General features: G+C 45.6%; 4 long non-coding RNA genes across 5 annotated transcripts; all 4 read right to left on the reverse strand.

Moving 5' to 3' along the window:
* Positions 1-299: 299 nt before the first annotated feature.
* On the reverse strand, positions 300-1,669 carry LOC116420264. Of its 2 annotated transcripts, none has more exons than XR_004230564.1 (3): positions 1,586-1,669; positions 1,303-1,455; positions 300-314 (listed from the first exon to the last, which is right to left on the reverse strand). It is a non-coding gene; the product is annotated as an uncharacterized LOC116420264 (long non-coding RNA). The 2 variants fall into 2 exon arrangements; XR_004230565.1 differs by having other exon boundaries at positions 1,582-1,655.
* A 14,286-nt stretch (positions 1,670-15,955) lies between these two features.
* On the reverse strand, positions 15,956-16,317 carry LOC111721663. The gene is made up of 2 exons (XR_004230540.1): positions 16,288-16,317; positions 15,956-16,180 (listed from the first exon to the last, which is right to left on the reverse strand). It is a non-coding gene; the product is annotated as an uncharacterized LOC111721663 (long non-coding RNA).
* Positions 16,318-32,779: 16,462 nt separating this feature from the next.
* On the reverse strand, positions 32,780-41,575 carry LOC111721665. Its single transcript, XR_004230542.1, has 2 exons — positions 41,528-41,575; positions 32,780-32,893 (listed from the first exon to the last, which is right to left on the reverse strand). It is a non-coding gene; the product is annotated as an uncharacterized LOC111721665 (long non-coding RNA).
* Positions 41,576-44,257: 2,682 nt separating this feature from the next.
* LOC111721682 lies at positions 44,258-45,963 on the reverse strand. Its single transcript, XR_004230541.1, has 3 exons — positions 45,879-45,963; positions 45,168-45,266; positions 44,258-44,272 (listed from the first exon to the last, which is right to left on the reverse strand). It is a non-coding gene; the product is annotated as an uncharacterized LOC111721682 (long non-coding RNA).
* Between the last annotated feature and the right edge of the window lie 11,033 nt (positions 45,964-56,996).

A 56,996-nucleotide genomic window follows, 5' to 3' on the forward strand; every position in this document is an offset into this window, starting at 1 on the left:
GGAGCCGGATGAGCGGAGCTATCTGTACATGAGTACGGGGTCTTCCAGCTCTAAGCTGGAGACTCCAGGGCCTGGGGCATGGTCACCTTCAGGGAGGAATCCGCTGGGCGGTCCCTCAGCAGGTGGTGGGGCCCAGGCTGCCCTCCTCCCTCCCTGGCCCGGCCCTCCCTGGCCCTCCAGGTCTCAGGGATGTCGCCTGCTGCCCTCCAGGGAGGCCACGTGCACAGTTGGGATAGGGGCCTGCGAGTCAGATTCTGGAGCCTTTGGAAGGGTTCCTGCCCACGATGTTTTCCACACCGAGCCTTGCCACTGCTCTGTAAGGACAACAGGGCCTAAGGGGCGGTCAGGGCTTTGGGAAGGCAGCCTCCCGTGACCACTCCCTGGGCTCACCCTGCCGTCCCTGACTGCCCCATCTCGTTAATGCAGGCCTGGGAGGCTCCTGGGCCTGCATGGCGGAGCCTGGGCTCCTGGGCCCTCTGCGCTTGACAAGTTCCTGGGCCTCGCTTCCTTCCTGTAGGAGGTTGCCTTGGCCGCCTGGCGGAGCCCTTGTAGCTGGTCTGAACCTGGACCTCCCAGCCTCTACCCGGGCCCATTGCGGGCCTTTCCACAGGAGGAAAGGCGCCAGCAGGCTCAGAACCTTCTCCAGGAGGCGGGAGGGGAGGAGCAAGGCCCCTCCCCTGGCTGAGGCCCACTTGCTGGTGCCACAGTTTCCCCTACTGGCCCCCTCAGAGTTCCCCGGAGGCGCCTCCCCTGCACATGGCAGTAAGAGCCCCTCCTCCAGTGCCTGAGGCCCACCAGCTGGTGGCGCACTTTCCCCTACTGCCACCCTCAGTTTACGGATTATGGCGGGCTCCCTGCGCATGCTCAGTAAGAGCCCCATCCCATACCAGTGCCTGAGGCCCACCTGCTGGTGGCGCACTTTTCCCTACTGTTCCCCTCAGAGTTCCCGGATTATGGCGGGCTCCCTGCGCATGCCCAGTAAGAGCTCTATCCCATACCAGTGGCTGAGGCCTACCTGGTAGAGGCACACTTTCCCCTAGTGCCCCCCTCCGAGTTCCCTCAAAATTCCCGTTCTCCGGCAGTTATGGCGGCCCCCTCTCTTGGGAATAGGGTGGGCCCCAGAGAGACATCTAAGATAGGCGGGAGGGGACGAGGGCGGAGCTTGCCCCTCCCTGCCATGGAGGAAGGGAGAGATGAAGCTCCTACCATGTGGGGAGGGGAAAAACTAGGCCCCAGGGGGTGGGGAGGGGGGACCTAGACCCACTGCCCCTCCAGGCCCTCCCCAGGGAGAGCAAGCAGTACCTGAGAGCCAAAGATCACAATCTGTGGCAGCTGGATGATGTCCTTGCCCACCACACCGAAGACCTCTTGGAGCTTGGCAATAACGGGGATTAGGGCCTCCATGGTGGCGGCCTAGAGGCGGGAAGCCGGGCCTCCAATCACCTCAGCAAAGTTCTGAGGAGAAAAATATCTCTTGAGCGAGATCCGGAGGGGTCACATCGCCTCCCATCCCCGCAGAGGCAGGGCTGGGGGTGCTATGGGCATGGCACCCCCCACGCCAGCCCGGCCCCAGCCACGCACCTACCGCCCTAAGCTCCCGGAAGTGCCCTCAGAGTCACGCGGTGCCGCCGGCCCCCTACTTATACCTCCCTGGTCCTATAAGGGTCCCTGTGATTGGAGGAACTCAGCTTATCCTTCCACCACCATGTATGGTTCTCTGTGATTGGCGGGACTTCCCCTCGCCACGCCCCCTGCAGTCCTTTTTGAAGGCAAGTGGGGGCCGCTTCCCAGCAGGGCTTCTTACATGTTTTTCCCAGGGGAAGTTTTTAGCAACGCCATGGAAACAGACGTAAACAAAGGCCTTCAGAGAGACTCGCTCACAAAGAACGTTATTTTGAAACAATGTTTGGTGCGGGACACACCCGCCATAGGGACTGTGAAGGCGGGAAGCCCCTTTGCCCCCCGGGGAGGTGGAGGGCAGGGTTTGCTTTTGCGCGCGAACACGTCGGTCTCGGGGGCATATCGGGTACTTTGTGCTTCCGGGAGCTGTCTGGGGTCACCGCCCCGGGCTACGAAGCTTTGCCCTCGCCCAACCCCCCGGGGAATGAGCGAGCGCTGCAGGCCGCGCTCTCCTTGGCCCGGATCCTTTGCCTGGGCCCGAGGCCCACCCTTCCTGCCTCCAGCCCAGCCCTTTCCCCTCCGCTGACCCTTGGGGAGGCAGCGGCTTGTGCCGGGCCCGGATTCTCATCGGACACTAAATCTCTGAGAGTTGTTGGGTACAGATGTAAGCTGCTGCCAGCTCGCGCCTTATTTCTTGGCTGCCTCTCTCTCTCTCTCCCTCTCTCCTCTCTCTCTCTCTCTCTCTCTGTCTCTGTCTCTGTCTCTGTCTCTCTCTCTCTTGTGTGTTCTTTCACAACATAACTAACTAGAAAATATGTTTTTTCATGATTGCCCATGTATGAGCATATCACGTTACTGACTGTCTCGGGAATAGGAGAAGGGAGGGAGAGCACTTAGAACCCAAAATATTTCAGAACAAATGCTTACGATTGTCTTTCCGCATCACTGAGAAAAAATTCAACACTTTTAAATTTTGAGCTTTGGGTTTGTTTGTTTGTTTTTTGTGTGTTTAAAGAATTCCAGCGGTGGGTATTAGTAAAGAAATTTGGAATTGAGGAACCAAGGACCAATTCCTTCGAAAGTTCAGGTTCCTTAGCTTGGGATTAAATTTTTGAACATTGAATTAAATTGTTTTTGGTGTTTTTGTTTTTTGGAAAGATTTCCGAGGTTTTAGAAAGGGGAATTGGTTTTCCAATAACTAATTAAGGGTATCCCTATTTTTAAGTTCTCCCTCTGATTTCCTTTTATTAAAACCAAAAAGTTTTTCCCTTTTTCCCTTGATGTGACTCCCCTTTTCCCTTGGTAATTGTTTCTGAGTTTTAAAAATAAAAACTTTTTGCTTTTTTTAATTGAAACATTTTGGTAGGGTTTTCCCCTCAATTTTTGGGGTTCCCCGAATTTTAAAAGGTCTTACCCTTAAGGGGTACCCCCCCTTTTTTTTCCTGGCTTGGCTCTTTCCCCCCCTTTGAAAGCCCCCAGAGATTCAAAAAATTGGAAAATAAGAAAGAGTTTTGAGGGCCCCTTTGGGGGGGGGGGGGGCGGGGGGGGGGGGCGGCCTGAAAAGCCCAACGTGTTCCAGGTAAAATCTGGGTTAGGTTTTGGGAGGCCCTGGAGGGCCCCTTTGGGGGGGATGGAACGGGAAAGTTTTAAGGGCCTTGGGGGGGGGGGGCCGGGGCCCTTTTTTTGAACCAGGTTTTGGGGGAGCCCAAAGCGGTATTGGGAAATTGGGAGAGGACCCCCCCGGTGTGGGGGCCCTGCCGCCCCCTAAAAATTTGGAGCAATTTAGGGGCCCCATTTGGGTTGCAGGGTTTGGCAGGGGCCAACCAAATTTTTTGCCCCCTCAAGGAAAAACCCGGGGGGGGGGGGGGGGTTCAAGGTGGCAAGGATTCGGGTAAGCGGCCCTGGGAAGGGTGGAAAGGCGCCAGGAAATTAAAAAAGATGGGGATTAAAGAATTTTGAATTGAGTTGGGAAAAGAAGGCATATTGGAAGGGGAAAAAAGGAAGGGTAAAATATGAAGCCCGACCCTTTGGAAAAAATTAGGTTTCAAAATTGGTAAAAAAAAACTTTAAAATTTGCCGGAAAGAAAAAACAAGGTTTGGAGGTAAACAAAAGTTTGTGCAACTTTGTTGACTTGGGAAAATTACTATATTTTTGGGTTTTAATTTTTTAAAAATAAAATTAAAATTGGGGAAATAATTTTTTGCTTGGCCTTGCCTTTTTTTGGGAAAAAAAAAATTTTTTTTTTTTTTAAAGAAAAAAATTTTTTTTTTTTAAATTGGTTGACTTTAAATTGAAATTCAAAATTATTGTTATTAAAACTAGAAGACATTAGGGGGCATGTTTTGTATCTCCTACTTAAATGGTATTTGTTTTTAAAAGTAGGAATTTGAAACTATAAGTTTTAGGAATTTGGTTAAAATTAACGAATCTAAAGTCAAAGTTAAAAAAAGGGAAAAGACAAGGGGAAAAGGATTGATTTACAAAAGAATTAATATTTTTGGAATATCTATCAAAAGGGTCAAGAGAGACGGCTTGAGATGGATGGTTTTGAGGGGAGAAGAGTGTTTCCAGCCATTTTTGAAAGAAAGCAAGGTGATTTTAAAGGGGACACACTGCCCTTAGAAGATGTTAATTGATTGAACGTTTGTTTCAGATACATAATGGTTTTGTGTTAAAGAATATAATCAGAAAATGTGATGATACTTTAAAGGGTTATTTCAAAAAAGGTTTAATTGATGTTTTAAAATTTTCAATTCTTTTTATGAAAAAATAGGAAGGTTAATTAACTGTTTGATGCCGGTATTAAAGGGACTCGTAATAGTTTCCCTTTCTGTCCTTTTGAAAATGTTTTTGTTATGGACAATATGTAGTTTGGGATTTTTTCTTATTGATATTTTTAAAAAATGTTTGTATAATATTCAACTTTAATCTACTTGGGTATATAAGAATTGTGTAATTCTGGATAATTTTGTTAAAGTCCACAAGATTGATGATCCTTTTAAGGAAGAAAAGAGGACCTTGTCCAAGTCATTCATTTGAAATTATTTAGGGACACGGGGACTGGAATTTTGACAAATTGAACGAAACGGAGGTAAAAATTTAACTCATTTGTAAGTGGGGAAAAAAGAGAGATCCTCTAAGGTGGAGGGGGGATTCTTGGAATCCTTGGTAGGATGAAAAAAGAGCCTCTGTTTCTAGGATTTTGGGGATATTAGAACCTGGACTGATGAAATGCATTATTAAAAATCTTTATATACTCATTTGTTAGGAGAAACCAGATATACTTAATGGGATCCAGAAGGAAAAGTTTGAAAATTTAAAAGGAGTTGATGTCACCCTTATTATTTCCATTGTTGAAAAGCCTTTTCTTTTAAAAGGGTGGCTTAAGAGCAGTTAAGGGGAGGGCAGTGACCAGTAGCCTTTTGTCAAAAATGTTAGACCCAGGGCAAAGGGATGGCCTGTTTGTATTCGCAGGGCCACGGCACTTTTGAAGAAAGTCAGAAGTTAACCTTTGGGGGCAGTTTAATAGTAGGTCCCACAAGTTGATAATTTAACAAAGGGCCGAGGGGCTAATATTAAGGATTTTAAAATATGAGGCAATTTTATTAGAAAAGATGATTTGGTTCTCTCAAAACCATGACCAATCCAGCCATTTTTATCGTTCCCTGGGGAACACGGTCCCTTGAACATGATGGTCTAAAATGGATTGATTACCAAACAAGTTAGGGAATATTTGCAGGAGGCCCCTTTGTTAGAAGATGTTCAATGGTTCAAGGACAGGGCCTCCAAGAGTTAATGGAGAAAAGGAAATGGTATGCTATTGTTGATGGGGAGGACTTGGCTCTGGTTAAGCTGGATCCTTAAAAGAGGTCAGTTAAACTTTGGAATTATATGATAAATCAACCCCAAAATTTAAGAAAATAATAAAAAATATATATATATATATATAAATATATATAAAAATATATATATATATATATATATATATATATATGGGATTCAAAATATGCCTGGAGAATTATTCATCTATTGGGGGAAAATAGGGAGGAAAGGGAATGGTAAATAAAAAGAAAGGGGATTGGGACAAGGCAGGCAATGAAATTCTAACTAACCTATGTTGCCTAAGAATGGAGGGATTCATGGGCAGGGCACCAAAGACAAGATTCATTTGAGACAAGGGGAAACTGTTTGGATGAGGAGGGGAAACGGCTGGAGAAGAGGAACTGTGGAAGGAAGAGATGATGGTTAATTTGCATTTTCCCAAAGTCTACTTCCTTACCCAGAAGAGAAGAGGAACCAAACCTTGGCCTCAGGAGGAAAAGAGGGCCCTGGCCCTCCCCGACAGCAGAGAACACACCAAGCAGGTATGAGACAAAGTTCCCCAATTTTTAGGGAAGCTTGGGATGTTCAAGGTCGGATGTGGTGTGCTAAGTCTGTGGCACCGCCCAACAAAGCAGGCAATTCAGCGGGTGTCCTGTTTGCCAGGGGATGAATAGGGTGGCCCAATGACAAGTCCAGGAAGGAGGAAGGCCCCTGGACGCCTTCCAAAGCTTCAGATCTCCCCATTGAGCTGCCTCTTAGTGCGCATCCTCAAATACTCAGCTGTAGGGACCATCTGGACTGCAGGAAGCTCTCCCCCTTGCTCAAGCAACTGCCTCAGCAATCGTAAAAGTCCCTCCTGAGCATATATCATTCCAGGTATAACAGGAGCAGGACTGTGACCATGCACCCATTTCACAGTTTAAATCCTCTGATTCAGGCTGTAGCTCTGAAATATCCTGGGACTACATGGCACCCCATGGTCTCCACCCTCATCAGTAAAGCAGATGGATAAGGAAATTACAAGAGCAAATTGACTAAATTGCTGAGACACACTGTCTCTGGACTGGTGCCTCTCCCTTGCTTTCTTAAGAATTAGAACAAACTCAGGAGGGATGGGATTATCACCCATGAGTATTGTATGGTCACCTTATCCGTGGACTCAAAATTCTCCTTGGATCAACATTTAAACCAACGATTTGTTTTGGCGAAACATGTCTGTACTCGCAACATCTGGCAACCAACTAAAGGGCTTATTGCTCAGACCTCCTTAGGATCTACAGCATGTTGCCTAGCCTGGAGACTGGTCCTGACCTGGACATGAAGGAAGACAGCTGACCTTTGAGCTGGAAGCGACCGTTCCAGATCCTGTTGACCTGCATGCGATGCAACGCAGAGTTGACACATCACACTCGAGTCAATGGTCCCATGGACGCGCCAAAGAAGTGGGCAGTAGAGACTGATCCAGGAACCTGAAAGGGTGGCTGAAATTACAAACTTAGCAAAGACTGACACTGTATTTAAAATCTTTTTGACTCGTCTCATTTGGGAGCCTTCGGGACTTTCTTTATTTTGTATTAGATATTACATTTTGAACTGTATTGTTAGGAATTGGGGATAATATATATACCTTAGGGAAGAATGGGGGTGTGGAACCGAACCAAGGGGTTGGAGACTGTACTTTGTAAAGATATACAAGGATTTATGCAATTTTGTACTGGTATCACCAAGAGGGTAAGAAAGGCCTTTCAAAACCTTGAATCCAAATAATAGCCACTAGCTTAAACTTGACTGACTGCTGGATATGTAGGGACCCAATAGACATTAATGGGTCTTGGGTACCTGTCCCTTTATTTCCCAGCCTGTGTATTGAGTAATGGATCAGTTGTAAGCATATGGAACAGGATTTTGGTCAGATCAGGAGGAATACCAAAGTGAACTCAATAACTAATGGTTGTCCCAGGAGGTCCCATGGTTTAAATCAAACAGCATGAAATTTTTGATGGAAGTGAAATGAATGGACTTTTACCACTGCTAAGGCAGGTTGCAGATATTGAATAAACAAGTATTGTTTGTATGATGGGTCAGTGATTAAATGCACTGTATCCACATGCGTGTAATGTAGTAAAGAATGTTGAGGGAATTTAGAAAGAAACCAACTTGTCAAACACCGAGATTGATGACATGTTTAAGGTCAAATAGTACAGCCAGGTACTGCTAGTACTGAATGGAAGGGAAGTGGGAAAATGGTAAATGAACCATTAGAAAATGTTTTGGTAACTTTTAAGTTAGCAGGATTTTACTGGGGAAATGATTGTCATTGTGCTGGATGCCTGAAAAGCATCTTTGGAAGTATAATTAAAACTATGAAAGCAAATCGTTAGGCCCAAGTGATGTTATATATTTCCCACCTCACCAGGAGTTTTATCTTCTGAGAAAACCCATTTTATGTATACTATTGACTTAGGCTAGATGGAGACATACTCACCTCCCAAGGAATTGACTGGGAGCCGTTATAGGCAGTTGGTTAAGGCCCAAGTTTTTCTCCTTCCAGACAGGATGAAACAATTAGGGAATACCACTAGCATAGATGCCTCTGATTCAAACAGGCGATGCTAATGGATGGGAAAGAGGCCCCTGCAGCAATCCACTGCAGGCTGAGCAGCCCCTGTGACTGTGGGATGGAGCTGAGGTATAGGACACACACACATGCTGCCACACACACACACATATATATATATATTAAATAAGTTAGATTACAAGCAGTTCTGGTGATAATTCAACCACACTGCTCAGGGCTTTGATTTGATATTGGCTGACTCTGTCACCAAAAAACACAAGAAGCCACAGCAATTGAACTAGGTTTTAGATTATTGCCATAGTAGATGAAGGAGGGAGTCTGTGGAACAAATTGTCCACTCTATGTATGCAAATTGGATGATAATGGGCAAGTGATAAAAAGAAATATAAAAAGGCATTTGAGGTAATAGTTCATGTACCGCAGGAGTGGAAATCCCCATTTTTTTCCTAATAGTTGCGGTCCAGCCATAGCCAGGAAACAATCCATGGAGTATAACTATCAGTGGCATGAGATAATATGTTTAATTAGAGAATTACATTAACAATTAGAAATAGTTCACGGTCCCTGGTCAGAAATGGCTGCATCCAGAGGATGCTATTAAGATGATGACCCTCCAGAAAAGAGGCTGGAGGAGCGGAAGACAAATTCTACGCGTGAACTGACAGAAATGTGTGTGCCCAGCATTGACTGAGTGTGTTCTTCTATAGACAATATGATAAAATCATTTATATAGAAGGAAGGAAAAGTGGTTAAAGAATCCCAGCTGAACTCCATGATATTTAACTTCCTCTAAGCCAGTTTCTAGGTCTCATGTGACCTGTGAGTACGTTGAGTGGTAGCCATTGAGATTTTATGATATATGGGGCTTAACCTTGAACATGAGATGATCCTCGTCAAGGCCAACATCTGCCTGAATGAGCGTTTGATGTATGTTTCCTCCCAGAACTAGGAATTCGTTGTTAAGTGATTGAATGAAACATCCAATTAATTGTGGGGGGTACCTATCTCTTAATGTTCTCCAAATCACATGATGTAACTTTGTATCAAAACCCTATAAAAACTGCCCACTTTATCCTCTTTAGCCCTTCTACTGTGAGCCTCTCTTCCTCCTCACAGTGGAATTGCTCATTCTCATGAGAATTAATTAACAAACAATTTTTCTGCTTTTTTACTTAGGCGTCTGAGTAGTCATTTTTGGATAGGATTTTCTCACTCACATTTTGAACCCAAGACTTCAAAGCATGAAGCTTGAGGTCTCCTGAGGAATCTTAATGATTGGGGAGCCAGGTGGCAGAACACACAAGTGATATATCAAAGAAAAACCTTTTGTTGGTTGGGATGTTCCTTTCTAGTGGAAGATCGAAGCCAGCAGCTTTGGGCTTCACCAGCCTTGCAGAAACCATGTAGTGGAAACCCACACCAAAGCCTTGAGCAGGCAGCTTTGGGCTGCGCCCAAACTTGCTGCATTTGCAGATGGGAGGAAGTGTTGTAGGTCAAGGGAAAGGGGAGGAATCCCTGGGAAGGGGGTTATTGTAGAGGACTGGAAGGATGGCAGAGGGCTGCAACGTGGCGAAAAGGTATACTTGAATCTAAATATTAGTAGAGTACTTACAATAAATACCTACTCAATGTAAGATAATGCTTCTATAAACATATACTTAGATGAGATGGTGATCAGAGACATAATTAATAACTTCACCCAAGAAAATGACAATAATGAGACATCATACCAGTGTGGGATGCAGCCAAAGCAGTAATAAGGGGAAATTCTTATATTCTAGAGGCCTCCTACTTGTATGTGTGAGAACGAGAAGAGAAGAGAATTGGGCTTCGAAACTAAAATGCTAGAAAGGAACAAATTAAAAACCCCAGGCAAACACTAAACTTGAAATTCTAAAATAAAAGGAGAGATCAATAAAATTGAAAGTAAAAACTATTGAATTAATTTAGAGAACCAAGAGTTGGTCTTATGAAAAACTAACAAAAATAGACAAACCCTTAGTACGTCTGATTAAAAAAAAGGAAAGAGGAAAATCAAATTGTTAGTCTTAAAAAATGAAAGGAGAACTCACCAGAACAAAAAGGAAATTGAGTTAACAATTAGGGAGTTACTTTACCAACTTTATGCAATAAATTGACAACTTAGAAATGAAATGGAAGTATCAGTCAAAAAATATAGCTCGTTCAGATTAGAGAAGAATATACTAAACAGTCCCATTTAGAAAAGTAAATAGAACAAGTATTAACCAATCCCCTCAGAAAAAATCCTTCAAATGGATTGGCATGAATTTAAACATTTAAAAGAACAATTAACCCAATGCTATATAAACTATCTGAAAAGTAGACTGAAGGAGCTGCAACCCAAATTCCTTTTATGACACAGACATGGTACTGATACCCAAAGCAGGTAGGTTGAAACAGAGAAAGAAAATTATATAGACCAGAACACTTAATGAATATTGATGCCAAAATCTTGAATAAAATAGCAAAAAGATTACAGAAAATCATCCCTAGGATAATACACTATGACCAAGTAGGATTTACAATGTGGAATGCAGGGCTGGTTCAATAGGAAAACTATTAGCATAATTCGACTATATCAATAACCAAAACTAACAAAAAAAGCATATGATCATCTCAATAGATGCAGAAAAGTATTTGATAAAATCCAAACATCCATTCCACAAAAACACTGAGAGGATAGGAATAAATGGACTTTCCTTGAAAATAGTTAGGCGGTGGGTATTTGAAACTACTGTGTTAATTCATATAAATGGGAAAAAATCCGGAACCTTCCCAGTAAGATGTGAAATGAAGCAAGGTTGCCCACTGTCACCATTATTATTCAATATTGTATTAGAAATACTAGCCTCAGCAATAAGAGTTGAAAAAGAGATTAAAAGAATTAGAGTGGGCAATGAGGAAAATAAACTATCACTCTTGCAGAAAATAACATGGTATACTTAGAGAACCTGAGATTCTACCAAAAGCTATTAGAAATAATTCATAACTTTAGCAAAGTTGCAGGATGTTGTAAAATAAATGCCTATAAATGCTCAGCATTTTTATATCACCAACAAAATCCAACAGAAAGCAAGAGATACAAAGAGAAAACTCCATCATAATAACTGTTGACAGCATAAAATATTTGGGAATCTATCTACCAAAGGAAAGTTTGTGGAATTATATGAGCAAAATTACAAAAAACTTTCGACACAGATTAAAGTCAGATTTAAATAATTGGAAAATATTAAGTTCTCTTGATAGGCTGAACAAATATAATACAAAGATGGCGAAGAATTCTTTAAACTAATCTATTTATTTAGTGCTATAATTAATCAGACTTCCCAAGAAAATATTTTACAGATCTAGAAAAAAATAACAATAAAATTCATATGGAAGAACAAAAGATCAAGAATCTTATGGAATTAATGAAAAAAAAATCAAATGAAGTAGCCTTGTGGGTTTACTGATCTAAAACTATACTATAAAGGGCAGTCACTGAAACCATTTGGTACAGCTAAGAAATAGACACTGATCATTGTAACAGGTTAGGTCTGACAAGACAGAATAGTCAACTATAGTAATCTAGTTTGACAAAAACCCAAAGATCCTCACTTTTGGGATAAGAATTCATTATTTGACAAAAACTGCTGGATAACTAGAAATTAGTATGAGAAATTAGGCATGGACCCACACTTAACACCATATACCAAGATAAGATCAAATGGGTCCATGATTTAGGTGTAAAGAACAGAGGATTACAGAACAAATAAGAGGAAATATAGGATAGTTTATCTCGACTTGGAGGCAAGATAAGAAATTGTGACCAAAGATGAACTGAAGACCCTATTGGATCATAAATAGAAAATTTTGATTGAACAAATTAAAAGCTTTTGTGCCAAACAAAACTAATGCAAATGGTCAGAAGGAAGCAACAAACTAAAAACATCTTCACATTTAAAGGTTCTGATAAAGGCCCTATTTCCAAAATATATAGAGAATTGACTCTAATTCTAGCAAATCGCTTCATTCTTCAGAATTGATACATGGTCAAAGGATATGAACAGCCAATTGGGAGCGATGAAAGTGAACTACTTTGCACTCAGCAAGGAAAGAGTGTTCCAAATAACTATTAATCATGAAATGCAGACTAAGACAACTCTGAGATAGCCACTCTTCACTTGTCAGATTTGCTAAGATGACAGGAAAAAATAATGATGAAATGTTGAAGGATGCAGGAAAACTGTTACACTGGATGCATTGTTAGTAGAGTTGTGAACGAATCCAACCATTCTGGACAGCAACTGGAATTTTCATAGCCCGTGTTAATAAATTGTGTATACTTGATCTAGCAGTGTTTCTACTGGGTTTATACCCCAAAGAGATACTAAAGAAGGGAACTGTATGTGCTAAAATGTTTGTGGTAAGTCTCTATTTGTGGTGGCTATAGTGGAAATTAATGGATGCCTAATATCAAATTGGAGAATGTCAAAAATCAGTATATATGAATATTATGCAATATTATTATTCTGTAAGAAATTACCTGCCAGGAAATTGAAACTATTTCTAGTCAGTGAAAGATGCCCGTCATTATTAATCAGAAATGCACTGAAGACAACTTAAGATACTACTACACAATTCCATGATTTACAAGATGATTGTTGAGGATGGGGAAAACTGGGACATTACGCATTGTTGGTGGAGCTGTGAACGAACCATTTTGGAGAGTAGTTTGGAAACCATGCCCGTGAGTTATCAAAACCGGCATACCCTTTGATCCAGCAGTGTTACTATTGGCTTATATCCCAAAGAGATTATAAAGAAGGGAAAGTGGACCTGTATGTGCACGAATGTTTGTGGCAGCCCTTTGTGGTGGTTAGAAACTGGAAACTGAATGGATGCCCATCAGTTGGAGAATGGCTGAATAAGTGATGCCATGAATATTATGGGATATTATTGTTCTGTAAGAAATGACCAATAGGATGATTTCAGAAAGGCCTGGAGAGACTTTAATAATGAACTGGGATGCTGAGGGAAATGAGCAGAACAGGAGATCATTATATACTTCAACAACATTATTTATATGATGATCAGTTCTGATGGATCAAATATCCTCAGCAACGAGATCAACCAAATCATTTCCAATGGAGAAAATGAACTGAACTAGCTACGCCTAGAGAAAGAACTCTGGGAGATGACTGAGTCCATTGCATTGAATTCTCGAATCTCATATCTATGCCCACCTGCATTTTGATTTCCTTCATGCTTGAATAATTGTACAATATTTCAGAGTCTGATTTTGTACACCAAAATAACGTTTTGTCATGTAATTTATTGTGTACCTAATTTATATTTTAATGTAATAACATCTACACCATGGTCATCTGCCATCTAGGGAGGGGTGGAGGCAAGAGGAAAAATTGGAACAAGAGGTTTAGCATTGTTAATGCTGTAAAGTTATCCATGCATATAACCTGTAAACAAAAGGCTATTAAATTAAAAGAAAAGAAAGAAATGACCAACAGAGGATTTCAGAAAGGCCTTGGAGAGACTTATATGAACTGATGCTGGAGTGAAATGAGCAGAACCAGGAGGATCATTATATATATCTCAATGAACGATATGAAGTGAGGATGGATTCTGATGGAAGTACTTCTTCAACAAAGAGAAAATTAACCCAGTTTCCACTGATCAATGATGGACAGAAGCAGCACCCAAAGAAGTTAAACACTGGGAAATGAATGGAACTGCTTGCATTTTGTTTCTTCTTCCTGGTTACTTTTAATTGAATCCAATTTTCCTATGCAACAAGAGAAATAGTTCGAATTCTGCACACACAGGTTGCATCTAGGATATACTGTGATACATATTTAACATGGAGACTGCTTGCTATCTGGGAGGGGTGAGGAGTGGAAGGAAAAGTTTGAATAGAGAAAGGGATAGCTGCAAAAATTATCCTAGTATGGGTCTTTAAATAGTTATAATTATTTAAAAAGTTATATTAAAAAAGACTCAAGACCACCTTGTTGAGTAGAGATAAAGAGCACACTGCACTGGGGACCTAGGAATGCGGCTGGACACACCCATATCAGAAACAAAAGGACTGGGGCACCACCTTTATTGAATAGACAGTGAAAGACAAAGGAAAATCTCAAATTATTGAGACGGCCCATTGAATGTAAAGCACGATCTCTGAACCCAGTGGTTGTAGTTATTCATCATTATTCTTTCTCATAACCTTTCCCTACATTAGCCCCTTTAGGCCACATTGCCTGTTTGGGAGCTGGGATATATTGGCCTCCTGGAGCCTCTGCACCCCAACCTAGCATAGAAAATGGCACAGTCACCCCATGGGCCTCCTCAGCTTGGTTACCTCGCTCTCGGGACAGTCATGGTGGCTACAGAGACCAGCCCCTTTACCTCCCAGAGATGAGAACCAGCCCTCTTTGTCACAAGGAGAAGAGTAGGAAGGCCTTTAATCCTATATCAAATTGTTGCATCTGTGGGGGGCCCAGCTCCTGAACCAATGACCATGGGTGCCTATCGCTTGAGGCCAGCCTGGATGGTCAGTAACTGATCCCAGATTCATAATGGAAAAGGGTTCCGGAATTTCAGAGAGAAACATCTTTTGACAGAAGATGGGCAAAGGAAATACAGCCTGAATCAGCCGGGGTAAGGGTTGAAACCAGGGAACGGTGTGTGTGAACGGACCTGAAAACAGACCTGCAGCCCCAAATGATCAGTTGTACAGAAATGTCTAAAATGTCATGAATTTCCTGGTAGAACTTCAACCGAAAAGCAGTGGCGCCTGTGATGCTCTCCCACAAGAGGAGAAATTTGCTATATTGCTACTTAAATGAGTTATTACCATGGAGGTAGTAGAATGGAGTGGGAAGCGTTCAAGGGTAAAGGAGAGTAAGAGGAAAGTGGAAACTGCGGGGTCCACAATGGCTACTAAGTGCCTGAGGCAAAATTTGTTCAGGCCTTCCCACCCAGGCTCAGCAATCATCCATCAGGTAACCTCACTGCCTGTTTGTACCTAGAAACATTCTGCTTTACACAGAAATTTATACTAGAGAAAGAAATCTAGTCTCTAGTTTGGCAATGTTGCGCGGGGAACAAAGATTCTTCTTCTTGCTCTTCTTCCCTCCTTGTTGTTCTTACCTCCTCCTGCTCCTCTTTTGATTATCTTCTTCTGTCTCTTTGTTCAATCTCCCTAAACTGACCAGAATTAGGAAGGCAGAGGGAGACCTCCTTCTGGACATAGTGCCCCAGAAAGCTTTCACAGCATATTCTTTTGCCCCTTGGCACATCAGGCCATAAAAACCCAGTGAAGAGGTGCCGCAAGAGAGAGAGCATAAAGTTTCCACTGAAAAGTCAGTGTGCACCATTTCCTAAGTCATCTTTAATTTGAAGGCATTGAAAGTCACTTCTTCAGACCAAATTTATACATTTTAGACCAGTCTTGCATCATTAAAACCCACCTTGGCTTTCCATTATGTGCAAAAACACTTTTAACCTTCTCTTTTTAAAATGTTGAGTTCCAAATTGTCTCCCCACCCCCTCCCCCCACCTCTTGTTTGAGAAAACTAACCATTAGACATGGGTTATACAATGAGATCCAGCCACTTGTCCAGCAGTTTCCCAGCTGACGGACAATTTCCAATTCTTTGCCACCACATCATGGGGCCGCTATGAAGCTGGCTTTCTGTGTATTGAGTTTGTTTTGTATGTTTTTATTGACAGACTGAGAGCGATATTTCAAGGCCCAGGCAGTGCAAGTGGCCCCATAGACCTTTTGGGCCTACTTTCATTGTCCTGACTGTACATGATATCTGAATTGGGGACTTTTGTTGGTTTTCTTTTGGGCTACTTGCCTTATTTACTCTGTGAGCTGGTGCACCTGCTAGTTCTTACTCTGAGAACTTAGATTTATAATCTCCTTCACAATTGTTAAACTGGATCATGAAGAAAATGTACAGAACGGACAGGTAGGAGAGAAACAGCCGAGTCTGGTGTGAGGTCGGCAAAACTCTAAGCTGGCAGCTCTACCCTCAAGGGTTCGGCAGACTGAGGGCAGCGGGCACGGGGCGTGCCATTCACCAGAGCTGAGTCTCTCGGATCTCAGAGATGGTCTGGTTGGCCTGCTGGAGGGCCTAAGAAAGAAACAAAAACTGTGGGTGCCAGGAAGCACGCTCGGTCCCAAGAACACCTTGGCTGATGGGGGTGAGGAAGAGGCCCTGGGATCAGTGCAGCTCGGTACCTTGAGCATGGTGGCTCTCATTGTGCTGCTGGTGCCATAAGCTGGACCAGTCAGCAGCCCTCCAGGAGTTGGCCTGTACAGCTGTCCCACCAGTTCACTCTGCAGGTGCTCTTTTGAGTTATAGTTCACCAGGAAGTATGACAGTTTTAGGGAGCCACTGGAGTCGGGAGACAGAGAGAGCAGCCTGGCATTAGCTGGGCACAGGTCCACAGGATGTAGACACACTTAAAGGGGGGAGCAAAGGCCTGCAGGAACCTAGGAAAGACTTCTTCCTGGGAGTTCTACTAGATTCAGGTATCCTGGGTTCCGGTCTTGGCTCCCTGTGGGCAATTTGCCTTCTCTGAGCCCGTTTCCCATTTTGTCAAAAGGATGAAGGACAGTCCTTCCCTTGTTTTTCTCCCAAGGATGTCATGAAGGGAAACATAAATATACACAGAACACGCTTTAGAGAATCTAGCAGTAGAGATCTAGTGATGCCCAATTCCTTCCCACCATTAATCATGCCCAGACTGTTGGGTCAAGAGAGCACCTGATGTGGAACCCTTAAGTGCACAGACTTGCAGATGTACACAGGAACACAGACACATACTCACGCACACACATGCACAGAACACACAGACACACACGTGCACACATACAGAGGAACACACACAGACATACTCGGCACACATGCACACACACGTGGCACATTCTCCCTACCTGTCCTGGAGGTTCTTCCGACAATAAGGAAGTAGGACTGAGAAGTCTGCGGATTATCCTCACAGTCTGCTGTTTTCTTTGAGTCAGCTTTTCTGAAGTTGAAGGCATGGCTGGGGGTGGGGAGAGACACAGGGAGCAGGGCAAGCGAATAAGAGGAAGTGTCCAAAGCAGAATGAGGCCAGGGGAATCCATGCACCAGGGTCCTGCAGGCAACCCAGTAAGCCAAGGAGTTCAGCCTTGCTTTCGCCTCTACTTGTGCTGAATCTCACTCTTCTGGGCAGTCTCTGGAGGAGCGGGGTCAGTCTAGTTCGCACATAAGAACTCCCTTCTTGAGGGGGACAGGCATGCCTCCCCAGGGACCACTGTTTTACTTTTGGTTTCCACTTCCCTCCCTCCCTTTCTCCATCCCTTGCCCACCCATTCAAAAGACCACCAGGCCCGGAGTTCAGGCTCCGCTGCTTTCAGCCCAGACCCTGGAACAGTCCCAGGGCCCTTCCTGGCCCCTCTGCTCCCCATCATTCACACTCAACATCAGCACCTCCTCCTGCTTAGGTTGGTAGATCACCTTCTCACTCCTGCGCCTTCCTCGCTGCCTGCTGTAACAGAGCGATATCTCCCTTACCATGGGTCTAGTCACCTTCCTGTCCCATTCCTGTGAGATCAGTGGCCTCCCTGTCTCAGTCTCCACGTTTCAATCCTGACTCTCCGTAGCCCATATAGCCTATAGTAGCAGCTCTTGTAATCGCATGCAAACATTCGCATGTCCATGTTTCAGAACGTGAAAGGCCTTAATCGGGATCACAATCTGTTGAGTTACCCAACCTCGGATTGGAAAGCCCACGCTATGTCCTTCAGCTTTACTCGCTGTGACTTTTATTCTCCTGACCCCTGCTAGTCCCCGGACTCATCGCCCTACAGGCTAAATTTAGTCGCTCTGCTGGATTTGGCCTCTGGCAAACAAATCTCAGCCTGGCCAGTGAAATGTCCTATTAAAACCGGAGGCGCTCTGTACCGACTGAGCCTGGGGCCTGTGCTGAGGAGGGCTAGATGGGATGGCTTCCAATACCGCGCAGCACATTAAGGCCGGTGCATGGCATGAGGCTGATCCTGCAGCCACTATTCCTGGATGCGGGTGCGTGAGCTGGCCCCTCATATGCCTGGCGTGGAGCGAGGAGTAAGAGACCAACGGAAGGATGAGCTGGGAAGCTGAACTGGCACCCAGACCTCCAACCTGAGGGAGTCCCATCCCTCGCCAGCCCCTCCTGAAAGCGTAACTGCGCTTGGTGGGCAGCCCTCGAACAGCACATCGGCTCTGCAAGCCTGGGAGCAGGGAAGCTTCTATTACCGAGGCAACTCCAGGAAAGCTGGAGCGGGACCTGGAGCCGAGGCAAAGAGAGAAAAGTCGGGGCTGAGTCTTTGGGCCTAGATTCTAGCAACAGTTGGGAAGCAAACCTCTGGATTTGGGAGCTACTGCCTGGGGTCCGGGGCAGTCCATTTACTGAGGAACTCCAATGGAACCCAGTGACCCTTTGGTCTCACGGTCACTTAGTTTTATGACCTGAGTTATGCAGTCACCGTGGTAGAAATCAATTTTCTGCCCAGGCAAACTTTCCAGTCCCTGAAGTAGCCACTCGTCCCTGCTGAAGACAAAACACCACCAGTGTTGATGGCTCTCATGGCGGTGAGACACTTTAACTAAGTGCATCTGATGCTCCTCCAAGCTTGGGAACACTGTCATCCCCGACCGCCTCACCCTTCCGGCGCCTACTATCATTTCCATGGCAGAAGCCACCTGATGGAGGGAGGAAAAGGACACGAGTTACGAGCCCTGCTGCCCGTGCTAGTCACCAGGAGGGCAGTACCGGGGAGCTGAGGCGCATGAGAAATCCTTACTGGCAGCCTGATGGCTGGTCTAAAAGATGGGTGGGACGGGGACATGAAAGATGCCCCCTCACTTCCCTGAAAGAAGGGGAACCTGGAGCTACCAACTGTCTCCTCCGGGGTCACAAACCAGCATTGTCTCTCACTTACCAAGTCAGAACAACCTGGCAGAGAGGTACAATGTGGTTCTGGGACCATTAAAATGATTTAGATGCTGCGCCAAAGTGGCCCTCTGTTTCTAGCCTTAGTTGAGGTTGGCACCCCCTTCAACCTCTTTTATGTATCCACAGCTTTCCCATCATGCACTGTACCATCCCTCTTCCTTCCCTGACCTGTTCTTCAACCTGAGCAATGGTTCAGTTTTTACTTTATCTTTCCATGAAAGCATGGGCACACCATAATTTTGTGCAAGGCTGGGCAGCTGAGTCTGAAGGAGGTGTCAGAAACCTCATATGCTGCCAAAGGGGCGATCCAGGGAGGGACGAGTCGGGAGCTTCCTTAGCATAACCAAGTAGGGGATCCTGTGGCCAAGCCTTGACCGGACCGAGCCAAGTGAGTTCAGCACGATGACCTCCCCCTCCCAGTTGCCCTTTGGGCCCAGCCCCTCTTCAGAGGCTCCCAGAGTTGGAAGCCTGGAAGTGCCCTTCCTTAGAGGAGCATGGGGCTCAATTCCCCTCATCTGAGAGGAGGAAACAGGGCCAGAGGCCGCAGCCTGTACCCAGATCCTGACTTCAACTTCAGGCCCAGTTTGCCCGCTGGGGCGGTCAGTTTGAAAGGTCAGCACGCCTGCCTCAGGGCCGCGAGAAGGCGACTATCAGCCTCAGTCCAGGACCAGATGAGGGCTTGCCAGCGCGACCCCTGGGGCACCTTGGCTGCTGCTGGGATGGATGAAGAGAGGCCAGCTATGCTATCGGCCAAGTCCGGGTGCTTGGTGTTGATGTAGGCTAACTTGAATTGCTAGAGGTTGTGAACTCCAAGGTAGTAGTTAGGCAATGAAGTCGCAGGAACTGTCCCGTCTCACTGAGCCAGCAGCTCTTTCTAGCTGGGTTTGTTGGCCGTGGAACAGAGGCAGGACCCATGTCGAGTTTAAATAAATATGAAGTCAAATTGGGTTCCCAATGAGCTGGCTCTCTCATCACTTTCTCTCTGGACTGAACAAGCTCCTGTCCTTGTCCTGTTTGGCCTCCTCCCCCTAAGGACCCGCCCTCCTGATGCGAGTCTGTGACCAGAGGCTTAGCCAGGAGGAGCACGGCCTCCTGGGTATTTCTTCACTCGACCATTTGCTGGGTACAGTGTATCTGCCAGGATCAGCAGGCCTTACCCTGGAAATGATCCTGGGCAGAGGCTAGGCTGGCTTTTTATCCCTTGAACCCCTAGCCAAAGTGCTACACCAGCCTCTACCCTTCCCTATCCTCAGCTTCCCTTCCTGAGCAAGCTTTAAACCGGCTGCTAGCTTTGCCGCCAACGACTTGTCCAGGGTATTACCAGTTTGGGCAGAAGGGACGTTTTTAGCTCAGTGTCCTCTGGACACCCAAGTGGGCATCCTTTTCCCCGAGGGCCGTTGTTTCCCAGAATACCGCTCACATACTTACACTTGGCTGAAGTTGCGCAACCTTCTTCTCAGGAGACCCATCAGCTGACCTCCACAATGGCCTCATGTAGCTTGGGAAAACGCAGCAGCCCTGAGAAGGGGCCAAGCTCATCAGACTCCAGCAGTGCATGGGCCACTTCCTCCTCCCACCCGAGCCCAGCCCCCCCCCTTCTCCAAGCAAGGCAGAAAACTGGCTCCTGCTCTGGGCCCTTCCCTGTCTCTCTCCTCTGTCCCTGCACCGGGCTAGTTTTTTGCACATGCAAAAAATTCTCAATACTTTCCCCTGCAAAACCTTGTGTTCAAGTTTCTTTCCTCCCTGCACACCCTCCTCAGACGGGTCAGTCCAGGACAGGGAGGTCACCATGGCCTCACCTTGAGAAAGGAAGTGGAACAATGCTGGATGACCTCTTAGGCCTGCACCAGGTCCACACAGCAAGGCTAGCTCCCTCCCAGTCTCTTAATCTTGTCTCTTCACTAGCACAAAGGAGACCTCTGGGACAAAAAACGCTATGGGCCCCAGGAAAGGGAGCAAGGCTCAGCCTAGGAGACAACCAGGGTGGATGGTTCAGCAGCTTGATTCACAGCCCCAGAGGAGTCCCTGATCCTCAGGCTGACATCCTCCTCCTGCCCATTTCCTAGAATTCCCCCCTCTGCCCTCTCCCCCAAAGGCCCAAGGCCTGCTCCCCAGAAAAGCCCCTCAGAATAATTCAATGCAAGCAGGCAGGGTTTTTCTCAGAGAAGAGGCCCCAGGGAGGGTCCAGGCCAGAGTAAGACAGCTGCTGCCAAGGGACAGGAGGACTCGGGTTCTAAACCCTGCTCAGCCTCCGACCATCTGCCTAACCTTAGACTGACGTCTTCACAGAACTGGGCCTGGGGACCTTTGGCTGACCACGCTGACTCGAGGGAGGTTTTTCCAAAAGGTGAGACAGACTACCGAAGCAACACCAAACTGGGAGGGGCACGGGAATGTGAACCAGGGCCTGTGAAGGGGGGATCTGCTACCGCAGCATTTCTCGGATGTGGTCAAGATATCCAGGATGTGAGTCCAGCCAGAGATCGATGGATTCCAGAGTGCGGAAGAAGGTCTCGTGAGTATGTAGCATGCGAGTACCACCACAGCTAAAGGTAGCCAGCATCAGGGAGGCACTGGGGCCCTGGCTGTTCCCAACCCTCAGCCTCCCCTATCCCTTGCCTCACACCAAAGGCAGACACAGAAACAGAAAGAGCACTGGAGAAACAGAAAAGTGCCAGACAAGGATGTCATCAGATCTGGGCTCATTCATTTTGGACAAACCAATCACTGTGAAGCCCAGCAAGTTGTTTGCCTTTGCTTGGGCCTTAGTTTCCCTGTTTCCAAAACAAAGTTTAGGGTCCTCTTTATGAGCTCTTCCCATTTCCCCACCAAAAGAGTCAGTTCAAACTTGTGAATTATATGCAATAAACTTCAAGCCCCTAAAAATTGCCGAAGAAAGGAAATGAAACTAAGAGGAGAGAGGTATATATATATATATGATAAATATATATATAAATATATATATATATATATATATATATATATATGATCCAAAATATGCCTGGAGAATTATTCATCTATTGGGGGAAAATATGGGAGGAAAGGGGAATGGTAAATAGAAAAGAAAGGGGATTAAGTACATGGGCCAGACAATGAAATTCTTTAACTAACCTATGTTGCCTAAGAATGGTAGTGATTCAGTGGCAGGGCACCAAAGACAAGATTCATTTGAGACAAGGGAAACTGCTTTGGGTTGATGAGGAGGGGGAAACGGGCTGGAGAAGAGGGAAATCTGTGGCAAGGAAGAGATGGATGGTGCTGAATTTTGCATTTCTCCAAAGTTCTACTTCCTTTACCCAGAAGAGAAGCAGGAACCAAAGCCTTGGCTCAGGAGGATAAAGAGAGGGCCCTGGCTCCCTCGACAGCAGAGAACTACTGACCAGAGCAGGTATGAGACACAGTCTCATTTGTGATTAGTGGGAAGCTGGGGATGTTCAGTCTTGTGATGTGGTGTGCTGAAGTCTGTGGCACCGCCCAGACAACAGCAGGCAATCATCAGCGGGTGTCCTGTTTGCCAGGGATGAATAGTGGCCCAATGACAAGTCTAGGAAGGAGGAAGGCTTCTGCACGCCTTCCAAAGCTTCAGATCTCCCCATTGAGCTGCCTCTTAGTGCGCATCCTCAAATACTCAGCTGTAGGGACCATCTGGACTGCAGGAAGCTCTCCCCCTTGCTCAAGCAACTGCCTCAGCAATCGTAAAAGTCCCTCCTGAGCATATATCATTCCAGGTATAACAGGAGCAGGACTGTGACCATGCACCCATTTCACAGTTTAAATCCTCTGATTCAGGCTGTAGCTCTGAAATATCCTGGGACTACATGGCACCCCATGGTCTCCACCCTCATCAGTAAAGCAGATGGATAAGGAAATTACAAGAGCAAATTGACTAAATTGCTGAGACACACTGTCTCTGGACTGGTGCCTCTCCCTTGCTTTCTTAAGAATTAGAACAAACTCAGGAGGGATGGGATTATCACCCATGAGTATTGTATGGTCACCTTATCCGTGGACTCAAAATTCTCCTTGGATCAACATTTAAACCAACGATTTGTTTTGGCGAAACATGTCTGTACTCGCAACATCTGGCAACCAACTAAAGGGCTTATTGCTCAGACCTCCTTAGGATCTACAGCATGTTGCCTAGCCTGGAGACTGGTCCTGACCTGGACATGAAGGAAGACAGCTGACCTTTGAGCTGGAAGCGACCGTTCCAGATCCTGTTGACCTGCATGCGATGCAACGCAGAGTTGACACATCACACTCGAGTCAATGGTCCCATGGACGCGCCAAAGAAGTGGGCAGTAGAGACTGATCCAGGAACCTGAAAGGGTGGCTGAAATTACAAACTTAGCAAAGACTGACACTGTATTTAAAATCTTTTTGACTCGTCTCATTTGGGAGCCTTCGGGACTTTCTTTATTTTGTATTAGATATTACATTTTGAACTGTATTGTTAGGAATTGGGGATAATATATATACCTTAGGGAAGAATGGGGGTGTGGAACCGAACCAAGGGGTTGGAGACTGTACTTTGTAAAGATATACAAGGATTTATGCAATTTTGTACTGGTATCACCAAGAGGGTAAGAAAGGCCTTTCAAAACCTTGAATCCAAATAATAGCCACTAGCTTAAACTTGACTGACTGCTGGATATGTAGGGACCCAATAGACATTAATGGGTCTTGGGTACCTGTCCCTTTATTTCCCAGCCTGTGTATTGAGTAATGGATCAGTTGTAAGCATATGGAACAGGATTTTGGTCAGATCAGGAGGAATACCAAAGTGAACTCAATAACTAATGGTTGTCCCAGGAGGTCCCATGGTTTAAATCAAACAGCATGAAATTTTTGATGGAAGTGAAATGAATGGACTTTTACCACTGCTAAGGCAGGTTGCAGATATTGAATAAACAAGTATTGTTTGTATGATGGGTCAGTGATTAAATGCACTGTATCCACATGCGTGTAATGTAGTAAAGAATGTTGAGGGAATTTAGAAAGAAACCAACTTGTCAAACACCGAGATTGATGACATGTTTAAGGTCAAATAGTACAGCCAGGTACTGCTAGTACTGAATGGAAGGGAAGTGGGAAAATGGTAAATGAACCATTAGAAAATGTTTTGGTAACTTTTAAGTTAGCAGGATTTTACTGGGGAAATGATTGTCATTGTGCTGGATGCCTGAAAAGCATCTTTGGAAGTATAATTAAAACTATGAAAGCAAATCGTTAGGCCCAAGTGATGTTATATATTTCCCACCTCACCAGGAGTTTTATCTTCTGAGAAAACCCATTTTATGTATACTATTGACTTAGGCTAGATGGAGACATACTCACCTCCCAAGGAATTGACTGGGAGCCGTTATAGGCAGTTGGTTAAGGCCCAAGTTTTTCTCCTTCCAGACAGGATGAAACAATTAGGGAATACCACTAGCATAGATGCCTCTGATTCAAACAGGCGATGCTAATGGATGGGAAAGAGGCCCCTGCAGCAATCCACTGCAGGCTGAGCAGCCCCTGTGACTGTGGGATGGAGCTGAGGTATAGGACACACACACATGCTGCCACACACACACACATATATATATATATTAAATAAGTTAGATTACAAGCAGTTCTGGTGATAATTCAACCACACTGCTCAGGGCTTTGATTTGATATTGGCTGACTCTGTCACCAAAAAACACAAGAAGCCACAGCAATTGAACTAGGTTTTAGATTATTGCCATAGTAGATGAAGGAGGGAGTCTGTGGAACAAATTGTCCACTCTATGTATGCAAATTGGATGATAATGGGCAAGTGATAAAAAGAAATATAAAAAGGCATTTGAGGTAATAGTTCATGTACCGCAGGAGTGGAAATCCCCATTTTTTTCCTAATAGTTGCGGTCCAGCCATAGCCAGGAAACAATCCATGGAGTATAACTATCAGTGGCATGAGATAATATGTTTAATTAGAGAATTACATTAACAATTAGAAATAGTTCACGGTCCCTGGTCAGAAATGGCTGCATCCAGAGGATGCTATTAAGATGATGACCCTCCAGAAAAGAGGCTGGAGGAGCGGAAGACAAATTCTACGCGTGAACTGACAGAAATGTGTGTGCCCAGCATTGACTGAGTGTGTTCTTCTATAGACAATATGATAAAATCATTTATATAGAAGGAAGGAAAAGTGGTTAAAGAATCCCAGCTGAACTCCATGATATTTAACTTCCTCTAAGCCAGTTTCTAGGTCTCATGTGACCTGTGAGTACGTTGAGTGGTAGCCATTGAGATTTTATGATATATGGGGCTTAACCTTGAACATGAGATGATCCTCGTCAAGGCCAACATCTGCCTGAATGAGCGTTTGATGTATGTTTCCTCCCAGAACTAGGAATTCGTTGTTAAGTGATTGAATGAAACATCCAATTAATTGTGGGGGGTACCTATCTCTTAATGTTCTCCAAATCACATGATGTAACTTTGTATCAAAACCCTATAAAAACTGCCCACTTTATCCTCTTTAGCCCTTCTACTGTGAGCCTCTCTTCCTCCTCACAGTGGAATTGCTCATTCTCATGAGAATTAATTAACAAACAATTTTTCTGCTTTTTTACTTAGGCGTCTGAGTAGTCATTTTTGGATAGGATTTTCTCACTCACATTTTGAACCCAAGACTTCAAAGCATGAAGCTTGAGGTCTCCTGAGGAATCTTAATGATTGGGGAGCCAGGTGGCAGAACACACAAGTGATATATCAAAGAAAAACCTTTTGTTGGTTGGGATGTTCCTTTCTAGTGGAAGATCGAAGCCAGCAGCTTTGGGCTTCACCAGCCTTGCAGAAACCATGTAGTGGAAACCCACACCAAAGCCTTGAGCAGGCAGCTTTGGGCTGCGCCCAAACTTGCTGCATTTGCAGATGGGAGGAAGTGTTGTAGGTCAAGGGAAAGGGGAGGAATCCCTGGGAAGGGGGTTATTGTAGAGGACTGGAAGGATGGCAGAGGGCTGTAACTATGAAAAGGTATACTTGAATCTAAGACAGTAGAGTACTTAAGGCTAAATACCTACTCAATGTAAGATAATGCTTCTATAAACATATACTTAGATGAGATGGTGATCAGAGACATAATTAATAACTTCACCCAAGAAAATGACAATAATGAGACATCATACCAGTGTGGGATGCAGCCAAAGCAGTAATAAGGGGAAATTTTTATATTCTAGAGGCCTCCTACTTGTATGTGTGAGAACGAGAAGAGAAGAGAATTGGGCTTCGAAACTAAAATGCTAGAAAGGAACAAATTAAAAACCCCAGGCAAACACTAAACTTGAAATTCTAAAATAAAAGGAGAGATCAATAAAATTGAAAGTAAAAACTATTGAATTAATTTAGAGAACCAAGAGTTGGTCTTATGAAAAACTAACAAAAATAGACAAACCCTTAGTACGTCTGATTAAAAAAAAGGAAAGAGGAAAATCAAATTGTTAGTCTTAAAAAATGAAAGGAGAACTCACCAGAACAAAAAGGAAATTGAGTTAACAATTAGGGAGTTACTTTACCAACTTTATGCAATAAATTGACAACTTAGAAATGAAATGGAAGTATCAGTCAAAAAATATAGCTCGTTCAGATTAGAGAAGAATATACTAAACAGTCCCATTTAGAAAAGTAAATAGAACAAGTATTAACCAATCCCCTCAGAAAAAATCCTTCAAATGGATTGGCATGAATTTAAACATTTAAAAGAACAATTAACCCAATGCTATATAAACTATCTGAAAAGTAGACTGAAGGAGCTGCAACCCAAATTCCTTTTATGACACAGACATGGTACTGATACCCAAAGCAGGTAGGTTGAAACAGAGAAAGAAAATTATATAGACCAGAACACTTAATGAATATTGATGCCAAAATCTTGAATAAAATAGCAAAAAGATTACAGAAAATCATCCCTAGGATAATACACTATGACCAAGTAGGATTTACAATGTGGAATGCAGGGCTGGTTCAATAGGAAAACTATTAGCATAATTCGACTATATCAATAACCAAAACTAACAAAAAAAGCATATGATCATCTCAATAGATGCAGAAAAGTATTTGATAAAATCCAAACATCCATTCCACAAAAACACTGAGAGGATAGGAATAAATGGACTTTCCTTGAAAATAGTTAGGCGGTGGGTATTTGAAACTACTGTGTTAATTCATATAAATGGGAAAAAATCCGGAACTTTCCCAGTAAGATGTGAAATGAAGCAAGGTTGCCCACTGTCACCATTATTATTCAATATTGTATTAGAAATACTAGCCTCAGCAATAAGAGTTGAAAAAGAGATTAAAAGAATTAGAGTGGGCAATGAGGAAAATAAACTATCACTCTTTGCAGAAAATATGATGGTATACTTAGAGAACCCCAGAGATTCTACTAAAAGCTATTAGAAATAATTCATAACTTTAGCAAAGTTGCAGGATACAAAATAAATGCCCATAAATGCTCAGCATTTTTATACATCACCAACAAAATCCAACAGAAAGCAAGAGATACAAAGAGAAAACTCCATCATAATAACTGTTGACAGCATAAAATATTTGGGAATCTATCTACCAAAGGAAAGTTTGTGGAATTATATGAGCAAAATTACAAAAAACTTTCGACACAGATTAAAGTCAGATTTAAATAATTGGAAAATATTAAGTTCTCTTGATAGGCTGAACAAATATAATACAAAGATGGCGAAGAATTCTTTAAACTAATCTATTTATTTAGTGCTATAATTAATCAGACTTCCCAAGAAAATATTTTACAGATCTAGAAAAAAATAACAATAAAATTCATATGGAAGAACAAAAGATCAAGAATCTTATGGAATTAATGAAAAAAAAATCAAATGAAGTAGCCTTGTGGGTTTACTGATCTAAAACTATACTATAAAGGGCAGTCACTGAAACCATTTGGTACAGCTAAGAAATAGACACTGATCATTGTAACAGGTTAGGTCTGACAAGACAGAATAGTCAACTATAGTAATCTAGTTTGACAAAAACCCAAAGATCCTCACTTTTGGGATAAGAATTCATTATTTGACAAAAACTGCTGGATAACTAGAAATTATGTATGAGAAATTAGGCATGGACCCACACTTAACACCATATACCAAGATAAGATCAAATGGGTCCATGATTTAGGTGTAAAGAACAGAGGATTACAGAACAAATAAGAGGAAATATAGGATAGTTTATCTCGACTTGGAGGCAAGATAAGAAATTGTGACCAAAGATGAACTGAAGACCCTATTGGATCATAAATAGAAAATTTTGATTGAACAAATTAAAAGCTTTTGTGCCAAACAAAACTAATGCAAATGGTCAGAAGGAAGCAACAAACTAAAAACATCTTCACATTTAAAGGTTCTGATAAAGGCCCTATTTCCAAAATATATAGAGAATTGACTCTAATTCTAGCAAATCGCTTCATTCTTCAGAATTGATACATGGTCAAAGGATATGAACAGCCAATTGGGAGCGATGAAAGTGAACTACTTTGCACTCAGCAAGGAAAGAGTGTTCCAAATAACTATTAATCATGAAATGCAGACTAAGACAACTCTGAGATAGCCACTCTTCACTTGTCAGATTTGCTAAGATGACAGGAAAAAATAATGATGAAATGTTGAAGGATGCAGGAAAACTGTTACACTGGATGCATTGTTAGTAGAGTTGTGAACGAATCCAACCATTCTGGACAGCAACTGGAATTTTCATAGCCCGTGTTAATAAATTGTGTATACTTGATCTAGCAGTGTTTCTACTGGGTTTATACCCCAAAGAGATACTAAAGAAGGGAACTGTATGTGCTAAAATGTTTGTGGTAAGTCTCTATTTGTGGTGGCTATAGTGGAAATTAATGGATGCCTAATATCAAATTGGAGAATGTCAAAAATCAGTATATATGAATATTATGCAATATTATTATTCTGTAAGAAATTACCTGCCAGGAAATTGAAACTATTTCTAGTCAGTGAAAGATGCCCGTCATTATTAATCAGAAATGCACTGAAGACAACTTAAGATACTACTACACAATTCCATGATTTACAAGATGATTGTTGAGGATGGGGAAAACTGGGACATTACGCATTGTTGGTGGAGCTGTGAACGAACCATTTTGGAGAGTAGTTTGGAAACCATGCCCGTGAGTTATCAAAACCGGCATACCCTTTGATCCAGCAGTGTTACTATTGGCTTATATCCCAAAGAGATTATAAAGAAGGGAAAGTGGACCTGTATGTGCACGAATGTTTGAGGCAGCCCTTTGTGGTGGTTAGAAACTGGAAACTGAATGGATGCCCATCAGTTGGAGAATGGCTGAATAAGTGATGCCATGAATATTATGGGATATTATTGTTCTGTAAGAAATGACCAATAGGATGATTTCAGAAAGGCCTGGAGAGACTTTAATAATGAACTGGGATGCTGAGGGAAATGAGCAGAACAGGAGATCATTATATACTTCAACAACATTATTTATATGATGATCAGTTCTGATGGATCAAATATCCTCAGCAACGAGATCAACCAAATCATTTCCAATGGAGAAAATGAACTGAACTAGCTACGCCTAGAGAAAGAACTCTGGGAGATGACTGAGTCCATTGCATTGAATTCTCGAATCTCATATCTATGCCCACCTGCATTTTGATTTCCTTCATGCTTGAATAATTGTACAATATTTCAGAGTCTGATTTTGTACACCAAAATAACGTTTTGTCATGTAATTTATTGTGTACCTAATTTATATTTTAATGTAATAACATCTACACCATGGTCATCTGCCATCTAGGGAGGGGTGGAGGCAAGAGGAAAAATTGGAACAAGAGGTTTAGCATTGTTAATGCTGTAAAGTTATCCATGCATATAACCTGTAAACAAAAGGCTATTAAATTAAAAGAAAAGAAAGAAATGACCAACAGAGGATTTCAGAAAGGCCTTGGAGAGACTTATATGAACTGATGCTGGAGTGAAATGAGCAGAACCAGGAGGATCATTATATATATCTCAATGAACGATATGAAGTGAGGATGGATTCTGATGGAAGTACTTCTTCAACAAAGAGAAAATTAACCCAGTTTCCACTGATCAATGATGGACAGAAGCAGCACCCAAAGAAGTTAAACACTGGGAAATGAATGGAACTGCTTGCATTTTGTTTCTTCTTCCTGGTTACTTTTAATTGAATCCAATTTTCCTATGCAACAAGAGAAATAGTTCGAATTCTGCACACACAGGTTGCATCTAGGATATACTGTGATACATATTTAACATGGAGACTGCTTGCTATCTGGGAGGGGTGAGGAGTGGAAGGAAAAGTTTGAATAGAGAAAGGGATAGCTGCAAAAATTATCCTAGTATGGGTCTTTAAATAGTTATAATTATTTAAAAAGTTATATTAAAAAAGACTCAAGACCACCTTGTTGAGTAGAGATAAAGAGCACACTGCACTGGGGACCTAGGAATGCGGCTGGACACACCCATATCAGAAACAAAAGGACTGGGGCACCACCTTTATTGAATAGACAGTGAAAGACAAAGGAAAATCTCAAATTATTGAGACGGCCCATTGAATGTAAAGCACGATCTCTGAACCCAGTGGTTGTAGTTATTCATCATTATTCTTTCTCATAACCTTTCCCTACATTAGCCCCTTTAGGCCACATTGCCTGTTTGGGAGCTGGGATATATTGGCCTCCTGGAGCCTCTGCACCCCAACCTAGCATAGAAAATGGCACAGTCACCCCATGGGCCTCCTCAGCTTGGTTACCTCGCTCTCGGGACAGTCATGGTGGCTACAGAGACCAGCCCTTTACCTCCCAGAGATGAGAACCAGCCCTCTTTGTCACAAGGAGAAGAGTAGGAAGGCCTTTAATCCTTTATCAAATTGTTGCATCTGTGGGGGGTCCCAGCTCCTGAACCAATGACCATGGGTGCCTATCGCTTGAGGCCAGCCTGGATGGTCAGTAACTGATCCCAGATTCATAATGGAAAAGGGTTCTGGAATTTCAGAGAGAAACATCTTTTGACAGAAGATGGGCAAAGGAAATACAGCCTGAATCAGCCGGGGTAAGGGTTGAAACCAGGGAACGGTGTGTGTGAACGGACCTGAAAACAGACCTGCAGCCCCAAATGATCAGTTGTACAGAAATGTCTAAAATGTCATGAATTTCCTGGTAGAACTTCAACCGAAAAGCAGTGGCGCCTGTGATGCTCTCCCACAAGAGGAGAAATTTGCTATATTGCTACTTAAATGAGTTATTACCATGGAGGTAGTAGAATGGAGTGGGAAGCGTTCAAGGGTAAAGGAGAGTAAGAGGAAAGTGGAAACTGCGGGGTCCACAATGGCTACTAAGTGCCTGAGGCAAAATTTGTTCAGGCCTTCCCACCCAGGCTCAGCAATCATCCATCAGGTAACCTCACTGCCTGTTTGTACCTAGAAACATTCTGCTTTACACAGAAATTTATACTAGAGAAAGAAATCTAGTCTCTAGTTTGGCAATGTTGCGCGGGGAACAAAGATTCTTCTTCTTGCTCTTCTTCCCTCCTTGTTGTTCTTACCTCCTCCTGCTCCTCTTTTGATTATCTTCTTCTGTCTCTTTGTTCAATCTCCCTAAACTGACCAGAATTAGGAAGGCAGAGGGAGACCTCCTTCTGGACATAGTGCCCCAGAAAGCTTTCACAGCATATTCTTTTGCCCCTTGGCACATCAGGCCATAAAAACCCAGTGAAGAGGTGCCGCAAGAGAGAGGGAGCATAAAGTTTCCACTGAAAAGTCAGTGTGCACCATTTCCTAAGTCATCTTTAATTTGAAGGCATTGAAAGTCACTTCTTCAGACCAAATTTATACATTTTAGACCAGTCTTGCATCATTAAAACCCCTAATACCTTGGCTTCCCCCCATTACGTGCAAAAACACTTTTTAACCTTCTCTTTTTAAAATGTTGAGTTCCAAATTGTCTCCCCACCCCCCCCCCCACCTCTTGTTTGAGAAAACTAACCATTAGACATGGGTTATAATAACAGATCTCAGCTACTTGTCCAGCAGTTTCCCAGCTGATGGACAATTTCCAATTTTGCCACCACATCATGGGGCCGCTATGAAGCTGGCTTTCTGTGTATTGAGTTTGTTTTGTATGTTTTTATTGACAGACTGAGAGCGATATTTCAAGGCCCAGGCAGTGCAAGTGGCCCCATAGACCTTTTGGGCCTACTTTCATTGTCCTGACTGTACATGATATCTGAATTGGGGACTTTTGTTGGTTTTCTTTTGGGCTACTTGCCTTATTTACTCTGTGAGCTGGTAACTCAAGAATTTTACTCTGAGAACTTTTATTTTATAATCTCCTTCAGAATTGTTAAACTGGACCATGAAGAAAATGTACAGAACAGACAGGTAGGAGAGAAACAGCCGAGTCTGGAGCAAGGTTGGCAAAACTCTAAGCTGGCAGCTCTACCCTCAAGGGTTCGGCAGACTGAGGGCAGCGGGCACGGGGCGTGCCATTCACCAGAGCTGAGTCTCTCGGATCTCGGAGATGGTCTGGTTGGCCTGCTGGAGGGCCTAAGAAAGAAACAAAAACTGTGGGTGCCAGGAAGCATCGCTCGGTCCCAAGAACACCTTGGCTGATGGGGGTGAGGAAGAGGCCCTGGGATCAGTGCAGCTCGGTACCTTGAGCATGGTGGCTCTCATTGTGCTGCTGGTGCCATAAGCTGGACCAGTCAGCAGCCCCTCCAGGAGCTGGGCCTTGTACAGCTGTCCCACCAGTTCACTCTGCAGGTGCTCTTTGACATAGTTCACCAGGAAGTGCATGACAGTTTTAGGGACACTGAGTCGGGAGACAGAGAGAGCAGCCTGGCATTAGTTGGGCACAGTTCTTACAGGATGTAGGGACACACTCTAAAGGGGGGAGCAAAGGCCTGCAGGAACCTAGGAAAGACTTCTTCCTGGGAGTTCTACTAGATTCAGGTATCCTGGTTCCGGTCTTGGCTCATAATTATCAGTTAATTCATGCTTTAAAAACATTCATAGTACATTCCTTTCCCCCAAAAAGTTTTTTCTTTATTTCTTTTTAGATCACATAAAGAGCCAAATCAATGTTTTGTGTTCTTAATTCAGCCTCTAATCTAGACCCAGGAAGAGTCAAATAGGCAGGGAAAGTAGGTAGGAAAACCACTTACTGAAAAAGAGGATGCTGATTTTACAATTTGTTATAGAATATGTCTCTATATTTTTCCAAACCCTTTTATTTCAAACCCTTTGTTCACATTGAGTGTGAAAGCCAATTTGCTTTCACTTTCTACCCATTTGCCTCATCCGTACTTGCTTGAGGTTTCTTCCTTAAAAAATTCTCCAATAGACTTTGGATTAAAGTCCTGCAATGTTAAAATTTTTCTCTCACCTTATATTCTGATAATACACCTTTTACAGTTTTCTGCTTGCTCACTTCTCTAATCTTTATTTCAGACTATCGATAGAAATTATCTCCATCCCACTTTGATTTCCCCTTACAATTTTGCCCAAGTTTTGAGGATTTTTCTTCCATTTTAAAACAAAGTATATTTATTTAAGAAAAGAAATTATAAATGAATGATGGAGTGAGATCTTCAGACAGTCATGGAAATTAGTTTCAAGCTTCACTCAACTCCAAAGTTGTAGGCTTCAACCAACTCCCATTAGGAAACAAATTCATTGCCCTTCCTGGGTTGGCTCTTCATGACATCATTTGCTTGGCACCCCAAAGTCCTGCCCAAAGTGGGCATGGCGCTCTTCTTGGCTAAAGCCCACCCCTTCTGGGGCAGCCTCACTGATTTAAGACCTCAAACATAACAGTGATGAGGTCCGAGGTGGAGGCTTCATTAGGGAATTATTTAATCTGCTGCTCTGTCTCTAAGGCGCCTTCTCCCTTCTATCACTTGTTCGACTGGAGTGACACAGCTTTTCACAAGAACGTATAATAAACCTTGATTTTACTCCTAGGGATATCTCTGGCTATTTTATCATATGGTGGTCACTCAGCTCTCTGTCTGAGCCACACAATTGTAGGGGGTCGTCTTGGATCAAGTGACCTGGTGAGTGGAAGAACTCCTGGATGCTACCAGGATGGCAGCCTGCCCTGTTTTAGGCAGCTCGTGACTGTCCGAGGCTCTCCAAGATAAAGTGGCCTGAAGTGGAGAAACTCGAGGCAAAACGAACATAAGAAATTCTGTGGCAAAATTCCGATTGGCCTATGTGAGGGCAAAGAACCTGAGATGGTGGTTAGACTCATGATTGAGGGTTGACCTGCCTGATTGCATGTGGAACTTAGATTCTCTTCAAATTGAGATGGACTTGGTTCAGTCCAAGCGAATTTAGGGTTAGCAGGATAAAGAAACACATACAGATAGTTCCTTGGGAAGTAAGTTAAGTAATTGGAACAAGCGACAAAATATAGAAGGAAAAAGAAGAAAAGATGATAAGGTATTAGCTGTTTTGTCTGGGGCAACAAAAAGAGGCTTGTGTGCTGTTCATTTGACCTAAATTCGGCTCCTCTAAAGACTGGGTGTGCCAGAAACTAAATCTGGATGTGAATAGTAAAGAATCTGTTAATCCAGAGGAGGAAGGGCATGGTGCACTAGGGCTTTCTGGGGCCCAAATAATGTCAAGCAAGGATCAAAGTGGAAAGGGGCTTGTAGAAAAAAAGGAGATTCCAAAAACACAGCAATGACATCCACTCATCTCTCCCTCCTCCATACCTATCTCCACCCCAAGAAGCCATGGCCTCCAGGCCTGAAAGGGGAGAAGAGAAAGTAGCGCAATTAACCCCTCCCAGACCCTGGTGGGCGCCATGTGATCCACTACAGAAGAAATTAGAGCTAATTCAAAGGGATATCCGTAATTGCCCTCTTCCAGATCCCAAGACCCTGTATCCTAAATTGTATCCTTTAAGAGAAGTTCCCTTGGCTCAGGGAGGCACAGGATATGTGAATGCTCCCCTGAGTACCACAGAAGTCAGGAACTTTCAGAAGGAAATGAAGTCCTAAATAAAAGATCCCATTGTGCTAACAGAAGTATTTGACCATTTCCGGGGCCCTAATCTTTTTACCTGGGGAAAACTTATGTCTACTTTGAATGCTCTCTTCTCACAAAAAGAGAAGGGACTAATTAGAGGAGCATCTAGGAAGGACTGGGATAGAAGACATCCTCCAGCTATAGTTGTCCCAGCTGACCAGAAATACCCTTTAGTGGTTCTCAATGGGGATATCAATAACCCTGTACATTGGGGAAGTGTGAGGGATCTTAGAGAATTTACAATTACAGGAATTGTAAGTACAGGACAAACGCACAGAACAAGAAAAAGGCCTTAGTAACTGTAAGACGAGTCACCAGCTGAATATCTGAACAGACTAAAGAATAGCATGAGGAAGCACTTTGAGTTTGATCCTGCTGACTCAGGATTAGAAGATACCTTCAAATTGCACTTTGTGACCCACGAATGGTCAGATATCAGGAAGAAGTTACAGAAAATAGAAGGATGGAATGATAAGAGCCTTTCCAATCTATTGGAAGAGGCACCAATGTGTATGTTAAGAGAGATGATGAGAAACAAAAGCAGAAAGCCAAAATCTTAGTCCAGATGGAGAAGCAGAGAATTGCAAAAAACCCAACAACAAGGGCCTGAGGAGGAGAGAGACAGGGTATCGTTAGGAAGGAACAGGAGGCCCATTATTCCTGCTGGCAGAAAGCCTTTGAGATGTTGGGAATGTCAAGAAGAAGGGCATATACTAAAAGGCTGTCTCCACAAGTGAAGGAAATGGAAGATATATTCCCTCATTGAGCTTGATGAGAATTAGGCAAGTCAGAAGTTCTTGAAAGACTCCCACCCAGAACCTTTGATAAATTGAAGAGTGGTGCCCCACTAGGAAGCTGTTGTCTTCTTAGTAGACACCAAGGCATCAAGATCCTCAGTGACCTGTTTGCCTGAAGGAGTTAGATTGTCTAAAGAGACCCTGGTGATTTTGGGGATCAAAGAAGAAAATTTTCTTGTACCTATGACAATGCCCTGCAAAATTTATACGAGAAAAAGGGAAACGTTGGGCAGATTTGTGCTCATCTCAGAAGCAGGAGTAAACTTGCTGGGGAGAGATTTGATAACTAAATTAGAAATTATGTAGATGCCACATGGACCCAGTATATACCCCAGCAGAATGACACTAATGAATCAGAAGAGTGGTGAAAACTTTGGGTTATGGGGCTGATAATTATGGGTAGAGCAGACATATTTCTGATAAAGATCACTTTAAATGATCCTAGTGAGTTACTGTGGGTCAGTGAATACCCAATTCCCTGGAAGGAAGGAGAGGCTTGCAACCTCTGATACAAGGCTTATTGAGAAATGGATTACTAGAACCCTATATTTCACCCTTCATTACACTTATCCTTCCTTGGACAAGTATGATGGAACAGTTAAACTAGGGTCAGGGAGATTAACAAGATTGTGTTACCACCTCACCTCATGTTTGGGAGGGACCCAGATAACATCGTGGGCTGGATTCCCAGCTCTGCCAAGTGGTTCAGCGTATTGTACCTCAAGAATGCGTTCTGGAGCTGCCCTTTAGAAGTGAATAATAGAAACCTCTTTGCCTTTGAATGGAAGACCCAGATTGGAAGAAAGGAGCAACTGAACTGGTGTGTTTTAGCCCAAGGCTATACCAGCTCTCTAAATTTGTTTGGCTGAATCCTTGAAAATTACATCGGAGGCTTCCATACAGTAATGGGAACTCAGGTGTTGCTTTATATGGATGATCTGTTGAGTGATGGCTAGGTTAGGGTTGTACCACTGAGCTATTAAACTTCTTGGGAGTATTGGGGTTTAGGGTATCGAAAGGGAAATTATAGTTTGTAGAGAGAGGGGTGAAGTATTGAGGGCATCGATCAGCATGGCAAGATTGACCCGCCGAACTGAGGGTTTAAGCACACCCAAACCGAAGACAAAGAAAGAGCCACGCAACCCTGGGGTGAGTAGGATACGCTAGACATGGATAGATTCCAGCGGCTAATACGAAACTCTCAGATGACCTGCTGAGGAAAGTCCAAACTCTATCATGAGGGATCAAGGACGTGATCAGAAGTTTGAGGACTTAAGACAACTGCTAATTTCACCACCTGTATTGGCTCTCCCCACATTGGAAAAATCTTTCCACCTATATGTCAGTACTGAGGGACGGGTGACTGGGAGTCCTGGCTCAAATAAGAGGGGGGCAGGGAAGACCAGTGGCTTTTTTCTAAAGTATTAGATCCTGTAGCTGGGGCTGGGGTTGGGCGTGACCTGTGTGGCCAAGCTGTGGCTGCCACCGCCCTGTAAGGGCAGCAGGCAGGTGGTCACCTGAGGCAGCTTTTATATGTGGTGGGTGTCCGCCAATGCTGCACAGAAATCAGAGTCTGCTGTGGCTCTGCTAGATTCCAGGCGCAAAATAGAGCCAATACTATGAGAAAAAGATCTTGTAATCACTAGTAATCACTCAGGCTCATAACCTTAACCCTGACTGCTTTTTAAACCCCGGACTGGAACCATCCCTTGGAGAGGAACATTGTTGTTTAGAGTTAATTGATTATCAGACAAAGGTAAGAGAGGATCTACAAGAATCTCCGATACCTGTGAGTAAATAGGCTTGTAGATGGCTCTTCCAGAGTGGCACATGGGAAAAGGAAGAATGGGCAAAGAGCCCAAGCACCATACACTAGTCAGAGAGGTAGTGCAAAACATCCTGGCTCCTAGGCACGTAGCAGTAAGACATGTAAAAGGACATCAGATGGGAAATTCTTCTGAGGCAAGGGGAAACCAATTAGCAGATGAGGAGGCCAAGGGAGCTGGAGAGCAGGAGGCTGCTCATTTAATGGCCTTGATACCTGCACTTCCCCTAGTCTGCCCTCTCCAAGTTTTACCCAGAGGAAAAAGAGAAGGCGCCTCTCAGAGCGGTCGAGAATTTGGAAGGACGATGGCTCCTGCCCGACGGCAGAGAGATGCTGACCAAAGCAAGTATGAGGCAGGTCCTTCAGCAACTGCACCAGGGCAGTCACTGGGATGTCCAAAACCTGTGTGATGCTGTGCTGGCAAGGGACGGTTCCCCCAGCCTGTATACCGTGGCCCGACACTGGTGGACAGCCGCCCCCTTTGTCCAAGGACTGAGAGGGCTGCTCAACGCCAGGTCCCGAAAGGGAGATGACCTCTGGGAATCAGGCCGTTCCAAAGCATCCGGGTGAACCTCACTGAACTGCCACCACTAGGTCACCTCAAATATTTGCCGGTCATACTGGACCATCTGACCTCATGGGTGGAGGCATTCCCCTTAGCCCGAGCAACCACCTTGACAGTAAGTAAGGTGTTATTAGAACAAATTATTGCCAGATATGGAGTAGTGGAGAGGACAGACTCCGATCAGGGAACACATTTTTCATCCAGAAATTTCACCCATGCATTGCAGAATCTGGTTCGGGCCTTAGAAATCACTCAGGATCTCCACACCTCTTGGCATCCCTCCTCTTCTGGGAAAGTGGAAAGTGATTGAAACCCGAAATGTGTCGACCAAAATGAACCCGCGCATCCAACTCCCATGTCTATTCCTCTTGCCTGTCCGCCCACCTGTCCAGGCTGATCCTGTCTCTGTTCATGTGTTATTCCACCAGCTGGTATTGCCCGCTGAATGCAGTTACTGATTCTGAACCCAGTGTGTTGTAGTTGTTCACTATTATTCTTCCTTGATATAACTCTTTCCTTGACAGTCTCTTTAGGGCCACATTGTCAAGCTTGGGAGCTGATATATTGCCTCCTGGAGCCTACCTAACCTGGCAGAGTAATAATAGCGTTGGGCCCTGCGGGGCTCTCCTGGCTGAAGCTTACTCTCGGGACAGTCATGGTGGTTACAGAGACCAGCCCTTTACCTCCCAGAGATTAGAACCAGTTCCTCTTGCTCATGGAGAATATAGGAAGGCCTTTTAACTTATCAAATTGTTGGATCTGTGGGGGGTCCAGCTCCTGAACCAATGACCATGGGTGCCTATCGCTTGAGGCCAGCCTGGATGGTCAGTAACTGATCCCAGACTACAATTTCCTGGAAAAGGTTCTGAATTTCAGAGAAACATCTTTGATGAAGATGGGCAAAGGAAAGGCAATTGAATCAGCTGGGGTAAGGGTTGAAACCAGGAACGGTGTGGAATGGGACCTGAGACAGACCTTCCGCAGCCTTAAAATGATCAGGCAGAAATGACCTGAGAGACATGGTAGAAACTCTAAATCAGCAGTGGGAAGGATTGAAAAGGTGGCGCCTGGATGCTCTCCCATGAGGAAGAGAACATGATGGCTGCTATCAACGGTGGTTATTACCATGGAGTGTAAGTAAGGAAACGAGTGGGAAGTACCCGGGCGGGTAAAGGAGAATAAGGAAAGGGAAACTATGGGTCCACACGGCTACTAAGTGTCTGGAGGTTCTGAACTAGGCTCTTAATTTGTAGGCCTGGCACTATCACTGTAGTAACCTCACTTGCCTGTTTCAGCACCTAGGGAAACACATTCAGTTTGCCAATGTAGGAAATTTACACTAGAGAAAAGAAACTAGTCTCTAGAGTTTGGCAATGCCATGGGGAAATGATCTTCTTTCTTTGCTCTTCTTCCTCCTTGTTGTTGTTGTTCTCCTCCTCCTGCTCCTCTTTGATTGTCTTTCTTCTTCTCTGGGTCTCTTGTCTGTCTCCCTAAACTGACCAGAATTAGGCAGAGAGAGACTTTCTTTCTGAAGAAAAGTTCCTCAGAAAGGTTTTCACTATGCAATATTCTTTGCCCTTTGGCATATCAGGCCACATAAAAACCCAGACAGTGCCGGTAAAAGAGAGAGAGAGAGAAGAAAGTTCCAATTGTCAGTGTGCACCATTTCCTAAGTCATCTAGGAATTTGAAGGCATTGAAAGTCACTTCAGGGACCAAATTTATACATTTTAGACTAGCTCCTGTACCGAAAACCCAATACCTTGGCTTCCCATTACGTGCAAAACACTTTTAACCTCTTTAAAATGTTGAGTTCCAACGTCCCCCACCCCTCCCCCACCTCTCTGCTTGGAGAAAACTAAACTATTAGAGATGGCGGTTATGGGCAATGAGATCCAGCCACTTGTCCAGCAGTTTCCAGCTGACGGACAATTTCCACCCTTGCCACCACATCATGGCCGCTATGAATATTATTTCTGTATTGAGTTTGTTTGTATGTTTTTGGGTCACACAGATTTAGTGGGAGTGATATTGCCGGGCCCAAAGGGTGGCGGTTCCATAGACCTTTGGGCCTACTTTTGGGCTGTCCCGACTGTGGGGCTACGATATCTGAATTGGGGACTTTTGTTGGTTTTCTTTTGGGCTACTTGCCTTATTTATTCTGTGAGCTGGTAACTCAAGAATTTTCTCTTTCTGAGAGCTTTTATTTTATAATCTCCTTCAGAATTGTTAAGTTAAACTGGACCATGAAGAAAATGTACAGAATGGAATAGGTAGAGAGAAATGAACAAGTTTGAGTCTGGAGCAAGGTTGGCAAAACTTGCTGGCAGCTCTACCCTCAAAGGTTCGGCAGACTGAGGGCAGTGGGCACGGGGCGTGCCATTCACCAGAGCTGAGTCTCTCGGATCTCGGAGATGGTTTGGTTGGCCTGCTGGAGGGCCTAAGAAAGAAAAGAAAACTGTGAGTGCCAGGAAGCATCGCTCGGCCCCGGGAACACCCTAAGGATGGGGCGGGGGTGGAAGAGGGCTCCCTGGGATCAGCAGCTCAGCAATTTTGAGTATGAAGCGGGCCTTATTGCGCTGTTGCTGTGCCATGTTTTTGACTCAGGCCAGCAGCCTCCAGAGCTAAATGTAATAGCTGTCTCCACCAGTCACCTATGCTCTTGCAGGCAGTTCGGATTGTGAAGTGCACATGACAGTTTTAGGGATACTGAGTCGGGAGACAGAGAGAGCAGGCAGGTGTTAGCTGGGAACAGATCTTTTACAGGGTGGGGGGACACACTCTAAAGGGGGGAGCAAAGGCCCCAGGAAACCTAGAAAGACTTCCCCTTCCTGGGGAGTTCTGATGATTCAGGTATCCAGGTTCCAGTCTTGGCTCCCTCAGGCAATGCCTTCTAAGCCCTTCTTCTTCTTCGAGTTTCCTGCTCTTGTGTAAAAGAACGAAGGACAGTCCTTCCCTTTGAGCTTTTTCCTTCCAAGGATGTCGCTACGTGGAAACATAAATATACACAGAACACGCTTTAGAGAATCTAGCAGTAGAGATCTAGTGACGCAGGTTCCTTCCCACCATTAATCATGCCTAGATTGTTGGGTCAAGAGAGCACCTGATGTGGAACCCTTATGTGCACACAGATGCTACCCACATGCACATAGATGCCAGCCATGGCGCAGGCGCACACAACAGGGACATATACGGAGACACGCACACACAGCACACTCCTCCCTACCTGTCCTGGATGTTCTTCCGGACGATAAGGAAGTAGGCTCTGGAGAAGCTCCGATGGATTATCTCGCAGTCTCATGTTTTCTTTGAGTCAGCTTCTGAAAGGAAGGCTGGGCTGGGTGGGGACACACAGGAGGGTGGGGGTGCCAAGAGGCCATGTCCAAAAAAAGCACAAGAGGCCAGAGAATCTGGGCAACTAGGTCCTGCAGGCGCCCAAGCGTGGTGAGGGGTCTACGGCCGCCTCCTTGCGCTTCACACTAACATCAAAGCCATTTCCTCCTGTGTTGGCTGAGATCGCCCTCACCACACTCCCACACCCTTCCATGCCAGCGATGATGAGTGACATCTCTCCTTGGCCTCGTGGGCCTGACCCACCTTCCTGTCCCACTCCCGTGAGACTGTGGCCTCCTGCCTCCAGCCCACCTTCCCATCTACCTCAGTGCTCATGTACCATAGCAGCTCTTGCCGCCGCACGTAAACGTTCTACGTCCACGTTCGTGAACACGGAAAGGCCTTAATTGATCACAATCTGGTTGTTACTCCAACCCCTCCCTCGGCTTGGCAAGCTCACACCACGTCCTTCAGCTTTACCGTGACCTTTGCTCCCTCTGACCCTCAGTTAGCCCCCCACTCATCGCCCTGCAGGCTAAACTTGGGTCTCTTCCCCATCTTGACCTTTTGCTGAAGGACTTCAAGTCAACACTCCTCTGGAGCCTCTGGCCTCTTTAGCTGACACACGGTTCTTGCTGAGTTCGGCTCTATGCGCTTGCCTTCAGCTCACGCCTTTAAGTTTTACCAAACGGGGCTAAACAGTTGAGGGAGCCATACCACCAGCGGGTGGGGGCTATTCAAGTTTCCCCATACGTCATCTCAACTGGGGCCTCCCCACAGCAAGGCAATGCTTTTCCATCTTCCCCAGGGGTCGTTCACCCATTCTCCCAAGCAGCCTTGGCTGCACATCTTTTCCCCCTTCCTTGAATCTCCATGCCCCTCTCCCCACACTCTCAGCTTCTGGAACCCTTGCCTGATACGTCACCGAAACAACTGCCAGCCCCCCCGACAGCTCCCTCGCCTCTTGCCCCTCAGACGCCATCTGAGAGTATCTCCTCCGCTTTGTCCCACGGAAGCGGTGGCCCTTCTTGGCAAGGCAAACTTCTGTACAAGCAGAGTCCCTGGCTGTCCTAGGCTTCTCCCACAGACGGGTTCCTCTACCACCCTGCCCTCTCATTTGCCAGTCTCTCCCTGCCCACTGGCTGCTTCCCTATCACTATAAAAATGTCCCTTCCTGAAATCCTTCTCTTGATCCATCCCCACAGGCCATCGCCCTCGCACCTCTCCCCTCCCTTCCTGCCACTTGCTTTCCTCTTACTCTCAGTTCTACCGTCTGGCTTTTGACTTTGTCAATGCACTGAAACTACTTCCTCCAAAGGTGCCAATGTCCTTGTGAATGGCAGGGACCCCTCAGGTCATTTTCCAATAGAAAGAGGGGCTGCATCGTATTGTCTGTCAGTCCTTTGGAAAGGTGGGCCCTGTAGTCGGGCAGATTCCTGTCCGTCAGAGCCTGGTTGAGAGCGTGCCAAGGCACTTGGGCTGGGTGTGGTCTCCAACCTTTCCCTGTGTCGGTGTGTCTCCTTAGTGATCATGTTCCCTGTGGAAGGTACTTGAATATTCCACGGCTGAGAAAGCATTCTCCCAATGGTAACAGCCTTAGCTGGGAGTCTGGGCCGCATGAAGAGATTCCCTATAAACCAGTCACCACTGGTGACCCTTCAAAGTGGTATTCCTGTGCGCCCAAAGCCACACGGGACAACCTCAACAAAGGGCCGATCCCAGAATCCAGCGCCCACCGAGAAGGTCAGCGCCCTGGCCGGTTTTACTTTTTCTACAAACAAATCTCTCAGCCTGGCCAGGGTGAGGAATGTCTCGTTAAAACCTATAAGCAGCTTGTACCGGCTGAGCCTGTGGGCCCAGCGTTGGAGGAGGGTTAGATGGGATGGCTTCCCGGTCATTGCGGCAGAAGACAGCCGGTGTACATGAGGGCTTTTGATCCCAGCAGCCACTATTCCCGGGATGCGGGCAGCAGATGGCTCCTCACGTCTATGTGGAGCGAGAGCAGAGAGATCAACGAAGGTATGAGTTGAAGCTGAACTGCACCCAGACCTCCAACTCAGGAGTCCTGATCCTCGCTGGGGCTCCTCTGAAAGGAATCTGTACTTGTGGGCAGCCCTCAACAGCACATTGGCCTGCAAGCCCAAGAGCAGGCTTGGCCACTGGAGTAACTCCCAGGAAAGCTGCAGCCGAGTCTGAGCCTGAGACAAAGGAGTAGGGAAGTCAGGGGCTGGAGTCCCTTAGCCTAGACTTAGTGCCAAAAATAGTTGGGGGAGCAAAACCTCTGTGTGATTTGGGAGCTACTGCCTCTTGGGGCAATCCGGCTTTACTGAGGAACTCCTGGGCAAATGGAACCCAAGACCGGATCCCACGGTCCCTTAGTTTACACCCCGGCGCCAGTAGTCACTGTGGTAGAAATGACTTTCAAAGCCCAGGACAGAACTTTCTAGTCCCTGAAGTGGCTCGGTCCCCTGGAAGTGTTGTGTGCTGCCACCACCAGGTGCTGATGGCTCATGCGGCTGGTGGCAGGAGACATTGAATTGGGCGGTGGATCTGATGCTTCCCTCACTTTTGGGAACACGTCATTCCAATCACCTCACCCTTCCAGCGCTTTAACATTGCTCAAGCGGTAGACGTCACTCTTGGATGGTAGGTGGAGGGAGGAAAAGGACACGATGAGGTAATATACGCAGTTCGTCACGGGAGGGGCAGCTTATCAGAGCGAGGCATGTGGAGAAACCTTACTTCAGCAGCCTGATGGCTGGTCTAAAAGAGTCCCTGAAAAAAGGGTAACCTAGAGCTACCAACTGTGTCCACAAACCAGCATTGTCTCTCATTTACCAAATCAGAACAACCTGGCAGAGAGGTACAATGTGGTTCTGGGACCATTGGGCAGAATGGATTTTAGATGCTGCACAAAGTGGCCTCCGTTCTAGGCCAAGCACAGTTTGGCACCCCCTTCAACCTCTTTCGGCATCTGCTTTCCCATCATGCACTGTACCATCCCTTCCCTTCCCCATTCCATTCTTCAACCTGATAATGGCTCTGTTTTACTTTGTCTCTCCATGAAAGCATGTGGCACAAATTGAGTAATTTTATGAAGGCCAAGCGGCATGAGTCTCAAAGGGGGATGAAAAACCTATGCTGAGTAAAGGGCGATCCAGGAGGGAGCTGTGCTACTTCCTTGGTATAACAAAGTACTGGGAATCCTGTGGCCAACTGAGCCCAGCCAGTTCAGCAGGATGACCTCCCCCTCCCAGTTGCCCTTTGGGCCCAGCCCCTCTTCAGAGGCTCCCAGAGTTGGAAGCCTGGAAGTGCCCTTCCTTAGAGGAGGGCTCAATTCCCCTCATCTGAGAGGAGGAAACAGGCCAGAGGCTGCAGCTCACCCAGATCCTGACTTCTTGGATCTCAGGCTCACTTAGCTGCCAAGGCCTGAGGCCAGTGACGCCTGCTCAGCGGGCTGGCGTGAAGGGTGACTACTGGGGCCTCAGTCCAGGGACCAGATGAGGGCTTGCTGGGCGACCTCCCACAACTACCTTGTTGCTGCTGACGGATGAAGAGACCAAAGTCATATCAGCCAAGTCCGGGTGCTTGGTGTTGATGTAGGCTAACTCAATTGCTATGAGGTTGTGAACCTACAAGAGAAGGCAATGAAGTCACAGGAGCTGTCCCGTCTCACTCCTTTGCCCCTTCCCCCTTTCTATTGGCTCATTGGGTCAGGGGAACAGAGGCAGGACCCACGTCAAGAGGCTGGGCCAGGGGCAGCCACAGTCAAACGAGGTCCCAATAGTCCCCCTGTCCGCCTCTCCTGACGAACATCCCTGCCCGTCCCAGGCCCTCCCTGTTGTAAGAACCCTCCTGCTGCAGTGTCTGCACTGAGGTCAGAGTGAGCATACCTCCTGTATTTCTTCACTCGACCATTTGCTGGGTACAGTGTATCTGCCAGGATCTGCGGGCCTTACCCTGGAAATGATCCTGGGCAGAGGCTCAGCTGGATTTTTGTCCCTTGAACCCCTAGCCAAAGTGCTACACCAGCCTCTGCCCTTCCCTATCCCTGCTTTCTCCTTTCCTCTTCCTTCCCCTGAGCAAGCTTTAAACCGGCTGCTGGCTTTGCCGCCAACGACTCGTCCAGGGTATTACCAGGTTGGGCAGATGGGACGTTTTGGGCTCAGTGTCCTCTGGATGCCCAAGCAGGTGTCCTTTTCCCCAAGGGCCATGGTTTCCCAGAATACCGCCTTGGTTATTACCATTTCATTGGTTATGGGTAACCTCTTCCTCAGGAGACCCATCACACCCCCACAATGGCCTCAGCGTAGCTTGGGAAAACGCAGCAGCTCCCAGGCCAGCTGCCCACTGACTCAGGCGGCATAGGAGGGCGCTTCCTCCCTCCCACCCAAGCCCAAGGCCCCCACCCCCTTCTCCAAGCAAGGCAGAGAACTGGCTCCTGCTCTGGGCCCTTCCCTGTCTCTCTCCTCTGTCCCTGCACCGGACTAGTTTTTTAAAATGTAATAATTCCTTTTCCTTTTCAAACCCCTACATGCAGCATAGCCCGACCCCTGCAAACCTTGTGTTCAGTTTTTCCTTCCCTGTACCACTCCCATGAGGTCCAGACAGGGCCCACATCTCACCTTGTGTTAGCAAGTGAACAGTGCTGGATGACCTCAGCCCCCACTCAGGTCCACAGAGGCGTAGTGCCAGCTGCCTCCCAGTCTCTTAATCTGTCTCTTCATCAAGGGCACAAAGGAGAATTCTGGACAAAGAGCGTTGAAGAGCCCTGGGGAAAAGAAAGGGCGGAGGTCAGCCTCAGAGACCTCGGGTTCAGAGTGCAGTTTTGGGAGCCTCAAGGGCCTCCCTGTCCTTTGATTGTGGGAGCCTCCAGCTTACTTCCACCAGTAGAGAGCAAGGAGTGAACAAGATGGGGAGAGGGCAGGCATGTCCCTGTGGCTTTAGCATCCTTGTTTCATTTCCTGATCCACATCCCAAAATGCTTTGGGGTTGCATCAAGCGCCAAATCCAGACCAGTGAAAGCAGCTTGACTCCTGCCCCTCCTGCCTCACCCTCAAAAGCTTGGAAGGCCAAGGCCCCAGGCAAGGTCTCTCAGATCACCACCGTCCCATGGGAAACGTCCATCTCCCAATTCTGAAACTTAACTTGTTAGCCTGTTGGTCCCTTCTCCCCCTCACCACGCCACAGCATCCCAGCCTCATGAATGGGAGAAACCATCAGCTGTTCTGCCTCCTTGCAACTCGATATATTGCTACCACAGACATGATGCAAAGACAACATGAAAATTATCTCCAGAGCTGTTAGTCCTCACCGGCCCCATCTTTAATTAGTGTTGTTCTTTGAGCTGCTGTAGCCAGCAGTAATCTAAGGTAGAAAGCAGTCTGGCCTGCCTTCCAACGGGTCACTTTATTCCTCCTGGCTCAGTACAGTGCCCGCGCTGAGACAACCAGCAGTGGAGGTTCACAGCAGCTGATTCACAGCCCTGAGGGGTCCTGATCCTCAGGCTGGGACATCCTCCTCCGCCCATTTCTGGAAATTCGCCCTCTTTCCCAAAGCGCCCGGGCGGCCTGCTCCCAGAAAGCCCTCGTACACTCCAATGTAAGCAGGCAGGGTTCTTCGGCAGAGGCCCCACAGAGGGTCTGCACAGAGGCACAATGCTGCTGGCGGGTGAGGACCTGGTTCTAAACCTGCCCAGCCTCTCCACCATCTTGCCTCAACCTTAGACTGAAGTCTTCACAGAATCTCAATGGGGACCTCAACACCACAGCCCGCTGACTTGAGGGAGGTTTTCCCAAAAAGGAATGCACGGGAAGCAACACCAACCGTGGCGCGCATGGAACGTAAACCAGCCTGAAGGGGGATCTGCTACCGTGGCATTTCGATGGCGGCCAAGATGTCCGGGGATGGTGAGTCCAGGCTTAGAGGACCTGACGATCCTGAGTGCAGGAAGTCTGAAGACAGCATGGGCAGAGCACCACCACAGCTGGGATGAGAAGCAAGGGAAATCCCTGGCTGTTCCCAACCCTCAGCCTTATCCTTGCCTCTACACCAAACCAGATAAAAGAAATAGAGCGAGCACTTAAGGAAACAGGCGCGAGACAAGGGATGGCCGGGTCACACTGGGCCCTATCTGGAAACCAACCCACTGTGAAGTTTCTGTTGCTGTCAGCCTTGCTGGGCTCTTGCCTCTGTTTCCCAAAAAATTAAAAGTGCCTAGGTCCTCTTGTTGTTTCATTTCCTGTCTTCCAGCTCTCCATCATTATCCTTCCAACTCTTCCCATTTCATTTTTCAGTCTCATTTTAACCTCTTCTAGCTCTTCCCATTTCTGGGCTCCACAAGCATCAGGAAGCAGCAGGGGCTGCAGACAGAGCTGCTGAGTCATAAGTCCCAAGTTCAAACCTGAGGCCTCCCTGACACCTCACAGGCTGGGTCCCTGATGTGATTTCACACAGTTTGTCTTAATCCTCGGCAAGCTGGTGTCGTCCCAACCCCTATTCTCATCAGCCCTGAGAACTCCCACGGGCAGTCCTGCCAGTTGCGGGGCCAGACCACTGCAGGAAGTGCCTCATAGCTGAAACAAAAGCGTCACAAACGTCCAGACAAGAGGTGAGAGGAGGTGTCCAGCTCCCTGACCTCCTTCCCAGCTGGCTCCTGCTGCCCCACTTCACAGCTGCGCCAGGCCCTGCCCTCAGTGCACCAAGCCCACTCTCCCACACCCCTCAGGAAGCCTGATCATGTCTCAGCCTCCCTCCTCTAACTACAACAGGAGCCCTTTGAGCTTGCCTGTCCTTTTTAGTCTGTGTGTGTTTCCTAAGGTTGCAGCACTGCGCCTGGCAACCCAGGAAACCCTTAATAATAAAGTCCCGGTTAATCTACCACCAGTTGTCAGCCAAGGAGAATGGACCCTAGAACCTTTAGAGGAGTGGACCTGGAAGGTTTCTCAGACTAGAAGGTTGGGGAAAGAGGGTCGATGAATCCAAATTCAGCCCCCACCATGAATTTTTCGATCAGCCCACACTAAGGTCAACTTCATAATCCCTTTAGCTTTTCGTGAAGTCCGAGGCAAAATCTGTTTTTATGTTATCCAGTTGCTGCCTAACTTGTGAAGAACCAGCCTGAGCCTCTGGGCCTGATCCCAGTACCCCAGTCCTGGGGCCTCATTTTGTGGGCCCTGCCTCCTCCTTAAAACCGACTGCCAACCTTCCTGAAACCCTTTATGGGTCCGGTCGTCTCTAAATGGTGTTGCAGTATTCTGTTGGGCAAACCGGTATTTTCATCCAGCAGAGTGTGCCCTGGTTCCTGAATAGGCGTCACAGCTTGCAGCACTGACTGGTACCGGGCATCTGGCACGTGCCTCATCCTCAGGCGCAGCCCTGGATGTGGTGCATGAAAAGCTCAAGCATGACATGGCACCCCAGCCTGGTGGGACCCTTGTGGAAGTCCCCTCTCAGCCTCTACCCCTGGCCTGCCTCAACCAGCCCCTCACAGCACCTGTCATACTAAAAGTGTCTGCCCAGCTGGCTAGGACGGGCAGTCTTTCTGCAAGAAGGCTCACCCCATACAGAACCCTTATTGATATTGCAAAAAAAGGAGGCTGTTGCCCTGTGAAAAGACTGAAGTTTCAGCCCCAACAAGTGCAGAATGGGCTGGAGGCGTGACCTATAAACAGAGAAAGTGTAAACAACAGCCACGTCTATGGCCACCGCCTGATCAGAAAGATGCTTTTTCCTGGAGCTATTAACGAATTTGTAAAAGAACTGACATGTACCAAACTGGGAAATACTACAGTCAAAGGTCTCTGATAAAGGCCTCATCTGTAAATTCATATAGAGAATCGACCTAATTTATAAGAAATCGAAGCCATTCCCTCCAATTGCTAAATGGTCAGCTATGCAATCAGACAACTGTGAAGAATAAATTAAAACTATGTTTAGTCCTATAAAATGGCCCAAAGAGGAAAGCCTCCCCAGTCCAGCCTCGTCACTTTATGGGTTTTGCTTCCTCTAGCCTCCCATTGTAGTGATTACCCCTGCTTGAATTCTTTTCTCATAATTATCAGTTAATTCATGCTTTAAAAACATTCATAGTACATTCCTTTCCCCCAAAAAGTTTTTTCTTTATTTCTTTTTAGATCACATAAAGAGCCAAATCAATGTTTTGTGTTCTTAATTCAGCCTCTAATCTAGACCCAGGAAGAGTCAAATAGGCAGGGAAAGTAGGTAGGAAAACCACTTACTGAAAAAGAGGATGCTGATTTTACAATTTGTTATAGAATATGTCTCTATATTTTTCCAAACCCTTTTATTTCAAACCCTTTGTTCACATTGAGTGTGAAAGCCAATTTGCTTTCACTTTCTACCCATTTGCCTCATCCGTACTTGCTTGAGGTTTCTTCCTTAAAAAATTCTCCAATAGACTTTGGATTAAAGTCCTGCAATGTTAAAATTTTTCTCTCACCTTATATTCTGATAATACACCTTTTACAGTTTTCTGCTTGCTCACTTCTCTAATCTTTATTTCAGACTATCGATAGAAATTATCTCCATCCCACTTTGATTTCCCCTTACAATTTTGCCCAAGTTTTGAGGATTTTTCTTCCATTTTAAAACAAAGTATATTTATTTAAGAAAAGAAATTATAAATGAATGATGGAGTGAGATCTTCAGACAGTCATGGAAATTAGTTTCAAGCTTCACTCAACTCCAAAGTTGTAGGCTTCAACCAACTCCCATTAGGAAACAAATTCATTGCCCTTCCTGGGTTGGCTCTTCATGACATCATTTGCTTGGCACCCCAAAGTCCTGCCCAAAGTGGGCATGGCGCTCTTCTTGGCTAAAGCCCACCCCTTCTGGGGCAGCCTCACTGATTTAAGACCTCAAACATAACAGTGATGAGGTCCGAGGTGGAGGCTTCATTAGGGAATTATTTAATCTGGCTGCTCTGTCTCAAGGCGCCTTCTCCCTTCTATCACTTGTTCACTGGAGCACAGCTTTTCACAAGAACGTATAATAAACCTTGATTTTACTCCTAGGGATATCTCTGGCTTTTTATCATATGGTGGTCACTCAGCTCTCTGTCTGAGCCACACAATTGTAGGGGGTCGTCTTGGATCAAGTGACCTGGTGAGTGGAAGAACTCCTGGATGCTACCAGGATGGCAGCCTGCCCTGTTTTAGGCAGCTCGTGACTGTCCGAGGCTCTCCAAGATAAAGTGGCCTGAAGTGGAGAAACTCGAGGCAAAACGAACATAAGAAATTCTGTGGCAAAATTCCGATTGGCCTATGTGAGGGCAAAGAACCTGAGATGGTGGTTAGACTCATGATTGAGGGTTGACCTGCCTGATTGCATGGGAACTTAGATTCCCTTCAAATTGAGATGGACTTGGTTCAGTCCAAGCGAATTTAGGGTTAGCAGGATAAAGAAACACATACAGATAGTTCCTTGGGAAGTAAGTTAAGTAATTGGAACAAGTTGCCAAAATATAAAGGAAAAAGCAAGAAAAAGATGATAAGGTATTGTTGTTTTGTCTGGGGCAACAAAAAGAGGCTTGTGTGCTGTTCATTTGACCTAAATTGGCTCCCAAAGACTGGTGTACAAAACTAAATCTGGATGTGAATAGTAAAGAATCTGTTAATCCAGAGGAGGAAGGGCATGGTGTACTAGGGCTTTCTGGGGCCCAAATAATGTCAAGCAAGGATCAAAGTGGAAAGGGGCTTGTAGAAAAAAAGGAGATTCCAAAAACACAGCAATGACATCCACTCATCTCTCCCTCCTCCATACCTATCTCCACCCCAAGAAGCCATGGCCTCCAGGCCTGAAAGGGGAGAAGAGAAAGTAGCGCAATTAACCCCTCCCAGACCCTGGTGGGCGCCATGTGATCCACTACAGAAGAAATTAGAGCTAATTCAAAGGGATATCCGTAATTGCCCTCTTCCAGATCCCAAGACCCTGTATCCTAAATTGTATCCTTTAAGAGAAGTTCCCTTGGCTCAGGGAGGCACAGGATATGTGAATGCTCCCCTGAGTACCACAGAAGTCAGGAACTTTCAGAAGGAAATGAAGTCCTAAATAAAAGATCCCATTGTGCTAACAGAAGTATTTGACCATTTCCGGGGCCCTAATCTTTTTACCTGGGGAAAACTTATGTCTACTTTGAATGCTCTCTTCTCACAAAAAGAGAAGGGACTAATTAGAGGAGCATCTAGGAAGGACTGGGATAGAAGACATCCTCCAGCTATAGTTGTCCCAGCTGACCAGAAATACCCTTTAGTGGTTCTCAATGGGGATATCAATAACCCTGTACATTGGGGAAGTGTGAGGGATCTTAGAGAATTTACAATTACAGGAATTGTAAGTACAGGACAAAAGCACAGAACAAGAAAAAAGCCTTTGGGGTGACTCAGGGGAAAGACGAGTCACCAGCTGAATATCTGAACAGACTAAAGAATAGCATGAGGAAGCACTTTGAGTTTGATCCTGCTGACTCAGGATTAGAAGATACCTTCAAATTGCACTTTGTGACCCACGAATGGTCAGATATCAGGAAGAAGTTACAGAAAATAGAAGGATGGAATGATAAGAGCCTTTCCAATCTATTGGAAGAGGCACCAATGTGTATGTTAAGAGAGATGATGAGAAACAAAAGCAGAAAGCCAAAATCTTAGTCCAGATGGTACAGAGAATTGCAAAAGGTGCAGAAAACCCAACAGAACAAGGGCCCGAGGAGAGGAGACAGGGGTAATTAGGAAGGAACAGGAGGCCCATTATTCCTGCTGGCAGAAAGCCTTTGAGATGTTGGGAATGTCAAGAAGAAGGGCATATACTAAAAGGCTGTCTCCACAAGTGAAGGAAATGGAAGATATATTCCCTCATTGAGCTTGATGAGAATTAGGCAAGTCAGAAGTTCTTGAAAGACTCCCACCCAGAACCTTTGATAAATTGAAGAGTGGTGCCCCACTAGGAAGCTGTTGTCTTCTTAGTAGACACCAAGGCATCAAGATCCTCAGTGACCTGTTTGCCTGAAGGAGTTAGATTGTCTAAAGAGACCCTGGTGATTTTGGGGATCAAAGAAGAAAATTTTCTTGTACCTATGACAATGCCCTGCAAAATTTATACGAGAAAAAGGGAAACGTTGGGCAGATTTGTGCTCATCTCAGAAGCAGGAGTAAACTTGCTGGGGAGAGATTTGATAACTAAATTAGAAATTATGTAGATGCCACATGGACCCAGTATATACCCCAGCAGAATGACACTAATGAATCAGGAAGAGGAAAAACTTTGGGGTTTGGGCGGGGCCAGATAATACAGGCAGAGCAGACATATTTCTGATAAAGATCACTTTAAATGATCCTAGTGAGTTACTGTGGGTCAGTGAATACCCAATTCCCTGGAAGGAAGGAGAGGCTTGCAACCTCTGATACAAGGCTTATTGAGAAATGGATTACTAGAACCCTATATTTCACCCTTCATTACACTTATCCTTCCTTGGACAAGTATGATGGAACAGTTAAACTAGGGTCAGGGAGATTAACAAGATTGTGTTACCACCTCACCTCATGTTTGGGAGGGACCCAGATAACATCGTGGGCTGGATTCCCAGCTCTGCCAAGTGGTTCAGCGTATTGTACCTCAAGAATGCGTTCTGGAGCTGCCCTTTAGAAGTGAATAATAGAAACCTCTTTGCCTTTGAATGGAAGACCCAGATTGGAAGAAAGGAGCAACTGAACTGGTGTGTTTTAGCCCAAGGCTATACCAGCTCTCTAAATTTGTTTGGCTGAATCCTTGAAAATTACATCGGAGGCTTCCATACAGTAATGGGAACTCAGGTGTTGCTTTATATGGATGATCTGTTGGTAGTGATGGACAAAAGGGTTAGGGTTAGGGTTGTACCACTGAGCTATTAAACTTCTTGGGAGTATTGGGGTTTAGGGTATCGAAAGGGAAATTATAGTTTGTAGAGAGAGGGGTGAAGTATTGAGGGCATCGATCAGCATGGCAAGATTGACCCGCCGAACTGAGGGTTTAAGCACACCCAAACCGAAGACAAAGAAAGAGCCACGCAACCCTGGGGTGAGTAGGATACGCTAGACATGGATAGATTCCAGCGGCTAATACGAAACTCTCAGATGACCTGCTGGAGGAAAGTCCAAACTCTATCATGAGGGATCAAGGACGTGATCAGAAGTTTGAGGACTTAAGACAACTGCTAATTTCACCACCTGTGGCTGGGCTCTCCCCATTGCACCCACCTATATGTCAGTACTGAGGGACGGGTGACTGGGAGTCCTGGCTGTTGAGGGCAGTGGGCTGCCACCAGTGGCTTTTTTCTAAAGTATTAGATCCTGTAGCTGGGGCTGGGGTTGGGCGTGACCTGTGTGGCCAAGCTGTGGCTGCCACCGCCCTGTAAGGGCAGCAGGCAGGTGGTCACCTGAGGCAGCTTTTATATGTGGTGGGTGTCCGCCAATGCTGCACAGAAATCAGAGTCTGCTGTGGCTCTGCTAGATTCCAGGCGCAAAATAGGAGCCAATACTATGAGAAAAAGATCTTGTAATCACTAGTAATCACTCAGGCTCATAACCTTAACCCTGACTGCTTTTTAAACCCCGGACTGGAACCATCCCTTGGAGAGGAACATTGTTGTTTAGAGTTAATTGATTATCAGACAAAGGTAAGAGAGGATCTACAAGAATACCTGTGAGTAAATAGGCTTGTAGATGGCTCTTCCAGAGTGGCACATGGGAAAAGGAAGAATGGGCAAAGAGCCCAAGCACCATACACTAGTCAGAGAGGTAGTGCAAAACATCCTGGCTCCTAGGCACGTAGCAGTAAGACATGTAAAAGGACATCAGATGGGAAATTCTTCTGAGGCAAGGGGAAACCAATTAGCAGATGAGGAGGCCAAGGGAGCTGGAGAGCAGGAGGCTGCTCATTTAATGGCCTTGATACCTGCACTTCCCCTAGTCTGCCCTCTCCAAGTTTTACCCAGAGGAAAAAGAGAAGGCGCCTCTCAGAGCGGTCGAGAATTTGGAAGGACGATGGCTCCTGCCCGACGGCAGAGAGATGCTGACCAAAGCAAGTATGAGGCAGGTCCTTCAGCAACTGCACCAGGGCAGTCACTGGGATGTCCAAAACCTGTGTGATGCTGTGCTGGCAAGGGACGGTTCCCCCAGCCTGTATACCGTGGCCCGACATCAGGACAGCTGCCCCTTTGTCCAAGGACTGAGAGGGCTGCTCAACGCCAGGTCCCGAAAGGGAGATGACCTCTGGGAATCAGGCCGTTCCAAAGCATCCGGGTGAACCTCACTGAACTGCCACCACTAGGTCACCTCAAATATTTGCCGGTCATACTGGACCATCTGACCTCATGGGTGGAGGCATTCCCCTTAACCCGAGCAACCACCTTGACAGTAAGTAAGGTGTTATTAGAACAAATTATTGCCAGATATGGAGTAGTGGAGAGGACAGACTCCGATCAGGGAACACGTTTTTCATCCAGAAATTTCACCCATGCATTGCAGAATCTGGTTTGGGCCTTAGAAATCACTCAGGATCTCCACACCTCTTGGCATCCCTCCTCTTCTGGGAAAGTGGAAAGTGATTGAAACCCGAAATGTGTCGACCAAAATGAACCCGCGCATCCAACTCCCATGTCTATTCCTCTTGCCTGTCCGCCCACCTGTCCAGGCTGATCCTGTCTCTGTTCATGTGTTATTCCACCAGCTGGTATTGCCCGCTGAATGCAGTTACTGATTCTGAACCCAGTGTGTTGTAGTTGTTCACTATTATTCTTCCTTGATATAACTCTTTCCTTGACAGTCTCTTTAGGGCCACATTGTCAAGCTTGGGAGCTGATATATTGCCTCCTGGAGCCTACCTAACCTGGCAGAGTAATAATAGCGTTGGGCCCTGCGGGGCTCTCCTGGCTGAAGCTTACTCTCGGGACAGTCATGGTTACAGAGACCAGCCCTTTACCTCCCAGAGATGAGAACCAGTTCCTCTTGCTCATGGAGAATATAGGAAGGCCTTTTAACTTATCAAATTGTTGGATCTGTGGGGGGTCCAGCTCCTGAACCAATGACCATGGGTGCCTATCGCTTGAGGCCAGCCTCGATGGTCAGTAACTGATCCCAGACTACAATTTCCTGGAAAAGGTTCTGAATTTCAGAGAAACATCTTTGATGAAGATGGGCAAAGGAAAGGCAATTGAATCAGCTGGGGTAAGGGTTGAAACCAGGAACGGTGTGGAATGGGACCTGAGACAGACCTTCCGCAGCCTTAAAATGATCAGGCAGAAATGACCTGAGAGACATGGTAGAAACTCTAAATCAGCAGTGGGAAGGATTGAAAAGGTGGCGCCTGGATGCTCTCCCATGAGGAAGAGAACATGATGGCTGCTATCAACGGTGGTTATTACCATGGAGTGTAAGTAAGGAAACGAGTGGGAAGTACCCGGGCGGGTAAAGGAGAATAAGGAAAGGGAAACTATGGGTCCACACGGCTACTAAGTGTCTGGAGGTTCTGAACTAGGCTCTTAATTTGTAGGCCTGGCACTATCACTGTAGTAACCTCACTTGCCTGTTTCAGCACCTAGGGAAACACATTCAGTTTGCCAATGTAGGAAATTTACACTAGAGAAAAGAAACTAGTCTCTAGAGTTTGGCAATGCCATGGGGAAATGATCTTCTTTCTTTGCTCTTCTTCCTCCTTGTTGTTGTTGTTCTCCTCCTCCTGCTCCTCTTTGATTGTCTTTCTTCTTCTCTGGGTCTCTTGTCTGTCTCCCTAAACTGACCAGAATTAGGAAGGCAGAGAGAGACTTTCTTTCTGAAGAAAAGTTCCTCAGAAAGGTTTTCACTATGCATATTCTTTGCCCTTTGGCATATCAGGCCACATAAAAACCCAGACAGTGCCGGTAAAAGAGAGAGAGAGAGAAGAAAGTTCCAATTGTCAGTGTGCACCATTTCCTAAGTCATCTAGGAATTTGAAGGCATTGAAAGTCACTTCAGGGACCAAATTTATACATTTTAGACTAGCTCCTGTACCGAAAACCCAATACCTTGGCTTCCCATTACGTGCAAAACACTTTTAACCTCTTTAAAATGTTGAGTTCCAACGTCCCCCACCCCTCCCCCACCTCTCTGCTTGGAGAAAACTAAACTATTAGAGATGGCGGTTATGGGCAATGAGATCCAGCCACTTGTCCAGCAGTTTCCAGCTGACGGACAATTTCCACCCTTGCCACCACATCATGGCCGCTATGAATATTATTTCTGTATTGAGTTTGTTTGTATGTTTTTGGGTCACACAGATTTAGTGGGAGTGATATTGCCGGGCCCAAAGGGTGGCGGTTCCATAGACCTTTG

Source organism: Sarcophilus harrisii, chromosome X (genome assembly GCF_902635505.1).
Source record: "Sarcophilus harrisii chromosome X, mSarHar1.11, whole genome shotgun sequence".
NCBI lineage: Eukaryota > Metazoa > Chordata > Mammalia > Dasyuromorphia > Dasyuridae > Sarcophilus > Sarcophilus harrisii.